Source organism: Pongo pygmaeus, chromosome 9 (assembly GCF_028885625.2).
Source record: "Pongo pygmaeus isolate AG05252 chromosome 9, NHGRI_mPonPyg2-v2.0_pri, whole genome shotgun sequence".
Taxonomy (NCBI): Eukaryota; Metazoa; Chordata; class Mammalia; order Primates; family Hominidae; genus Pongo; species Pongo pygmaeus.
The window spans coordinates 115464579-115527303 of record NC_072382.2 but is presented as its reverse complement, the minus strand read 5'-3'; the positions used below and the strand labels follow the sequence as shown (position 1 = coordinate 115527303).

At 40.0% G+C, this 62725-nt stretch overlaps 2 protein-coding genes and 2 pseudogenes across 4 annotated transcripts; 2 read left to right on the top strand and 2 right to left on the bottom strand.

Moving 5' to 3' along the window:
- Positions 1 to 4561: 4561 nt before the first annotated feature.
- CLDN25 (claudin 25) lies at positions 4562 to 5251 on the bottom strand. The gene has a single exon (XM_054437378.2). The coding sequence runs from the start codon at positions 5249 to 5251 to the stop codon at positions 4562 to 4564; it is 690 nt and encodes a 229-aa protein (XP_054293353.2).
- A 6045-nt stretch (positions 5252 to 11296) lies between these two features.
- Positions 11297 to 52045, top strand: ZW10 (zw10 kinetochore protein). Of its 3 annotated transcripts, none has more exons than XM_054439224.2 (16): positions 11297 to 11499; positions 16152 to 16286; positions 24199 to 24300; positions 24530 to 24607; positions 24752 to 24911; positions 26415 to 26567; positions 27267 to 27458; positions 36725 to 36888; positions 37440 to 37622; positions 41059 to 41297; positions 43406 to 43477; positions 45834 to 46003; positions 46828 to 46958; positions 47518 to 47649; positions 48400 to 48602; positions 51419 to 52045. In XM_054439224.2, exons 1-16 carry the CDS (start codon positions 11395 to 11397, stop codon positions 51537 to 51539), a joined length of 2340 nt encoding a protein of 779 aa, XP_054295199.2. In that variant the 5' UTR covers positions 11297 to 11394; the 3' UTR covers positions 51540 to 52045. The 3 variants fall into 3 exon arrangements, with proteins under 3 accessions (XP_054295199.2, XP_054295201.2, XP_063527512.1); XM_063671442.1 differs by lacking the exon at positions 11297 to 11499 and adding an exon at positions 14926 to 15549; XM_054439226.2 differs by lacking the exon at positions 27267 to 27458 and having other exon boundaries at positions 11308 to 11499.
- LOC134740281 (cytochrome c oxidase subunit 7A-related protein, mitochondrial-like) lies at positions 15046 to 15464 on the bottom strand (annotated as a pseudogene).
- LOC129007582 (small ribosomal subunit protein uS14-like) lies at positions 33107 to 34138 on the top strand (annotated as a pseudogene).
- Positions 52046 to 62725: the final 10680 nt, after the last annotated feature.

Genomic DNA, 62725 nt, shown 5'->3' with positions numbered 1-62725 from the left:
GAGAAGATAGCACCAAGTTCCTAAACTCTAACTGCATCAAATTTGTTGAGTCCCTGAGTTATTTTCCTCCACTACCTTGCACATATTTTCCTCCACTACCTTGCACAATACTTCTGGCTTGAAATATTGATTGATTTATGTTTCTTTCTCTTTCTGATACATATGACTACACACCTCTCCATGTGTAACCACAATAAAGAAATGTTTTTGATTTGAGAATAATCTGCCACGGATCTATATAAGAAAAAGCTTTGTTGAAGCTGTGATTTAATTAGTTCTATTTTTATTTCTCATTATTTCCCCCTTCAAAGCAGGTGGCTAAAAACAGTGGTAGTTTTAGGTGAACAGCATCTCCTTCCTCAAACTCTTTCTCTAAATGTGGATTCCCACTAGAATGCAGATCACGTTCCCTTTCAGGGAAGGACATGCTGTTGGCTATATGGCCAGTATGTCATCAAGAGTTTCTACCCACACCCATTTAAAAAATTCCTTTGGTCCTTTATAAAGAGAGTTGGGAAGACAGAATATTTTCTTAACAAATCTTTAGTGTCCATTTCTCTGCAGAGGAAGCCACAATCACTTGCTGATGAAAAAATATCAACACCTGCAAATGTGGGATTCAGGTGAGGGCTGCAAGCCACCAGCAGGAGCAGGTGAGCCACCTGGCAACAAAGACCCTGTTTAAACCTCAACATAAGCACAAAGGAGGGTTTTATTTGAAGGTCTTTGGTTTTTCCATCGATTTCAGTGAGAAGTTTTTTTTTTTTTTTGAGATGGAGTCTCGCTCTGTCACCCAGGCTGGAGTGCAATGGCGCGATCTCGGCTCACTGCAGCCTCTGCCTCAGCCTCCTGAGTAGCTGGGATTACAGGCACCTGCCGTCATGCCCAGGTAATTTTTGTATTTTTATAGAGACAGGATTTTACCACGTTGGCCAGGCTGGTCTTGAACTCCTGACCTCAGGTGATCTGCCTGCCTCGGCCTCCCAAAGTGCTGGGATTACAGGCATGAGCCACCACGCCTGGCCTTCAGCGAGAGTTTTTCCTTTGGTCTGGTCGATTGTCTAGGCAACCCATCCTATGAGGCCATAGGATGAGGTGAAGAAAGATTGCCATGGTGCCAAACCCTGGCTTCAAGTTTTGACTCAGTTAATTACCATGGGCATGTCACCTAAATTCTTGGAATCTCATTTTCCTCAGTAGCAAAACTAATAATATCTGCTCTTCCAAAACTCAAAAAATTTTCAAGATATGTTCAGTAAAACTACCAAAATTTGTAGAATGCTTTGTAAACTTGTAAGCCCAACACAACTGTGTGATAAGGAAATTTCACAGAGACAAGTCATTAGAAAAGGGAGAGAAGGTTACTGCTGTAGTCAATTGGAAGCCAAGCTCCTGTTCCCAGACCACGTGCTTGGCTTCCCGTGGTCCTGAGAATAGAGACTTTGTTCCTTACTGAGGCCTACAAGGCCCTATAAGGTCTGGCTTCTTCCTACTTTGCCAGCTTCACCTTATGCATCTTCCTCTCCCCTCCTCATCTGGAACTGCTACCCACCCTTTACTGTTCAGCCAGTTATCGCTTCCTTTGAGTACCAATCCATGAATTACTGACTAGGTTAAATCCCTCCTGTTGCATGATCTTTTTTATGTATATATATTTTTCTCTTTTTTACATTCATAAAAGTTGATTAAACTATTGCATGATCTTATAGAACCATGTACCTTTCCAAATTTTTAAAGGTTGTCTAAGTTACTATTTACATTTATTTGAGTGATTTTACATTAATATTTGTCTCCTGGCTGGGTGCAGTGGCTCACGCCTATAATCCCAGCACTTTGGGAGGCCGAGGTGTGTGGATCACTTGAGGTCAGGAGTTCGAGACCAGCCTGACCATGGTGAAACCCTGTCTCTACTAAAAATACAAAATTAGTGGGGTGTGGTGGCACACGCCTGTAATCCCAGCTACTTGGGAGGCTGAGGCAGGAGAATTGCTTGAGCCTGGGATGTGGAGTTTGCAGTGAGCCAAGATCGCACCATTGCACTCCAGCCTGGGCAACAGCAAAACTCCGTCTCAAAAAAAAAAAAAAAAAAAAAAAAAATGGTCTCCCTAATTTGCCTGAATGAGGGATAGGAATATATTTTGTCTCACCATTTTATCCTGGTTCCTAGAACATGGTCAGTGCTCAATAAATATTTGTTAAGTGAGTGAATAAATGATCAGATGGATGAATAATGAAATTATTCTTTCATGTAGACCCTGGAAGGTCAAGAAAATGCTTAGATAATTGAGCCTCACCCCTGATTGAAACTTTGTCCAAAGAGCTTTGAAACTTTATTGAGAAAGAGTAGCTAATAAAACAGACATTGGAAACCATTTTCTGACTTACCAAACACAGAAAGCCAGAATACACCTTTGATGCAAACTGGCGCTTGGTACTCAGAGATGTATTTGCCTAGGGATCATTTTGATTTGTGCGTGCCAAGTAGACATACACAAAAGGACAGGCGTAAAAGGAGAAGGAGCTTTCTGGAGAAACTGTGACTTCCAGAGAAATCTGCTCTGGGTAAGAAGGTAAGAGTTGCAGAAGATGAAGTTGCACCTGTGCAGACTCCATTTCTGCAGAAAAAAAAAATGGTATTTTTCTAAGGAGGGAACTGTCCTGGGCTACTTTGGCAAATTTGTTTACTCTTGTGTCGTAGTGTGTGTATTCTTGCTTGAGCAATGGCTATCTCGTGATATTGGGGCTATTTTATCAGGAGGCGAGAGGCGTTGTGAGACCTCAGAGCTGAGCTGACAAAGCACAGCACCAGCTTGGGGAGGGAGGAATGTCCCTGGTACTGTGAGGAATGCAGCACACCTCTGAACCTGGAGAAGTGACCTACTTGGGGCATTAGGAGACATCCCCTTTAGCTGCTCTCCTGAGGGAATTGTTGGCAGGGACAATGGTGATTCTTGAACTGATTACAGGAGTGGAGGACAGGTGGCAGGGAGAGGGACAAGGTGGATGCTGCAGGATGATTGCAGCTGATAAACAGGTTTATGAGCAACAGGAGGCTCCTCCTTGAGGACCTGCAGAAATGCCAGAGGAAGACCTGAGGTGGGGTAGTCAGGAGAGAGCCTGCCATTGCAGGCAGAGCAAGCAAAGGAACTTAGGTTATTGTTATGGAAGGGACTTGATTTGTAGCCACAACCTGTGTAGGTCTGCTGACACTCAGGTGAAAATTTAAGAGGAAGCCAGGAGTTTGATAACAGCCTGGGCAATATAGCGAGACCCCATTTCTACAAATTTTTTTTTTAAAAATTATTATTATACTTTAAGTTTTAGGGTACATGTGCACAATGTGCAGGTTAGTTACATATGTATACATGTGCCATGCTGGTGTGCCGCACCCATTAACTTGTCATTTAGCATTAGGTATATCTCCTAATGCTATCCCTCCCCCCTCCCCCCACCCCACAACAGTCCCCAGAGTGTGATGTTCCCCTTCCTGTGTCCATGTGTTCTCATTGTTCAATTCCCATCTATGAGTGAGAACAACTACAAAAAATTTTTAAAAATTAGCTGAGCTTGGTGGCTCATGCCCGTAGTCCCAGCTACTCAGGAGGCTGAGGCAGGAGGATCCCTTGAGCCTAATAAGAGTTTGAGGCTGCAGTGAGCTATGATCATGCAACTGCACTGCAGGATGGGCAACAGAGTGAGACCCTGTCTCAAAAACAAAAACAAACAAACAAAAAAACACAGCAAAACAAAAATTCAAGGAGTTTATACTGTGATTTTGCACATGGTAGAAGACATTTCTGAGAAGCTACCTCTTTCATATACATGCCCACATTGGGCAGTATTTGGACACAGTCATTCTAAGGTAATCACTGTGTCCCAGTTTGCTTGGGACTTTCCTAGTTTTAGCACTGAAAGTATCTTGTTCTGGGCAAACCAGGAGGGTTGGTCACCCTACCACTCACTCAGACTGACTGTTAACCTTCAGGTGGGGAAGACAGAGTAGACTGCTCATCGCCTCATGATGTAGCCGAAACAAAACTATGTCTCTTCTTTGGGATATTAAGGATCTATAGAACAGCAAAGGTATATTGTGAAGTTGTCTTTCAAATTATACACCTGAGGCTGAAAATGGACACAAAGAGAATTTCTGTCCTAAGATGCTGTTCTGGGCCTTCATTTCCCTTTGCCAAGGCCCCTTCTTCAAGTTTTATTTTTGTAACCTATACAGAACAGTAAGTGCCTCTTCACACTAGATTTTCTCTGATGGTTGCAATTTTGTAATATATTTTTCCTTAGTAATAAAAGAATCAAATATGTAATTAAGGTTATGAGTTTTAAAGCATTTTTATCTAAATAAAATCTCAAATCAGAAAAATATGTTTGTTAGACACTGTGCCCTGATTTTTTATTCTGAAATGAGGACTACCATATCATCAAGACAATCACATCCTTGATAAGTGGGACAGTGACCACCACCCCCAAAATGAAGCAAACAAACCTAGAGTGAGAAAGGAGTCTACGGACATTCCTTTATTCCAGAGATCCTTGGCAGAAGCCAGTCCTAGATGACCAGGTTCCTAGGTCTTAGCATGAGGTGGAAGGAGCCATCTGACTCCTCCACTGGAGCACAGGATGGGGGGACTATGGGACCAGCCATCAAAGGAAAAGGCACATCTTCTTTTCCCAGGCAGGCCGAGAAGATGAGGAGTAGCCCACCAAGAGCCAGGAAAATACCAGCAGCCCAGCCCAAGTAGAGGGCACCTCCAAACTCCCACCGAGGTGTGATGTCAGGGATGCTGTCATCCCAGAAGTCTTGGATTGTGGCATGGGCCACCCAGGAGACTGGAAGGAGGGTAGTGGCTGAAGCAGATGCCTCCAAAGTCCCTCCCAGGAGGCCAAGCCGCCTCTTGAATACCCATCTGATCCTGTGAAACTGGAAGCATTCAGACCCAAAGCTGGAGAGCAAAAGCCCCAATAGGCCCAGCCCACGGGAGGCTACCATGAGGGTGTGGGCTACCTGGAGCTCCTGGGGCAGAGACAAGAAGGATTCAAAGGGCTTGCACACAGTGGCAACTTCCTCTCGATCCACGCAGACCTCCCAAATCCCCATGATCCAGGTCTCCATCTCGTTCAGTTCCAGATTAAGAGTCTTCCACTGGGGTAGGATGGTGGTAACACAGGAGCAGACCCAGCCAAGGAGGGAGACAAGTAGCCCCCCTAGCTGGACTTTCCCATGGAAACTCCAGGCCATAGTCACTCCCACCACAGATGCAGAAAGAAAAGGAGCACGAGTGGGTCAGTGACTGGTTAGCAGGGACTACTTTTCGGGAGGCTTGAGTGGAAGATCCTTCACATTGGGAGAGGGCTCTTGATTCAGTGTTCTGAGCAGCAGCTGAGGCAGGTGCCAGGAATTGGCAATGTTTGGGTTTAGGGGGTGTGTCCAATATCAGATGTGGGTGTGAAATCTGGGGGAGGGTCCCATGACAGGCAAAAAAGCCATACAGGGAGACATCAATACATATTTGATGAATAAATTCATAAACTAAAATCACTCCTCAGCTCTGAGAACACAAGAATGATTGATGTTCTGGAAATATAAGTTGATGTAATCTTTCTGAAGGGCAACATGACTTTACGTTTCATATTTTTAAACATATGCATACTTTGACCCAGCACCTTATCTCCAGGAATCTACCTAATGTATCATGAATATGTACAAAGATTTATGAAAATGTCCATTGAAATATTGTTAAGAATTGTCAGTTTTTGTTAATACTAGGCAGCCATTTTAAAGTGATTTTGTAGAAAGAATTTTAATGATTTGAAAAATATTTTTGATACATTGTTAAGTGAGAAAAGCAAGTGACCAAACAGTATATAGAATATACAGAATGCAGCCGGGCACGGTGGCTCATACCTGTAATCCCAGCACTTTGGGAGGCTGAGGTGGGTGGATTACTTGAGGCCAGGAGTTCGAGGCCAGCCTGGGCAACATGGCGAAACCTCACCTCTACTAAGAAAATGAAGAAAATTAGCCGGGCATGGTGACACATGCCTGTAGTCCAAGCTGCTTAGCAGGCTGAGGCAGGAGAATCTCTTGAACCTGGGAGGCAGAAGTTGCAGTGAGCCGGGATCACGCCACTGCACTCCAGCCTGGGTGACAGAGTGAGACCCCATCTCAAAAAAAAGAAAAAGACAAAGAATATATAGAACTATGTGCGTGTGTGTGTGTGTGTGTGTGTGTGTGTACGTGTAGACCACAAAATGTTAACATGATTATTTTGGTGATAAAATTATGCATAGTTTTTATTTCCTTATTCGCTCTTACCTATGCAGTTTACACATTTTATAAATTTATCACAATATTTTTATTACAAAAAGCCCACAAATATTAATTTTACAAAATAATTTTAAATTCCTCAATCCAAGGAACCTACCCAGACCCAGAATATCACCAGAGGGAGGTGCTCCCTCCCCAGGCTCCCCTTGCTGCTGGGACAGCACCTATAAATAGATGGTAATCATACCAGCTTCCATTCCTGTTTGTTGCTGCTGCCAAGTAGCAGGTTCTGACAGGAAAGGAAATAATTTGCATTTACTGAGTACGGCTAAATGCCAGACTTTTGGCTAGATACTTTATCCTTATTTAATTTCCACACTGCCACTGTGTGATACACGTTACGTAACTTGCCAAGGTCCCCCAGCTGGTAAACAACAGATCCAACATGAACCAGGCAGCTCAGACTGGGACATTTGATGTTCTTGTCCCCAGGCTGCAGCAGCTGCCCCTGCACACTGATGACACAGCATGTGGGTGAGGCTTAGTCTTTATAGCAAGACAGAGAAGAAAACGGATTTATTCTGCTGGAGTCATGAATGTCTGACTCATGTGTTTCCCTATTCACAAATTAACCTGCTCCACACTGTGGTAGATATGAAGTGAAAGCAAAGGTGTTCCTGAAAGGAAGATGAAGGGGTGGCCTGCCCCTCCACACCTGTGGGTATTTCTAGTCAGGTGGGACGAGAGACTGAGAAAAGAAATAAGACACAGAGACAAAGTATAGAGAAACAACAGTGGGCCCAGGGGACCGGCGCTCAACATACCAAGGACCTGCACTGGCACCGGTCTCTGAGTTCCCTCAGTTTTTATTGATTATTATCTTCATTATTTCAGTAAAAAGGAATGTAGTAGGAGGGCAGGGTGATAATAAGGAGAAAAACATGTGAGCAATAGAATCTACGTCATAATTAAGTTCAAGGGAAGGTACTATGACTGGACGTGCACGTAAGCCAGATTTATGTTTCTCTCCACCCAAACATCTCAGCGGAGTAAAGAATAACAAGGCAGCATTGCTGCAAACATGTTTCGCCTCCCACCATAGGGCGGTTTTTCTCCTATCTCAGAATTGAACAAATGTACAATCGGGTTTTATACTGAGACATTCAGTTCCCAGGGGCAGGCAGGAGACAGTGGCCTTCCTCTATCTCAACTGCAAGAGGCTTTCCTCTTTTACTAATCCACCTCAGCACAGACCCTTTACGGGTGTCAGGCTGGGGGACTGTCAGGGCTTTCTCATCCCACGAGGCCGTATTTCAGACTATCACATGGCGAGAAACCTTGGACAATACCCCGCTTTCAAGGGCAAAGGTCCCTGCGGCTTTCCGCAGTGCATTGTGCCCCTGGTTTATTGAGACTAGAGAATGGCGATGACTTTTACCAAGTATACTGCTTGCAAACATTTTGTTAACAAGGCACGTCCTGCACAGCCCTAGATCCCTTAAACCTTGATTTCATACAACACATGTTTTTGTGAGCTCCAGATTGGATCAAAGTGGTTGGGTCAAAGTGGCTGGGGCAAAGCTACAAATTAACAACACCTCAGCAAAGCAATTATTTAAAGTAGAGGTCTTTTTCAAAATGGAGTCTCTTATGTCTTTCCTTTCTACATAGACACAGTAACAGTCTGATCTCTCTTTCTTTTCCCTACAGAAGAGACATCTCCTGAGAAAGGAGAATCTTGACTTTGTCTAACTGATAGCTCAACACCTAAGACATCTGGTATACCATTGTTTATCAGCGGTGTGAGGATTTGGAGGAAGGCACACAGAATCATCTGAAGTGCTCTTTTCTCTGTTATGTTTTATTACAGAAAACTTCAAACATATACAAAGGTAGAATGAATGGTATAAAGAAATCCCATATTGCATCATTTCACTTCAAAAATTATCCACTCATCCCAATCTCGCTTCATTTCTACCTGCACCTACCCCTTCCCTTTCATACTATTTTGAAGCAAATGGGTTGCTTTTTCAAATTGTAGGCACCTTATGCTGCTTTTATAGCAACATGATGGCAAATACTGTGCAAACTTGGAAACGCTGTCTGCTTGTACTGTCCTCTGCCAGAAATATGCATTTGCTACTTTGCTTCTTGAATACAGGTATGTCATGTGTATGTGAGCCATGATAGGCCAGGAGGAATCCTTTCAGACTTTCCTCCTGACTTCCTTGCCTTTTCCTGATGATTTGTGAACATCTGTGAATTGGGAGACATATAAGCCATGACAAATGTGAACTATGAAGAAGGTGAGGTTACTGAGGGAATACAGAACACATGCATTTATTAATTTCTTTTTTTTAAATTCAAGATTCATTCATTGCTGTATGCATTGACCGTGTGTAGCCATCGCAGTCCATGCTGCACACTCTTCTCCTTTCTCAGCCTAACTTTGGCTCTTCCCTGACTTTTCCTTGGACCTTGAGGAACAGTCTTCACCTTACCCAGTAGTCTCTCTGCTCAGGAAGAAGCAAGAGCTTAGGCAGTTGTGTTTTGTGGGTCTGTACACAGGTTTTCTGGAGGGAGGTCCCAGAACCTCAACCTCAAAGTAGCACTTCCTTTTATTCTCACTTCAGATTTCTCATTGGCATTGTCAAAAGACAAAATTACAACGAGTTTAGTTTAAAGATCTTAATTCACTTTAAACTTTAGTTTAAAGATCTTCTTAATCCACTTTATTTGTGGTTCTAGAATCAGGCAACACTTCATTCCATAAAGTAGAATCAGTGTCCCGATGAGCTGAACAGAGGAGGTTGGTTTTACAGAAAGAAAAAGGCTGAAGAAAGGAGAAACTAAGAACAAAAAGCAGATTGGGTGTTTCAAATTTAATTTCCTTGTAAGGTGGGAGCTGAGAAACAGAACAATAGAAAAATAACTGATTGATTGGCGTCAGTTTAGTTCAGGTACTTTTTTGTAAGAATTAAAACAGAGGGAACTTCGTTATCATGCAGACTGAAACTGGCAGGTTTGGGAATTTGGTGATTATCTCTCATTCTCCTGATTTCTCAGAAGGTCAGAGAGACAGCTTAGTTTTGGTTTGGTGAAGCAGAGCTTTAGCATGAGTGACTCCATTTTGGTTTGGTCTGTTGGGCTTAGTGCAGGAACTCAGTCCAAAGCAATGGCCTCCTGTAAATGTTAACATTGTGAAACCTTTCTAATTCAGTCAGAGACTGGGTGCTCCTCCTCCAATATTTCCTCTGCCATTTGCACCTTCCTCAGGGGCAGATTAAACTTCAGGGCTCATTACTTGCACAGGCCCCTTCTAAGGCTGGCATCTAATTTTGTATTCATTATTTTATATTCTTTTTCTTAAAGAGTCCTTCCCCTCCCTGCAACTGTATAAGATTTAGGTTCCACTAAATCTAGATCCATCCCTCATCTACCTACAAATTAGTAAATATCATATTTTTCTGTGATTATATATTGACATGTTGTGGGTCCCCAGACCTAGCACAATGTCTGCTATGTGATAATTGCTTAATAAATATGCAGTACAAAGTTTCAGAATTTTCATCTGTCAGTCATTCTTTGTCATTGGGCATTTATTATTAGTTGCAGTTAGAATTCAAAGTAAAGTTGACAGGTCTACCAAAAAGAAATTGATTTGGTTTTCCAAGGAAAGGAGTCTCTCAGGATGTTTTGGCTGTTTTCAGTGCTTCCTCTCTCAATCCCAGTTTTGTTTCCTTTGCTCATGGCACGTGAATTGGCCCTTGCTTCACTGGGATAAGCAGATTGTCTCGCAGACACTTAAAATTGTCAGGGATCTTAGGGTCAATGCCTACTTGGGGTCAATCCTCACAATATATCTTTTTAAAAAACAGAAAACCTTTTAATCAAAACAGTACATTTGGCTCTTTGTATCCACGGATCCAACCAACCACAGATCAAAAATATTCTGGAAAAAACTAATAAAAAATAACAATACAACAACAAAAAATAATGCAAATCAAAATACAATATAACGACTATATAGCATTTAGATTGATTTGTATTAGGTCTTATAAGTAATCAAGAGATGATTTAAAGTGTATGGGGAGGATGTGTGCTGGTTACTTGTAAACATTACATCATTTTATGTAAGAGACTTGAGCATCCATGGATTTTGCTACTGGGGCAGGGGAGGTTTCTGGAACCAATTCCCCCATACCAAGGGAGGACTGTGTATGTTTACTGCAGAAAAATAGAGAAAGCAAGGGCAGAGAAGAGAATAAATGCCATAAATCCACCACCCATAGGATAATTTGATGTCTGTCCTTTACATACATACTTACATACTTTTTGTTTTCTGACCAATGGTTATAGACTTAAGTTTTTGAAAAGGAATCATACTATACATAGAATATTGTGAACATCTTTCTGTATGCAATGCATTAAAATAATGAAACCATTTTTAAAAGCTTTTGACACATCTACATATTTATAATCTGACAGAAAGTACTAAGTATCTTGTTCACACAGGACTAATATTATGTATATCTAAGTAATATAAATATGTAATGTAGGTAATGTAAATGTGTAATGTATCACGTAGATGTAATATATGTACATAGATGCAATTACAAGCAACCTTTTATTTATAATGAGGTGACGCCACTTCTTTACACAACTCCAGAGGGCGCCATTGATAGATTCTGGTGCCACAGCGGCCCAATAAAAGTTGAGGAAAAAAGATCGAGATGGGCTCGTTGGCTCTTTCAGTTAGAAAATTTTACAAGTAAGCCTTTTGAAATTTAGAAAGATTCAGTTAGACCTGGTTATTAAAAACGTTTAATTTCCTCCAGTGAAAAACGGGCGGGAAGCGACAAACTTTGAAAACAACTAAGGAAGAAAACGCGTCTGCTTACGGTTTGCCAACTACGGGACACCGTGGAAATCCCATCCCGGGATTGGCGCGGTGCCTGCTGGGAGTTGTAGTGCGCCCCTCGCCTTCCGGGCGGCGGTCTGAGGCCCGCGAGACTCCGTTTCCCGGCAGGCCTCGCGTCAAGACGGCCGGCGGGACGGGAGCTGCGGCGCTGGCTACGAGAGTGACCCAGTCAGTGTTGGTTCCCGTCTTGGCCATGGCCTCGTTCGTGACAGAAGTTTTGGCACACTCCGGGAGGCTGGAAAAGGAGGATCTGGGGACCCGGATCAGCCGCCTGACCCGGCGGGTGGAGGAGATCAAGGTGAGAGCGGGGCAGCTGTCTGTTGACTGGAAGGGGACGCCGGGTCCTTGTGTGAAGGGACTGGAGAGAGGAGTCAGGGGCTAAGGGCAGACAGAGTGGGGACCAGCAGAGTGGGGCCTGTCGGGAAAATCTAGTTGTGGGGGCTGAATGAGGAGTGGGGGGGCCCAGAGTGTGTGGATTGAGGAGGGATCTTGGAGGGGGGCCCAGACAGGGGCTGGGAACTGAGGAGGCGAGGAGGCCTGGGACTGTGGGGACGAAGAGGCGGTGGCTGGAGAGCACTGGGGAGTGGAGTTATGTTGGGGAGGGGTGTGCCGTGGGAAGAGGGAGACTGAAGAGACCAGCAGAGCGGGAGGAGCAGCTGGAAGCTCCGAGGAAGCTAGGGAGCGAGCGCAGGAGCGGAATAGAAAAGACGGGATCCCTCTTCCCCTTCTTCCATCGATGAGTGTTTATTTCCTCCACCCACTCCTTCATTTGTTGATGAATAAAATGGCCTGGAGGATTGCACCTTTCTCCTCCCCGACATTAAAAAAAACCCTCAAACCCTCAGTATGTTTTTATTTTTATGTATCTATCTATCCATCCATCCATCCATCCATCCATCCATCCATCCATCCATCCATCCATCCCTCCATCTCTCCATCCCTCCATCCCTCCAGCCATCCATCCATCTTTTGAGATGGAGTCTTGCTCTGTCGCCCAGGCTGGAGTGATCTCGGCTCACCGCAACCTCTGCCTCCCGGGTTCAAGCGATTCTCCTGCCTCAGCCTCCCGAGTAGCTGGGATTACAGGCGCGCTACTATGCCTGGCTAATTTTTTTTTTTTTTTTTTTTGTATTTTTAGTAGAGACGGAGTTTCACCACGTTGGCCAGACTGACCTCGAACGCTTGACCTCAGGTGATCCACCTGCCTCGGCCTCCCAAAGTGCTGGGATTACAGGCGTGAGCCACCGTCTCTGGCCTCTTAATGTATTTTTAAAACTTCTTCATCTACAAACACATGAAGCTGTGCTGAGTGTCAGTGGTACCTACGTAGACGGTGCTGCCTTGAGGTTGATACAAAAACTGGAAGCACGTAGCCACACACAATTTTGCTTTGTACTGATATTGTTACCTTGCCAGTATTCGTCCACATCTTCAGTTGCTTTCATTTAAAATTTTGTGTATCTGAGTCAAGTAGGGTTTCAAGGGGGCAAGTTTGGCACACACCATGAGGGCACAGGTATAACTCTTCCTTCCTAACAGCTCTTGATTTTACAGAAGTAGTTTCCTGAATTTTAAGTAGTCATATCCCTGACATCTCTTCTTTAATATGGCTTTCTGATTTTTCACCACTGTTTAATGTGATGGAAAGAGGACAGGTTTTTAAGTTACTCTAGCATGGCAAGCTACCCTAGCTCCTGTGTGTTCTGGACCCAACCTGCCTTTCTTTCCTTTCACTAGTTTCCTTTACCAACTTGAATCTTCAGCCAATTGAGAATTACTTTCTCTACTCTCCTGCCTTTTTTTAATCCCATATTTTGCTTATGTTGCCATTTGTCCATCTTTACCTGTAGTATTTCTACCCATTTTTCAAGTTCCATTTCAAATGTCTCCTGCATAAAAAAAAGTCTTTATCTTCCCTCAGGGAGAGGGGATCTCTTTCTCATTTGTGCTCCTGGAAGGCTTTGTAACTTTGTTGCTGTATTACATTTCAGTCCTGTGTTCTTGTTGCTCAAGTATATAGTATCTTTACTACCTGCGAATTTGAGGGCAAGCATAATTTGTTCTTTTTTTAAATTCATGTATTTATTCCACTGTCAAAATAATAATTTAACAAAATTAGCCAGGCGTGGTGGTGTGCGCCTGTAATCCCAGCTACTCTGGAGGCTGAGGCAGGAGGATCGCTTGAACCTGGGAGGTTGAGGTTGCAGTGAGCCGAGATTGTGCCACTGTGTTCCAGCCTGAGGGACAGAGTGAGACTCCATCTCAAAAAGCAAAAAAAAATCAATTTAAAGTCATAACATTTTTAAAAGATGAAGGAGAATTTGTGGCACAGCTGCATTAACCAAACAAGACACCAATCTAAAGTGCAACACTAAACAGGTGTTCTCTCTTCCCATGGTGGAATAAATACACACAATTACACATAAAATTTCACTGAAGATATGAGATGAGGCAAATAACCCTTTGAAATGAACCACCCAAGGAATAGAGACAGGCTAAAAATAATTTCTTTTAAGATTTTACTGCAAGATGGACCCCCCACCCCCCCTCCAGCCCAGGTGAGTACTAACTCAAACACCTCATTTTATGTGCATGGCTTTGGCTTCTGTCTTCTTTCCTCAGCCACATCCAAATCCAGAAAGGCTTCTGTACCCTGTGCTCAAAAACGCAACCTCGGCCAGGTGTGGTGGCTCACACCTGTAATCCCTGCACTTTGGGAGGCCAAGGCAGGTAGATAACCCGAGGTCAGGAGTACCAGATCAGCCTGGCCAACATGGTGAAACTTCTTCTCTACTAAAAATACACAAATTAGCCGGGTGTGGTGGTGGGCGCCTGTAATCCCAGCTACTCTGGAGGCTGAGGCAGAAGAATCGCTTGAACCCGGGAAGTGGAGGTTGCAGTGAGGTGAGATTGCTCCACTGCACTCCAGCCTGGGCGACAGAGTGAGACTCTGTCTCAAAAAAAAAAAAAAAGCATCCTCAAGTCCCTGACTTGAGGATGTACAGAATGACGTTAGTGAGCCTGTGTGCAACCTTCATCTAGAAGCTCCAGGGAAATCAGAGGCACAAACACAGAGTGCAGCATCATTTCTTTTTTTTTTCTTTTTTCTTTTTGAGGTGGAGTCTCTCTCGCTCTGTCGCCCTGGCTGGAGTGCAGTGGCGAGTTAACGGCTCACTGCATTCTCTGCCTTCTAGGTTCAAGTGATTCTCCTGCCTCAGCCTCCCAAGTAGCTGGGACTACAGGTGCCCACCACCACGCCTGGCTAATTTTTTTGTATCTTAGTAGAGATGGGTTTTTACCATGTTGGCCAGGCTATTGTTGAACTCCTGACCTCAAGTGATCCACCTGCCTTGGCTTCCCAAAGTGCTGGGATTACAGGTGTGAGCTACAATGCCGGGATGCATCATTTCTTTAAACAATGGCTTTAACTGTTGAATGAGCTCTGACAAGCCATATGCCATTTCATGAGCAAGCCAAAATACTGTCTTCATATCTGTTTTTCTTGCAAACATGTATCATCCGAGTAAAAAAAAAAAAAAAAAAAAATTAGGCTGGGCACTGTGGCTCACACCTATAATCCCAGCACTTTCGGAGGCCGAGTTGGGCGGATCACCTGAGGTCAGGAGTTCAAGACCAGCCTGGCCAACATGGTGAAACCCTGTCTCTACTAAAAATACAAAAATTAGCCAGTCGTGGTGGCGCATGCCTGTAGTCCCAGCTACTTGGGAGGCTGAGGAGAATCGCTTGTACCCAGGAGGTGGAGGTTGCAGTGAGCCAAGATTCCGCCACTGCATTCCAGCCTGGGTGACAGAGCGAGACTCCATCTCAAAAAAAAAAAAGAAATTTAACAGAAACAATGAAAAAGAAAATTCAAAAGGTTTATGCCAAAAAGTAAACCAGTCCTCATTTGTATTGGTGCTAACTCATTTGTTTTGGGGCTGTGAAGCCATGTAGAGGGTGATCAGGCAGTATCCCACCCACAGTCAGCACCATGGTGGTCCAGTATAGCATTTGGTCAGGGAAGCCTCATTTCAGGTGGATGGGCACATCATCAGCTTTCTGGAGAAACTTCTGCAGCTCTGGAACTTTGTTTTTCCTAGCAAAATTATATGCAGTGGAATCAGAGGTCAGCTTAGTTGGTATGGCAAATATGATAGGTGGTGCTTCTGTGGAAACCACAGGCTTTAATCCCTATGGGCTATAGGCCTCTGACATCCATGCTCCCACCAACTTGAATGTGAAGCCACTCAATTTGTAGTACATGATGCCTGGAGTCCGGCTTCCCACATCGACTGCCTGCACGACTGCCCCAGAGAAGGACCCATAATTTATTCTTGTATCTTTCAAGGTATTAAATAATTCAATACACAGTATTCAGTACTTTGTTTAAGTTAGTTTGCATTAAAGGAGATGATTAAAGTCAAATCAATGTAGGGTTTTAAGATCAGGCCATAAAATATTATAGGCAAGAAAATAGAAATTGATTGAGAAATACAGATTATGGATTTAATTTATCCATTTATTTTCTATTAGATTTATAATTAAAATTGGTGACCACAGTCTGATATAGTTCAATATGAGAACTTCTGGCTCCATGTTTTCTCTTTTCCAGCATTTGTACAAGTCTTGGGTGCCGTTGGGGTTTGGTGATCGTCTTCTTTTTTTTTTAAATTTTTTAATTGACCAGTAATAGTTGTACATACTCTTGGAGTACATAGTGATGTTTGGTATTGTTGTCTTCTTTCACCCTAATAATGTTATGAGACCCCTCATGGTGGGAGAAATGTGTTTTTGAAAGAAACTCATTGACTTGGAGGGAAAGTGAATGGGTATAGGCAATTGGCAAGAAGGTTCTAACATGGAAAATGCCTTGTGGAAGATGAATATATTTTTATCAGAGTTCTCTACTCATTTCACTGTCTTTTATTATAATTCTGTTTTATGTTTTAGGGTGAGGTGTGCAATATGATTAGCAAGAAGTACAGTGAATTCCTGCCTAGCATGCAGAGTGCGCAGGGCCTGATTACCCAGGTGGATAAGCTATCTGAAGACATTGACCTGCTGAAATCCAGAATAGAGAGTGAGGTAAGGATAATTTGTTATATTGGGTAGGTTTGTAGGGGGGTGGTTCAGCTTCTTGATTGCCAAGACAGCTTAATTGTGTACAACTTTTTAAACCCTCACTTTTCTGATTGGTAAATGGAGATTGAGCTAAATGATTGTAGGATGACTTCAATTCTGAAATAGAAATGTTTTCCAGAAGTGCAATTTAAATAACTTATTTTTTATGGAAGAAAATTTGACCAGGCCCGGTGCATCACGCCTGTAATCCCAGCACTTTGTGGTGGCCAAAGCGAGTGGATCAATTTGTTACTTTGTACCTCTGGCACAGTTCAAAAAATATCCCCAGAGTGTATTTGTAATTAGTTGATTGATTAGGGAGTCAATATCAATAGTACAACATTAGACTGCTATTAGAAATGGAGTGTCTGGAACAAGACAGTAATTGGCTCTCTGTACCTTTTACTGGCCACACCCTGGCTGTTGAAATTTATTTAGTTTTGGTTGTTGTTATTTTGAAAGATGGCTGGTCTGGATGAGAAGGTTTAGCCCTGAACACTGTACCATTTGAAGAACTGTGAAATAAACTGAGGATGTTTAGCCTTGGGAAGAAGCATTTTCAATATTTGAAGCTCTGTCATATGGGAGAAATATTCAAATTTATGGTTCATAATAGAGAATTTTTTCAATAGGTGTATGTTAGAAGTTTATTCAGGCATTTGGTATATTTATTGTGCACTTAAAAGGTGCCAGGTACTGTGGTAGTTGCTGAATAAGAATGTTTTTTATTTCAAGGTGTGAATCTCGTGCCTGGTAATAGTGTGACACAGCAATAAATAGGAGTAATACAGTTAGAGAGAGCAGATATAGCTAAGGATGGCTTCCTATAGGAAATGGCATCCAAACCAAGACGGGAAGTGATAGGCAACAGGGGAAGGAAGAGTGTTGTAAGTAGCCATAAGTTTTAGGTAGTCAGAGGCATGGAGGTAATAGAGAGATGTCACTTTTGGGGAGCTACAAGTATTCCATAAGACAAATGTGGGATTTTGGTGGGAAGGGACATAAGATGAAATTAGAAAGGTAAGCAAGGGCCTTGCATATCAGGTTAGTAGTAACATGATAAAGAGTGTGGACGTTATCTTGATGGCACTGTGGAACCCATAGAGGTTTTTTAAGCAAGAGAGTGACATCAGATTTGAATTTCAGGAATCCTATTCTGCTTGCAGTTTGAAGAAAGAACTTGAGGGAAATGAGTCCAGGATATGAGAAGGCAGTTAAAATGTTCAGAGGCAGTTAAAATAATCGAGGAAAAAAAAGGGTGGTGACTTTCCCTAAAGTCAGTGGCAGTGGGAATGGAGAAAAATTGATGGATCCTGGTGACATTTCAGAGAGGATATTTGGGACTTGTTGATGTGGGGAGTGAAGGATGTAGGAGTCAGGGATAACTGGGGAACTAGGTCATGGTTTCATTCCATTCACTGACAGAGAATCTAGAGAAAGCAGGTTTTTGTGAGAGATTTGAGGAATTTAAATTTAAGGTGTCTATGTGATATCAAATGGAGTTTCACAGGCAATTGGATTATATTAAGGTGAAGGCTAGACTGTTGTAAAAAAAATAAATAAAAAAAGATACCTTGAAATGCAGTGGCTCAAACAAGATCCTTTTTTTTTTTTTTGAAATCATCGTAGTTTGGTAAGCAGGCTGATTCCACAATCTAAGGCCCAGCTAGTCTAGTATAGTCTGTGTCAAGAATTGAAGGGGATCTAGGATTTTAACTTGCTTGAAAGTCGGTAAGTTAGCCTGCTAAAGTTTCATGGATTCTTTCAAAAAAAATTTTTTTTGAGACAGATTCTTACTCTGTTGCCCAGGCTGAAGTGTGTGGCGCAATCTAGGCTCACCGCAACCTCTGTCTCCTGGGTTCAAGCAATTCTCCTGCCTCAGCCTCCCAAGTAGTTGGGATTACAGGCGTGTGCCACCATGCCTGGCTAATTTTTGTATTTTTAGTAGAGACAGGGTTTCACCATCTTGGCCAGGCTGGTCTCAAACTCCTGGCCTCAAGTGATCCACCCACCTCTGCCTCCCAAAGTGCTGGGATTACGGGCATGAGCCACTATACCCGGCCTCATGGATTTTTTTTTTTTTAATTTTTAAAAATTAAAAAATTTTTTTCTTTTTTTTTTTTTTTTTTTTTTGAGATGGAGTCTCGCTCTGTCACCAGGCTGAAGTACAATGGCACGATCTCGGCTCACTGCAAGCTCTGCCTCCCGGGTTCACGCCATTCTCCTGCCTCAGCCTCCAGAGTAGCTGGGACTACAGGCGCCCGCCACCACGCCTGGCTAATTTTTTAAAATATTTTTTAGTAGAGACGGGGTTTCACCATGTTAGCCAGGATGGTCTCGATCTCCTGACCTCGTGATCTGCCCGCCTCGGCCTCCCAAAGTGCTGGGATTGCAGGCGTGAGCCACCGTGCCCAGCCTAAAAATTCTTATTTTTTATTTTTTTGAGACGGTTTCACTCTGTTGCCTAGGCTGGAGTGGGGTGGCACAGTCAAGGCTCACTGCAGCCTCAACCTCCTGGGCTCATTTGATTCTCTCACCTCACCCTCCCGGGTAGCTGGGACTGCAGGTATAAGCCACCAGGCCCAGCTAAATTTTTTTGTGGGGACAGGGTCTCACAATGTTGCCCAGGCTGGTCTTGAACTTCTGGGTTTAAGTGATTCTTCTTCCTCAGCCTCCCAAAGTGCTGGGATTACAGGCTTGAGTCACCGTGCCTGGAAAGTTTCATGGATCTGTAGAAGACGTGAGTCTCCTTGGTGAGAGATGAAGGACAGTTTATTACTTACAGCAGTAGCCAGCGTATGTGCATTTTTGCGTCAGTTGCCCAGTCCTGCTCCCTGTAGGACATTGTGCAGTAGGTTGCTTTATATTAATAGAAAAGGACTCCTGAGTTTAAGGAACCTGAATCTTTTTAATGGGTAGCAAGTATACCTCCCTTTTGCTTTGGAGGGAGACACCATCTCTGTCTTCCAAGGCTGTTTACTGTATAGACATTCTTGAAAAGATAGCCCAGAACTAAAGACAGTAATTGCCTTACTTGTAAGATAGTGCAGAAATGTGAGAGACCTCTAGAGAATTGTCTTCCAAAAGTCTGTAGAGCAGCAGCTTTGGCAGTACCTGATAGCTTATTAGAAATGCAGGATCTCAGGCCTCAATCCAGACCCAGTGAATCAGAATCTGCATTTTACTGAGAGTCACTGAGTGATATGTATATGCATTACAGTTTGAGAAGTATTACTCTCAGGGTTTTGTCATTATTTACGTGATTCAATCTGGTCTCTTTTGGTATCCAGGTTAAAGCTGGAGATAAAGGGAAAAGAGGGCATTTAGGGGGCACGTCTATTTTCTTAAGATTCAGAGTTGGAAGTGGTACACATTACTTCTGTTTACATTCCATTGGTAGGATCTTAGACATGGTCTCACCCAACTGTGAAGGAGGCTAAAATATATAATCTAGTTGGGTGCTATTAATGTGGAAAAAAGGAGAATGGATTTTAGTGGACAGTTTCCACATCATCTTACCCATATACATGTTTGGACGTGAGGAAAATAATGTGGACTTGAGATAGCAGCACTTAGTAATTGAAGCCATGGGAATGGACAAGATTGCCCAGAAAGAGTATATAAAGCAGGGTTTCTCACCCTTGTCACTATTGATGTTTTGGGCTGGATAATTCTTTGTTGTAGAGGTCTGTCCTGTACATCGTATTGTGTTAGCAGTATCCCTGGCCTCTGTTCACTAGATGCAAATAGAACTCTCTCATGGTGCAAACCAGTGACAGCCAGTGTCTTCAGACATTGCCAGATGTCCCTGGTTGAGGGTGGGGCAAAATCACTTCCTGTTAAAAACCACTGGTTTGGAGTAAGACAATCAGGAAGAAAAGAGTATCAATATATACGGAGTGGTCAGAAAATGAAGCTCCCAAAAGAGTGAAAAAGGAAGGGCTAGAGAACTAAGAGGAAAATCGGTAGAGAATAGTATCATGGAACTAAGAGAAAAGAATGTTTCAGAAGGAAGGAAAGTTAATACAGTACTGTTAAATACATTTCAGTCGACCACAGACCACATATACAAGTGTGGTCCTGTGAGATTATAGTGGAGCTGAAAAGTTCCTGTCACCTATTGATAATCCTGACTTTGTAGGGCTAGGCTAATGTGTGTGTTTGTGTCTTAGTTTTTAACAGGAAAGTTTACAAAGTTAAAACAAAAAATTTAAAAATAGAAAAAAGGTTATAGAAGATGAATTTAAATAAAATATTTTTACTACAAACCACTGCTCAAGGAAATAATAGAGGACACAAACAAATGGAAAAACATTCCATTCTCATGGCTAGGAAGAATCAGTATCATGAAAATGGCCATAAGGAATTTATAGATTTAATGCTGTCCCATCAAACTACCATTGACATTCCTCACAGAATTAGAAAAACCTGTTTTAATTTCATATGGAATCAAAGAAGACCCATATAGCCAAGACAATCCTAAGACAAAAGAACAAAGCTGGAGGCATCACACTACCTGACTTCAAACTACACTACAAGCCTACAGTAACCAAAACAGCATGGTACTGGTACCAAAACAGACATATAGACCAATGGAGCAGAACAGAGGCCTCAGAAATAACACCACACATCTACAACCATCTGATCTTTGACAAACCTGACAAAAATAAGCAATGGGGAAAGGATCTGCTATTCAGTAAAATGGTGCTGGGAAAACTGGTTAGCCATATGCAGAAAACTGAAACTGGACCCCTTACACCTTACACAAAAATTAACTCAAGATGGATTAAGGACTTAAATGTAAAATCCAAAACCATAAAAACCCTAGAAGAAAACCTGGGCAATTCCATTCAGGACATAGGCATGGGCAAGGACTTCATGACAAAAATTCCAAAAGCAACTGCAATAAAAGCCAAAATTGACAAATGAGATCTAATTAAACTAAAAAGCTTCTGCATAGTAAAAGAAACCATCATCAGAGTGAACAGGCAATCTACAGAATGGGAGAAAATTTTTGCAATCTACCCATGTGACAAAGGTCTAATATCCAGAATTTACAAGGAACTTAAACATATTTATAAGAAAAAAGCAACCCCATCAAAAAGTGGGCAAAGGATATGAACAGACACTTCTCAAAAGAAGACATTTATGCGGCCAACAAACATGAAAAAAGGCTCAACATCACTGAATCAGAGAAATGCAAATCAAAACCACAATGAGATACCATCTCACGCAAATCAGAATGGCGATTATTAAAAAGTCAGGAAACAATAGATGCTGGAGAGGATGTGGAGGAATAGGAATGTTTTTACACTGTTGGTGGGAATGTAAATTAGTTCAACCATTGTGGAAGACAGTATGGTGATTCCTCAAGGATCTAGAACCAGAAATACCATTTGACCCAGCAGTCCCATTACTGGGTATATACCCAAAGGAATATAAATGATTCTACTATAAAGACACATGCACACATATGTTTATTGCAGCACTGTTTACAATAGCAAAGACATGGAAGCAACCAAAATGCCCATCAATGACAGACTGGATAAAGAAAATGTGGTACATATACACCATGGAATGCTATGCAGCCATAAAAAGGAATGAGAGCATGTCCTTTGCAGGGATATGGATGAAGCTGGAAGCCATCATCCCCAGCAAAATAACACAGGAGCAGAAAACTAAACACCACATGTTCTCAGTCATAAGTGGGAGTTGAACAACGAGAACGCATGGACACAAAGACGGGAACAACACACACCAGGGCCTGTTGGGGGACGAGGGGTGAGGGGAGGGAACTTAAGAGGACGGGTTAATAGGTGCAGCAAACCACCATGGCACATGTATACCCGTGTAACAAACCTGCGTGTTCTGCACATATATCCCATTTTTTTTAGAAGAAATAAAACCACACACAAAATACTTTTCTACAGCGTATAGTGTGTTTGCATTTTAAGCTGTGTTATTACAAGAGTTAAAAAGTTTAGCTGGGTGCAGTGGCTCACACCTGTAATCCCAGCACTTTGGGAGGCTGAGGCAGGTGGATCACTTGAGGTCAGGAGTTCGAGACCAGCCTGGCCAACATGCTAAAACCCCATCTCTACTGAAAATACAAAAATTAGCTGGGCATGGTAGTGGGTGCCTGTAATCCCAGCTACCTGGGTGGCTGAGGCAGGAGAATTGCTTGAACCTGGGAGGTGGAGGTTGCAGTGAGCCGAGATTGCGCCACTGCGCTCCAGCTGGGTGACAGAGTGAGACTCCTCAAAAAAAAAAAAAAAAAGTTAAAAAGTTAATTAAGTAAAAAAGTTACAGTAAGCTAATGTTAATTTATTATGAAGAAAGAAAATTTTTAAAAATAAATCTAGTGTTACCTAAATGTATAGTGTTTATAAAGTCTGCTGTAGAGTACACTAATGTCCTAGGCCTTCACATTCACTCACCACTCACCCACTGACTCACCCAGAGCAACTTCTGGTCCTGCAACCTCCATTCATGGTAAGTGCCCTATACAGGTGTACCATTTTTATGCTGTATTTTTACTGTATGTTTTCTGTGTTTAGATACACAAATATTTACCATTGTGTAAATGGTACAGTAACATGCTGTATGGGTTTATAGCCTAGGAGCAATAGTTTTATATAGCCTAGGTACATAGTAGGACATACCATTTAGGTTTCTGTAAGTACACTCTGTGATGTTTGCATGACATCAAAATCACCTAACTGCATTTCTCAGAATGCGTCCCCATTGTTAGTGACACACGACTGTACTAGTAATGTTTGCTTTGGATTTAGCAACAAGGAGTTTAGTGGTTTTTTTTTTTTTTTTTTTGGCAAGAACAGTTAGGAACCAGATCACAGTGAGGTATAGAGTGAATGAGAGTTGAGAATGTAAAGACAATGAATATAGATCACTATTTCAGGAAGCTGTTTGTGAGAGGGAGGAGAAAAATAAAGCAGTTACTGAGCAATAGGGTGGTTGGTGAGGGGGAGGGAATTTTTTCTGAAAGATGGGAGAAATTTTAACATACTTAAATTTGATGGGATAAGCCATGCACTTATAGGCATTCAGTCAATATATATTTCACGAATGAGTGAAGATAAATTAGGGGACGTTAATTGGAGATTTTAGGAGAGAGGGAATAATTGATCATGTAAAGTCGTTGATAAGGTGGGACAGAATGAGAGGTAGATTCTGCCTCAATATTAAATCTTTCTGACAAGGTGCCGTAGCTCATGCCTACAATCTCAGCACTTTGGGAGGCCAAGGTGGGCAGATCGCTTGAGTCCAGGAGTTCAAGACCAGCCTGGACAACATGGCAGAACTCCAACTCTATCAAAAAATACAAAAATTAGCCAGGCGTGGTGGTGCGTGCCTGTAGTTCTGGCTACTCGGCAGGGCTAAGGTGGGAGGATTGCTTGATTCTAGGGAAGTTGAGGCTGCAGTGAGCTGAGATTGCACCACTGCACTTCAGCCTGGGCAACAGAGTGAGGCCCTGTTTCAATTAAAAAAAAGAAATTCCTAATAGAGCTGTCTGACTCTAGAATGAGTTATCACTTGGCAGTGGGGATACCTTTCTAGTAATCCAGGTGGATGAGCTCTCTGATGAAAGATATCTGCTTAAATTAAGAATAGATGGTGACATGAGGATATTATGTTGAGAGGAATGGGTATTCTTGCAATAGGATAAGGGTTTGGACTAGTTGGACCTCTAAGGTATCTTCCTACTACATTCTGTGATTTTTATTCCAGTCTTAACTAGCATTTAAATTTCAACATGAATTATGTTGACCTAGTAAAGCTTATTGATTTGCTTTAAATTTTTTATTTCTTAGATATAGTATAGCTTAAAAGTACTTGTTTTTGATGTGTGAATTAGGTCCGCCGGGATCTTCATGTATCAACCGGTGAATTTACAGACTTAAAGCAGCAGTTGGAAAGAGACTCCATTGTCCTAAGTTTGCTTAAACAGTTGCAGGAGGTCAGTAAACTCAACTTGAACCTTAGTGTTTTGGTGGTGGGAAGGTCTCATTATTCAATGGCTATCTCCTGACTATAATGGGTTTTTTTGTCTTCATATTTTCTTTTCTTTCTTTCTTTTTTTTTTTTGAGAGGGGGAGGGGGAGGGAAAGTGGGAGCATTTCTTAATATTTAAAAGCAAACAGACTTGAAATAATAGGATGTATAAAATATTATACTTAACTTTTCAGTTTTCCACTGCTATTGAAGAATATAATTGTGCATTAACAGAGAAGAAGTATGTCACTGGTGCTCAGCGTCTGGAAGAGGTACTAAATGCTCTCCCCAAAGCATGAGCAATAAGTGCTCTTCTTGTTTTCAGTAATTTTTGTATTTTTTATCATTATGCAAATATATTCTAATTGCCCTGAGTCCGGATGGAATGTTTAACAGTGATTCCATTTCATTACCAGGCACAGAAATGCTTGAAGTTATTAAAATCCAGAAAATGCTTTGATTTAAAAATATTGAAATCTCTCAGCATGGAGCTCACAATACAGAAACAGAACATACTTTATCACCTTGGAGAAGAGTGGCAGAAGCTGATTGTATGGAAGTTCTCACCGTCAAAAGGTGCTGCTGACCTCAGGTGGACTGCTTTGCTTCATCTGCCTGAACCAGTGTAGTGTCTGAATATATTCTACATTTTTGTATTAGTAGATGAGGGTTCATTCATAATCTTCCATGTCTGTATTGAGCGCTTGTGTTAGCAAGATGCTTTCTTAAGACCAACTCATCTGGGTCCCTAAAGTGCCCTCACCTTGCTTCCCTTACATCCCTCTTAGCTGTCCCGTTCCCTAGAAATGTGAGAAAAGATGATAGGGTAGTTGGGGTCATGGGGTGAGAGTGTGCTAGAGGAGGTGATAGCAATTTGCGACCGCATTAAGTTTCCATTGCCTTGTAGGATGTGCCCATTCCTGATAGCCCTAATCCTAGCGGTTTATCTTGGCTGGAAAGTGTAAAGGAGCTATCTAGCCATTCTCTCTTTTGCTTAGGAAAGAAGATGGATCAGTAGGCTTGTGGGTAGAGGAGGGGTCTTGCTCAATTTCTTTCTAGTCCTTGGGGAAAATAATGAGCTAGGGAGTGCTTTGCAAGGTGAAGAAATAGGATTACTTCTGCCCTGGCTTTGATTTATGCTACTTGGCTCTCAGCCTTTCTGCCTACCTCTGGGTATGAGCCCTCTTTGGTGTGTTGTTCGCCCTGAGAGTAAAACTTCAGAGGCTGTATTTAAAGGACATGCTATTGTACCTGGTGTATTTTCCAACATTGGATTTTGAAATTTAGTGTATTTCAAGAGAAACTTTCTCCCCCTGTTCCCTTTCCTATATCCACTTTGGCCTACAAATTCATTATATACATATGTGTGTACATAGACACACATGTGCATATGTGTATATGTGTCAGGTATTTGAAGGGAGTTATCCTGAAAATTTTAGATTCTGTTCTCAAGTAGAATATTAGTTAAGAGAAGAGGGCAGGTGTGTTGAATTATTTGTTATAACACACCCTACTTGTTAAACTTGTTTGGCAGAAAGAACATAGAAAGGAAGGTCTGTGAAACTAGGACCTCAATTTTTTTTTTTTTTTGAAACAGGGTCTCGCTCTGTCGCCCAGGCTGGAGTGCAGTAGCTCAATCATAGTTCACTGCAGTCTTAAACTCCCAGGCTGAAGCGATCCTCCCGCCTCAGCCCCAACTACTTCTCCCACCCTGTCCCCAGTAGCTGTGACCACAGGTGCATGCTACCATGCCTGACCAATTTTTAAATTTTTTGTTAGAGACAGCATCTCACTACGTTGCCCAGGCTCGTCTTGAACTCCTGGGCTCAAGTGATCCTCCCGCCTCGGCCTCCCAAAGTGCTGGGATCACAGACATGAGCCCCTGCACCTGACCTCAAAAAGTCATTTCCTTTTTTAAAGTGATGCCTAGGACACGTATGTCATAATTCATATTTGGTTGCATTAGGAGTATATTGTAATAGAACTGCATTGGAAATATCAGAGAATGAGCTCTGAGGAATAGAAGTGGGAACATCTCATATTGGTGAGACCGCTGATATTTTTCTTCCTTTTTCTTAGATACCAGCAGTTTGGAATCTTACCTACAAACTGAACTTCATTTATACACTGAACAATCACACAAAGAGGAGAAGACCCCTATGCCACCCATCAGTTCTGTCCTCTTGGCATTTTCTGTTCTTGGAGAACTACACAGCAAGCTTAAATCATTTGGTAAGGCATGCTACTTTGTTTCATTTACACAAAATCTCCTGAGGCCCAGTATTAGAGGGAAGACAGAAAAGATGATAAAATATTCTCTGCAGAGTATTAATATAGGGTCTGGCCTCTTGATTCATCAAAGAGAATTGTCCTAAATATTATCCTTTTTATTAAGGGATTGGGGTTTTTTTTTTTTTTTTCAACTGTTCCTATTTTATTTGGTTTTTGAATAATTTAAATAAAAATCTGTAGACAATCTGGGAAACTTCAGTGGTAAAACCTGCACTGCATAATGGTTGGTGTGTAATGTCATGGTATATGTATTGTAGTTGTTAGGTTCAAAGATTCATATTTTTTTTTTTCATGCTTACTTTTTAGAAGTGTATTTTTTGAGATGGAGTTTCGCTTTTGTCGCCCAGGCTGGGGTGCAATGGCATGATCTCAGCTTACTGCAACCTCTGCCTCCTGGGTTCAGGCAGTTCTCCTGCCTCAGCCTCCCGAGTAGCTGGGATTTACAGGTGCCTGCCACCATGCCCAGCTAATTTTTGTATTTTCAGTAGAGACGGGATCTCACCATGTTGGCCAGGCTGGCCTCAGATGATCCACCTGCCTTGGCCTCCCAAAGTGCTGGGATTACAGATGTGAGCAACTGTGCCTCACCTAGAAGTGTCTTATAGTGATTTTTTGATGAATGTTCATATGATTTTTCAGGTCAGATGCTGCTGAAGTATATCCTTAGGCCTCTGGCATCTTGCCCATCCCTTCATGCTGTGATAGAAAGTCAGCCTAACATAGTTATTATTCGTTTTGAATCTATAATGACTAACTTGGAATACCCATCACCATCTGAAGTTTTTACAAAGATCAGACTGGTACTAGAAGTGCTCCAAAAACAGCTTCTAGGTATGTATCTCCAAGGCAGTGCTTTTATATTTTGGAAAAGTAAATATTGTTTTTAAAAGTAAATATTATTTTAAAGTAGAAATGCCTATAATGTGTGAGAAAGTAGGATCAAAAGTGAGTAAATTGTGCCATAGGGGCAAAGGAGTTGCCTTCTTGTTTTTTTTTTGCCTATTTTGCATTCTTTCTCTGCACTGTATTGACAAGTAGGGCCATCAGTGGTACCCAAGATTCTGTATTTGTAATATTATTTTAGTTGAATTCTAGGATGCACTTCTCTCACTGGACTCCCAGTACCATCACAAATTGGAACTCGTGCTTTAATTATAGGAGAAGAAGAAATGAACCAAGTGTTGTTTTACATATTTCCATGAAAACCCCTATTAATCTGATATAAACAAACTTGGTTTAACATAGGAAATAAATTCTATTTCAGCCTGTTGATCTTTGTGTATTCACACTAGAAACAGCCAGTTTCTGTATTCCTTAAATCATGTTTTTGGTTGTTGTACCATTAAAAGTGAAGTCTCTTGTGTTTTAATACTGCTTTTTTTTTTTTTAAAGTCTATTTGACTTACCTTCTATGTGCTTTTCTCAGCTGTCATATTGAATAGCCTGGCTAACCATTCTTGCTGTGGCTAAAGTGAAAAAGAAATGCTCATATTGTTTGTGGGCCTTCCTGGCAGTCATATACTGTATATTTGTGTATAAATAATCTATATGTAAAGCAAGGACTTTTCTATAGTTTTGATGAGAGCAGAGAAAAAAAATCCTAAGGCTTGCATAAACTTCAGAAATCCAAGGTAGTTTTTCTTGTTCCCAGAGCCTTCCCTTAGGGAGGAATACAATTTTATTTTCACTAGATATAAATTAAGTTGTAAACAAAGCATCCAAAGATTAGAAGGAATTGGAGAGATGATTTGGTCCAAATATCTCAGATGCCTGAATCTCCTCTATAATATTCCGTCAATTGGTCAGATAGCCAATCTGAACACTTATAGTGAGAGAGACCTTGAGGCATTTTATCCTGCCCCTGGGCAGTTCTGAGTACCAGGCAGGTTTTTGTTTTGTTTTGTTTTTTAAAACTCACATTTCTTACCTGTACTCTTAAATAGTACTATGAAAATGCCAGTTTTGCAAATTAAATCTTTAGGGTAGTTATTTTAAAAGTTTGTCACAATATACTACCCTGTAATGTCTACTTTATTGATGCTGTTTCTATGATGTGGAGCCATATAGAATGAGTCTAATTCCTATTACAGATGATGGATTTTCAAATTCTTTACAGTTGCTGTTATTTCCCCTATATCTTATCACCAGTATAAACATTTTTATTTTTTGAATGACGTAGTTTTAAGTTCTCCTGATCATCATTGCTCTTCTGGTATTGGCAGGTCTGGTTTTTCCTGAAGCCTCTCTTATCTTGCAGATGGCCTTCTTGATGTGTCTTTGCATGGTTTTTTCTCTGTGCATTTGCATCCTCGTGTCTCTTCCTCTTCTTATAAAGACACCAGTTGTATTGGATCAGGACTCTACCCTTATGACCTCATGTAACCTTAATTACCTCCTTAAAGGGACTACTAGCGTACCTCAGAGATATTGCGGGTTTGGTTTTAGACTACTGCAATAAAGTAAGTATCCCAATAAAGCGAGTCCCATAAATTTTTTGATTTCCCAGTGCATATAAAAGTTATAGTTACACTGTACTGTCGTCTATTAAGTGTGCTATAGCATTATGTCTAAAAAGTGTACATACCTTAATTTAAAAATATTTTATTATTAAAAAGTGCTAACGATCATCTGAGCCTTCAGTGAGTCATAATCTTTTTGTTGGTGAAGGGTCTTGCCTCAATGTTGATGGCTGCTGACTGATCAGGATGGTGGTTGCTGAAGGTTGGATGGCTGCATCAATTTCTTAAAATAAGACAACAATGAAGCTTATCTTATCAATTGACTTCCCTTCTTGAAAGATTTCTCAGTAACATGCAGTGCTGATTGATAGCATTTTACCCCTAGTAGAACTTTTTTCAAAATTGGAGTCAGTCTTCTCACCCTGCCACTGCTTTATCAACTAAATTTATGGACTATTCTAAACCCTTTGTTGTCATATAAACAATGTTTACAGCATCTTCACCAGCAGTAGATTCTGTCTCAAGAAACCACTTTCTTTGTTCATCCACTAGAAACAACTCCTCATACATTCGCGTTTTATCATGAGATTGCAGCAATTTAGTTATATCTTCAGGCTCTATTTCTGATTCTAGCTCTCTTGCCATTTCTAGTACATTGGCAGTTCCTTCTTTAACTGAAGTGTTAAACCCCTCAAAGTCATGAGGGTTGGAATCAACTTTTTCCAAACTCCTGTTAATTTTGCTATTTTGACCTCCTCCCATGAATCATGAATGCTTTTAATGAGATGTAGAATGGTGAATCCTTTCTAGAAGATTTTCATTTTATTTTGCTCAGATCCATCAGAGGAATCACTGTGGCAGCTATAATTTTATTTCTTGAGTAATAAGACTTGAAAGTCAAAATTACTCCTTGATTCATAGGCTACAGATGTATGGTGTGTTAGCAGGCATCAAAACACATTAATCTCCTTGTTTATCTCCATCAGAGTTCTTGGGCGACCAGGTGCATTGCCAGTAAGCAGTTATATTTTGAAAGAAATCTTTTTTTCTGAGGAGTAGGTCTCCACAGAGACCTTAAAATGTTCAGTAAACCATGCTATTGGCTGGGCATGGTAGCTCACACCTGTAATCCAAGAGCTTTGGAAGGCCACGGTAAGAGAATTGCTTGAAGCCAGGAGTTTGGGTAACATAGCGATACCTGCCTGGGTAACATAGCGATACCTGGCCTCTACTAAAAAAATAAAAAATTAGCCAGGCATAGTGGCATGTGATACTTGGGAAGCTGAGGCAGGAGGATCAGTTGAGCCCAGTTGGAGGCTGCAGTGAGCTGTGTTCACGTCACTGCACTCCTGGGTAACAGAGCAAGAGTCTGTCTCAAAAAAGAAAATAAGACATGCTGTTTTTGAAAAATATCCTGAAAAACCATGCTGTTGTAGATGTGTTGCCATCCAGGCTTTATCCTATCTCTAGAGCACAAGCAGAGTAGATTTAGCATAATTCTTAAGAGCCCTGGGAATTTTTTTGAGACAGAGTCTCACTCTGTTGCCCAGGCTGGAGTATAGTGGCATGATCTCGGCTCACTGCAACCTCTGCCTCCTGGGTTCAAGCGATTCTCGTGCCTCAGCCTCCCGAGTAGCTGGGATTACAGGCATGCGCCACCACACCCAGCTAATTTTTGTAATTTTAGTAGAGACGGGGTTTCACTGTGTTGTCCAGGCTGATCTCGAACTCCTGGCCTCAAGCAGTCCACCTGCCTTGGCCTCCCAAAGTGCTAGGATTACAGGTGTGAGCCACCGCACCTGGCCTGGTGCTAGGATTTTTGGAACGGTTGATGAACATGGTTTCATCTTAAAGTCACCAGCAGCATTAGTCCCTAACAAGAGGGTCAGCCTGTCGTTTGAAGCTTTGAAGCCAAGTATTGACTTCTGTCTAGCAATAAAAGTTCAAGATGGCATATTCTTCCAATAGAAGGCTATTTTGTCTACACTAAAAATCTATTGTTTAGTATAGAGACCTTTGTCGGTTATCTTAGCTAGGTCTGCTGGATAACTTGGTGTAGCTTTTCCATTGGCACTTGCTGCTTCACCTTGAGCTTTCATATTACGGAGACAGCTTCTTTTCTTCAAACTCATGAACCAAACTCTGCTAGCTTCAGCCTTTTCTTCTGCAGCTTCCTCACCTCTCTGAGCCTTCATAGAATTGAAGAGAGTTAAGGCCTTGCTCTGGATTAGGTTTTGGCTTTAAGAAAATGCCGTGGTGGGTTTGAGCTTCTACACAGACCACTCAAACTTTCTCCATAAATTGCCAGGCACAGTGGCTCACGCCTGTAATCCCAGCACTTTGGGAGGCCGGGGCAGATGGATCACTTGAGGTCAGGAGTTCAAGACCAGCCTGGCCAACATGGTGAAACCCTGTCTCTACTAAAAATAAAAAAATTAGCTGGGCATGGTGGCACCCGTCTGTAATCCAAGCTGTTCAGGAGGCTGAGGTGAGAGAATTGCTTGGACCCAGGAGGTGGAGGGTGCAGTGAGCTGAGATCATGCCATTGCACTCCAGCCTGGGTGACAGAGCAAGATTTTATCTCAAAAAACAAAACAAAAAACAAAACTTTCTCCATAAATAAGATTGTTTTACTTTATAATCCATGTGTTCACTAATACACTTTTAATACACTTTTCATTTCCTTCAAGAGCTTTTCCAACCAACTCAGAAACAGAAAACCAAATACCGCATGTCCTCACTTATAAGTGGGAGCTAAGTGATGAACACACATGACACATATTGGGGAACAACACACACTGGGGCCTACTGGAGGGTGGGGGTGAGAGGAGGACAAGGATCAGGAAAAATAACTAATGGGTACTAGGCCTAATACCTGGGTGATGCAATAATCTATACAACAAACCCCCATGACACAAGTTTACCTATATAACAGACCTGCACATGTACTCCTGAACTTAATATAAAAGTTAAAAAAAAAAAATAAAGGTAAATACATAAGTAAATAAAAGTAATGTTTACACTAAAAAAACCCAGTCTTTTCCTTTGAATTCAAAACTTGACTAACTGGTGCAAGAGGCCTAGTTTTTGACTTCTCTGAGCCTTTGACATGCCTTCATCACTAAGTTTTATCTTTTCTAGCTTTTGATATAAAGTGAGAGATGTGTGACTCTTTCACTTGAACACGTACGTATAAGCCATTGTAGGGTTATTAGTTGGTCTAATTTCAGTATTGTGTCTCAGGGAATAGGGAAACCCTAGGAGATAGAGACATGAGTGGAAAGAGTTGGGGTATGAAGGAAAGGGGTGGCTGGTTAGTGGAGTAGTCAGAACACACGCAACATTTGTTAAGTTCACTGTCTTACATGAGTGGTTCATGGCATCTCAAAACAATTGCAATGGTAACGTCAAATCATGAAAAAGTTTGAAATGTTGTGAGAATTGCCAGAATGTGACACAGATATATGAAGTGAGCGCATGCTCTTGGACAAAATGGTGCTCATAGACTTGCTTAATGCAGGGTTGCCACAAATCTTCAATTTGAAAATAAAACCCCAAAAACCAGTATCTGTGAAGCACATTAAAGCAAAACACAATAAAATGAAGTATGCCTGTATCCAAATCTAGTCACATTGGGGGCTAGGGCTTCAACATATGAATTTCGGCAGGGACACAATTCAGTCCGTAACAGTTGTGTGTGTATATGTATTTGGCAAATACACACACACACACACACACATCTTGTTCATGTGCAGTGTGATGTAAGTACGAAAACAAAAGTTTTTTGCCATTTTTTTATCTTTGATTATTTGAATATTTGGCAAGCATTTCTTTTGTTTTAACAAAGCCTTGAAGATAACAGTGTAGTAAATGTTTCTAAAACCCTTCCAGATTCAACTAATGAGCATTGGCAAAGAACATAAGTTCATCATATTTATTGTCTTCTGTTTCTTTAAACAGTTCCATTAACCAGTAATAATTTATAGTATTTGCATGTATGTAAACTGAATGCTTTTAACAATGTTCATTAAACTTTTTATAGAGTATGTTTCAGATAAAAAACTGAACACAGGTATCTATCACGTGATAGAGTGAAGCAATAAGGGAGTCATTAGCCTTCTCTTTTTTTTTTTTGAGATGGAGTCTCGCTTTATCGCCCAGGCTGGAGTGCAGTGGCACAATCTCAGCTCACTGCAACCTCCACTTCCTGGGTTCAAGCAGTTCTGCCTCAGCCTCCTGAGTAGCTGGGATTACAGGTGCATGCCACCACGTCCGGCTAATTTTTGTATTTTTAGTAGAGTCGGGGTTTCACCGTGTTGGTCAGACTGGTCTCGAACTTTTGACCTCGTAATCTGCCCGCCTTGGCTCCCAAAGTGCTGGGATTACAGGCATGAGCCACTGCGCCCAGCCAGTCTTTTGTTTTAAAATTCCAATAAATCTGGACTTTTTTCCCCTAACATAGAACTAAAACACTATTCATTGTAATAAAAATTAATTTTTTCATATCTTGCTGAAATTCTTTGACAAATGTGAAAGATTAAAATTACCTATGCAAAACAGACAAAAACTGTGCAGTGAGATTGATTTTTTTAGGCTGTGAATTGGTAATATTTCTTTGCAAATTTGGAAGTCCCTTTAGAAAAAATGTATCAAAAGTATGATTTAAAGCTAAAGAAAAGTATTTGGCCTTTTTATCTCATCGCACTTCTGAGAGCAAGATAGGTCACCAGCAGCTGTACTGGAGCCACTGGTGAAAATTCGGCCAGGATTCTCGCTTTTGTCGTGTCTGCTTAAGCCAGCATGGTCTGATCCGGAAATATGGCCTCAGTATGTGCCGCCAGTGTCTCCGTCAGTATGCGAAGGATATTGGTTTCATTAAGTTGGACTAAGTGATCTTCCTTGAAAGGATTATCCAAGGCATCTACCTAATAAAAAACCACGATGGCTCTTTGTGCATAAAATAAACACTAAAAAAAAAAAAAAGAAAAAGAAAAGTATTTGCAGTTTTCCAGAAATTGAATCAATTGATCTTTGATATTGTTAGGAAGATATTATATTTTATGGACAGTATTCTGTGGTTGCTTCATTGAAAATCTTTTACATTTAAAAAAATGTCTTTTCCTTGTAGGTTTTAAGAAAATTAAAAAAAAAAACAAAACAAGATCACTTCTTTTGCCATCTCCCCATTTAAAAAGGATTTTCTTTTTTGTGCAAGAATCCAAGTTATTTTATAGCTGGTGAAAGTTAGAAGTTCAGGTCCTGTTAAAATCACATTTTTTATTGGACATTTAATTCTAATTTCAGGTGACTAATTTTGTCAATTCTTTTTTCACAGGAAGCATCAAATTCCTAATGTATTTGCTGAAAATGTCCCTTAATATTGTTCACTTTATTGTCTTAAAAAATGTTTTGTAGCCAGGCGCGGTGGCTCACGCCTGTAATCCCAGCACTTTGGGAGGCCAAGGCGGGTGGATCACCTGAGGTCAGAAGTTCAAGACCAGCCTGGTCAAAATGGTGAAACCCCATCTCTACTAAATATACAAAAATTAGCTGGGCATGGTGGCAGGCGCCTGTAATCCCAGTTACTTGGGAGGCTGAGGAAGGAGAATTGCTTGAACCCGGGAGGCGGAGGTTGCAGTGAGCTGAGATCGCGTCATTGCTCTCCAGCCTGGGCAACAAGAGCAAAACTTCATCTCAAAAAAAAAAAAAGAAAAAAAATGTTTTGTATACAACAAGCAAGCAGCTTTTTTTGTTTTGCTCTGTTGTAGCAAACTGCAGCTGCCACTGATTGTGAAATTTGTGACATACTTTCTTCTAGTCTTTTTTACCTTTGCTCTTTCAGTGGTACTACCAGCTTCTCCATCTTTACTTGACTGTATCAATAGTATGCTTTGTTGTAAACTTAAAAATTTGTACATATTTTCTTAATCTAGAAAAAGAATAATATCATAACTAAAATAAGTATTTCAGTTTAACTACCTATTACAATTTATGTAGGTATCACCATAACTTGCGCTCTATGCATAAAATATTCAAATAAACACATTATAATGTTATATTAGTGCATGGAGGAAAAGAACTGTGATAGAATCAGTCTGGAGAAAAAAATCATGTTGGAATCAGTCTGTTGACACTGACTGGTTCGGCAATGTATTATATGAAATACTAGAAATGACATTTGTGCCTGTTGAGTGCTTGACAATACAACAGTATCATTTTATGTGATGCAGTGGTTGCAGTTAAATGTAGTTCTATCAAAACAATGGAACTGTGTTTAATGGAAAAGTATTTTATACTGCTGCTTTAAAAATTTTTTTCCATTCAAAAATTACAGAGAGGTCTCATGCCTCCACTCAATTTTCTACAGTGTTAACATCTTAAATATTATATAGTAATATATAGTGCAGTATAGTGCAATATCAAAACCAGGAAATTGACATTGGTACAATTCATAGAGTTTATTTAGATTTCACCAGTTTTACATGCTCGTGTGTGTGTTTCTGTAGTTCTGTGCAATTTTTTCATATGTGTAAATTCATGTAACCACCACTACAATCAAGATACAGAACTGTTCCAAAACCACAAAGCTCCTTTTTGCTGCCCCTTTATAAGCACACACCCCCTGCTTCTATTTTTAAACTTAAATTTCAGTTAATTAAAACTTTAAAAAGTTGAATTTCTCAGTCACACTAGCCACATTTTAAGTTTTTAGTAGCAAAATGTGGTTGGTGGCTATCATATTGGACAATGCAGACTAGACTTTAGATGTTGTGAGGTATCTTAAAGGCTTTGAGATAATATGTTCACTTTCTTCTAAGGTAGGGGTGTGTGTGTGTGTGTGTGTGTGTGTGTGTGTGTGTGTGTGTGTGTGTGTGTGTGTGTAAAGAGACTTGATCTTGCTATGTTGCCCAGGCTGGATTTGAACTCCTAGGCCCAAGTGATCCTCCCACCTCAGCCTCCTGAATGGCTTTGTCACTGTGCCCTGCTCTTCTAAGGCCTTAATCCCCTAAGTCTTCCTTTGTGAATCAGAACTAGGCTCATAACAGCTAGTCTCTTTTATGAGTCCTCTTCCTTCTACATTGGCACCTGGTTCTTAACTATTATTTAATTGATTAATAGGATATTCTAAACAACATCCTCAATATGTGTTGGAAAAATGCACCATAACATACACTGTAGAGGAGGTATTGAAATATTCTATTTTATAAACTAGTTGTGTTTTACTGTAAAGTACAAACAGATTCTATGCAGAGATGAAAAAGTATGTTTATTCATTATTAAATAAGTGAGATTTTATTCTAAACTAGTTTCAAGTTAGAATGCAGAACTTCTGAGTGCTTGTCATACAATCAAATCAGCAGCTTAGCACTAGATGATTATAATGTAGATGGCTTAATACCTCATTGTTACAGAGTACAGGCAGTAATATAGTACAGACAATTCATCTGAGCAGTGAAAATAAAATAATAATAATTGTGTGTCATGATTTGTCCCACGCAGTCAGTTGAGAAGGCTGTAGAATTATCTGTGCTGTTTTCTTCCCCATCATCTTAAAATTAAAGAATTCTAGAAAACCTAAGAATATTCCAGGACTGCGAATGGTTTCTTGTTTAAAACTTCTTTTTTTAAAAAATTCAGATTTGCCACTTGACACTGACCTGGAAAATGAAAAAACATCTACTGTCCCATTGGCTGAGATGCTTGGAGACATGATCTGGGAGGACTTGTCTGAGTACCTCATCAAAAACTGTTTGGTTTATTCGATTCCAACAAATAGCAGCAAATTACAGCAATATGAAGAGGTAAAGAGCCGAGATAGCACAGAAGGTTTTAAGACACTGTTGATTGTTATTGCTGTCTTTTGTTTTTCCTTGGAGATAGTTTGTTCTTTAGTTATATACCTTTAAGTAAATTATTAATAAGGAATAGAGACAAATTCCATATAACTTCATTTTTCTCCTGGCTTCCTACCTCTTTAACTGCAGAAGTTTGTTTTCTTATTAAATATATTTTCTTTATGTTCACTTATACTTATATCAGCTAAAATAGCTATTGTGTGACATTTTACTTTTTGCTTCTTTTTAGTGTTTCCTTGAATGCTAAAATAAGTATATTTATTTTAAAGATCTTTGTATTTTTACTAAGTAGAGTCAGACATTTCTATTGAAGATATTCTTTCTAATGAATTTAAGGCTGGAAATATGTATATTTTTATACCTAGTAATTGATGGTCCATTCTAAAACTTAAATGACCAGCTTGGTCCTTATTTTTTTATACATTGGATTTGAAATTCTAATATTGTAATGGAATATATGTATATGATTCTTCTCTTTTTTTTCTTGTGTATCTCAGATCATACAATCCACCGAAGAATTTGAAAATGCCCTAAAGGAAATGAGATTTTTAAAAGGAGATACTACAGATTTGCTGAAATACGCTCGTAACATCAATTCTCATTTTGCAAACAAGAAGTGCCAGGATGTGATTGTGGCAGCCAGAAATCTAATGACCTCTGAAATTCATAACACTGTGAAGGTACCAGGGTTATATTGCATTGTATATGAGAAAGCAACTCATTTTGAGATGCATATAGTAAAGTGGAAGAGAGGATGACGGTTGTTGAGCTGAGTCAAGTTATTAATCTTTTTTACATTGGTTTTGTCCCCTTTAAAGTGGTCCTAATCTCCATCTCTTCTATTGGGTATTGTGAGGTGCAGATAAGATAATGCACATGAAAGCCTTGTATAAATTGAAAAAGTCTACATACATGTAATGGATTATTATTGTTGAAGTGAGACAGTAGATTATTCTCATCTTTATTTCTGAAGGTTTTAGGACACAACTTTGTGAAGGTACACTTGGGCTACATTATGTCCAGAAATTATATCCTATTATGAAAGTGTTGACTTCATCTAATAGAGAGACTAGTTTTAAAGTTAAAATAATAAAAAGGTAAATAGAAAGGATATAAATAATTACCTGTAAAGGCAGTGGACCTTTGACCTTTTTTTTTTCATATCTTACATGTATGAAATAATGTATATACCTTGAATTGGGCTGTGGTTTCTTTTAACATAAATATCAATTGATTATGTCACTCTTCTGCAGAAAGTCCAGTGTCCTCCCATCTGATTTAGAGAAGACCCAGTAGCCTTACAGTGGACTACAAGGCCTTATCTGATCTGCCTCCTATTGCCTCTCTGACTCTATTTTCTATTGCATTCATCCTTCACTGTGCTGCAGGCACCCTGGACTTATTTCTGTTCCTTGAATGTGCTAGGCCTAGTTTGTTTCAGAATCTCTGAACCACTTGTTACCTCTGCATGGAATATTCTTACCGCAGATCACATGATTTGCTTTTTAAAAAGTACTTTCTGACCACTTAAAAAAAATTATAACCTCCCCTGTTTCCTGTACCCCTTCCTTGGTGTATTTTTCTTTTTATTGTTTATCATCAACCAACATTTTATGTGAATTGTTTATTGTTTCTCCCTCGAGAAAGTAAGCTCCATGAGGGTAGACTTTTGTTTTTGTTTTGTTTTGTTTTGTTTTTTTGACTCTTTTGTTTACTGTTATATCTCCAGCTCTAAGAAAATACCTGGTACATACATACTACTACTATGTACTCAGTGCTCATGTGCTTACTGATTACCTTTGATAAATGAATTCATATATATCTCACAACTCCTTGATGTAAACAGCATTACTGTTGAATTGCTCTGTGACTCTGGGCTTAATCTTCTCACCTTGTTGAACCTCATTTTCCTCTTCTGTACTGTGAGAGAATTGAACTAGATAATCTGAGTTTCCTACTCAAGTAATTTTGAGAGTTTGTAAAACTGCATTTTTCCTGAGTAATCAAATCCTAATGTAGCTTCCTCTAGGTCAGGACGTCTCAGCAGTGGCAGTGTTAACATTTGGGACCAGATAATTCTTTGCTGTGGGGGACTGTCCTATGGGATATTTAGCAGCATCCCGGACCTCTGTTCCCTAGATTCTAGTAGCACCTCTTCCAGTCGTGACAAGCAAAAATATCTCCAGACATTGCCAAATGCCCCCCTTTAAGACAGAATTGTGCCTGATTGAGAACCACTGCTTTAGATTCCAGCTGGTTCTTTCTCTTGGCATTTAGGGCCTGGAATTAGATTTTCTAAACTTCCCAACTTTGAAAAAAGCTCCTCTTCCCTTTTCTAAAAAACATTTTCAACTTAATTGCTTTTCATGGTCTGTTTCTCAATTCTCTTTATTCCCCTATGTGTACTCACTGTTTTCCCAAAAGATCTATAGTTGTGTTTTTTGTTGTTGTTTGGTTTTTACATTTTGTCTTAAGAGACATCTTATTAGGTCTAACGTTCTTCTGTCTTAGTTTCCTTTGCCCTCGTCATGAAGTTACCTTTTCGACTCTTATGTATCCAGGCCCACTATTTTTCAGACAAAGATTAGCATTTTAAATCATCTCTGTAAGTAAATTTTTTCATCATCATTCTAATCTTAGCCATAATTTTTGACTACCCAGTTCCTGATATTTGTATTCTCATTTAAACTTCATAACAGCTCTCTAAAGTAGATATTATTGTACCATTTTACAGATTAGAAAGCCAAGTCCACTGACTTAAATAGTTTTATTAGACTTTGAACCTTTTCTGCCAGAAAATCTCTGTCAAAGTCCAGTATATGCAAAGTTGTTATTCTTGCCTGTTGCCTCTACATGCTTAATCTTTTTTTTTTTAATCCCTGAAGCATCTTTGAGAAACAAGGTTCGAAAGCCATTATTAGTATATTATTTATTTTACAATGAGAAAATTGAGATCCAGAGAGGTTAAATGACTTTGTTAAAAGTTAGGGTAAAAAATATTACTGTTTTCACATTCACAGCCTACTGTTCTTTCATTTAGTCCCAACAAAGGAAATTTTCGATTGAAGCTTTCTTTTTTTTTTTTAATAAGGGGAGGATATGCTAGTTTGAATGAGTTATTTCTTAGACTAAGCCAACACATGTGCCTAGTACAAAATAATTTGTTCAAGAATCTAGACAATGGAACCCCAAATTATGCTGCTCTGTAATACTAATAGTCTAGTATGAGACATGATTTTTGAAGGTCTTTTTATTTAGCTGAAATCTTAGGCCAGTTGCACAGCCTCGCTGTTTCAGCCAAGATTAAGAATGCTTGGGGCCGGGTGCATTTGCTCATGCTTATAATCCATGCACTTTGGGAAGCCAAGGAGGGAGAATGACTTGAGTCCAGGTGTTCGAGACCAGCCTGGGCCATACAGCAAGACCTTTTGTCTACTAGAAATAAAAGTAAATTAGCTGGGTGTGGTGGGTGCCTGTAGTCCCAGCTACGTGGGAGGTTGAAGCTACAGTGAGCTATGATTGTGCCACTGCACTCCAGGCTGGGTGACAGAGCAAGACCCTGTCTCAAAAAGAGTGCTTAGAAGAATGTCACAGTAAAGGGGATTAAGGGAATTGTTTATCACTTATGACATGCTTTCATCTAGGATTCAGCAGTCATTAAAATATTGTCATATTTATTGAAATCTTTCAATTACTCTGTAGAGCCGTAGCTGTATCATGAAAGCAAGCAGTATCTTATTCTTCACTGTGTGCTTATATTTGTTTTTTTTGAGACGGATTCTTGCTCTGTCGCCCAGGCTGGAGTGCAGTGGCACGATCTCAGCTCACTACAAGCTCCGCTCACTGCAAGCTCCGCCTCCCGGGTTGGCCTCAGCCTCCCGAGTAGCTGGGACTACAGGTGCACGCTGCCACGCCCGGCCAATTTTTTGTATTTTTAGTAGAGACGGGGTTTCACTGTGTTAGCCAGGATGGTCTCGATCTCCTGACCTCGTGATCTGCCCGCCTCAGCCTCCCAAAGTGCTGGGATTACAGGCATGAGCCACCATGCCCGGCTATGTGCTTATATTTGAATTATTCTGAAAACATATTTTCTATATTTTTGTGTTTGAATCTTAGATTATTCCTGATTCTAAGATAAATGTGCCGGAGTTACCCACTCCTGATGAGGATAACAAACTGGAAGTACAGAAAGTGTCCAATACTCAGTACAATGAAGTGATGAATTTAGAGCCTGAAAATACATTGGACCAACATTCCTTTTCCTTGCCCACATGCCGTATCAGTGAATCTGTGAAGAAATTAATGGAACTTGCCTATCAGACTTTACTAGAAGCAACAACCAGTAGTGACCAATGGTATGAATTCTGGGTTGTGTGAAAATGGCAATGACTTGGTTAAATGCATATCTAACTAAATGTTTATCAGGAAAATTAGCTGGAATTCTTTGGGTTTTCATATCCTAGAAGTTAATGCTTTTTCTGGAAAAAAGAAAAAAAACAAAAACCCAGTGCATCACACAGATTTATATCTATCTCTGACTTTTATTTGCAATAGCATAGATGTTTGAGCAAGGTATAAGAAGTAGATGCCCTTGTATGGATGGACAAATGGATTTTTTTGACATTAAAAATTGTTAAACACTTTTTAACAAAAAGTTCTTCAATTGTTGTTGAATTTTTACTTTTCGTTTGAATTGACTGATATTATATGAGAAAACACATGCAAAGAACTTAGAATCCTACCTGGAAAATGATTAATACTCAAATGTTTATTATTGTGTTGGCAGTGGATAATAGTCATATTTTCTATTCCAGCTTGCTCAGGCTCTTTAGCTTAACATTCTTTTTACCTTTTGAAACCCAGTCCCTAATTCATTTATATTTTAAATGTTTATATTTGAAGCAATAACAATTTGTTAGGCAGCCAAAGGTAGAAGGAAAAGAATGGAACATGCCAAGGATCTGGCTTCACTCTTTCAAGATGACTTCTAATCTATATTGCATTCATATTACCTTACATTCTCTTCCATTATCTTATACGGAATCTGTTTTTGTTTAATAAGCTTCTTCCCTACTCCTAGACTAAATTGAGAAGAAAATGGCAGAGCGTGGACCAAGTTGATTGCAGAGCAGGTTTATAAAAGCTTCTTTAGTTTGAATCTGCATTTAGCAATTTCATTCTTCCTATCCTCATAGAGAAAACAGTTTCAGTTAGGATTTGGCCCAATCAAATTGCATCTTTAGATGGACTTCCCAAGTTTAATTTTTATCTCACATATGAGCAAACCTCTTTATTTTATTCTGCTCTAGGAAGAACATGTCTCCCAAGATACTTCCCTGGCTTTAATGAATCATTACATTCACATGTCCATTCAAAGTTAATTGTAAGAAGGAAGAAATGAATATAGGAGTGACGGTTGGCAAAATGAATACAAGACTGTTTCTTCACATGGCACTCTCCTGAAATATATCAGACCAGAAGTTAGAGATGAGGGCAATATTTCTTAAATTTTTTGAGAACACAAAACACCAAACAGTATTTTTATACTGACTAACTATGGACATTCTTTTTTTTTTTTTTTTTTTTTTTTTTTTTTTTTTTTGTGAAAAGTAGAACTTGTGAGTGATGAACTTCTTTCCACTAAAAGTAATAGTTTTTAACAGGACAAACAAAACCACAGCTACAATACAACAACCCCCTTTTTCATTATCAGACTCAAACAGCAGCTCCTGCAGCAAAAATGAAATAATTTAATCAGGTATTATAATAAACAAATAGTAACAGGGTTTTTGGGTGTGACTTATTTTCCTAAATATTTATGAAATCCCTGTAAGCTTTTAAGGTACATAGCTTAAGATATTCTTATGTAGAGGTAAGTTACACAAACCTTATGTTTGCCTTTTAAAAGTGCATTTTCATAATAATCTGTAGGTGTTTTAAGGCTAGATTTAAAGGGCAAAAAATCTTGAGGGCTAGATTCTATCCTAGGAATGTTGATTCACCTCCTTGCATTGAGGTAAGAAGGAGAAAAGGTGAAAGCTGAAAGTCAGACTGATTCTAAAAGAACCAAGCGAGTGCTTTTATTGATACCTTGCCCTTTGCAGAGTGCATCAGTGAGTAGGTGACATTTGCTTGAGGCTTAGCTCCATTTGTTACTGAAGGGATACTTTGGGTACTGGCAGAACAGAAATTGATAAATAGAAAAGAGGCTTTGGGTTGAATGCTGCTCTTCTTAACAATCATTAATGCATCCAGGTGTTTAGAATTGTAGTCTGGTTAGTAAATACTGGTTGAGACTATATTTCCATCTAGATTAATGGTGTTTTCCAGCAACCAAGGCAGGTGTTCTCTGCAACTGTAGTTTTAGCTTGTGACTCTCACGGAAGATGCACTTAGTTTAAATTTTTTTCTTATTTTTAGTGTATTCTTAGGCATTTCTCTTAAGTCTATGTTTTCTTTTTAGTGCTGTTCAACTTTTTTACTCAGTGAGGAATATCTTCCATTTGTTCCATGATGTTGTACCAACATATCACAAGTAAGTACCACTGTATCTCATTTCTATATAATAATTGTATGTCTAAGATGTGGAAGTTAAGTTAAAACAAATATTTTATATTCCCACTAAAGATATTTTGATTACTAACATTCACACTAAAAAGGAGTAAATCATTTTAAAATGCATATTTAAAGGATTTGGTCATTTATTACTAAATTAATTAGGATATTATAATCTTGCAGTGTAGTTCGTGATGCACATTTAAAACTCAAAAGAACTACCTTGTTTTGATGCTAAGCATTTTCAGAACTGCTTTACTTAACTTTAAGCCTCTAGTTCAGTTTTCTTTGTTATTTGAATTAAAATGTTTAGATGTTTTTATAAATATCTTTGATAACATGTTAACAAAGCTATTCCTTAGCCAAGAACTCTGAATTTCAGAGACAAAAATCCACCAGGCACAGTGGCTCACACTTGTAATCCCAGCACCTTGGAAGGCAGAGGTGGGAGGATTGTTTGAGGCCAGAAGTTTGAGACTAGCTTGAGCAACATAGTGAGACCCTTGTCTCTAATTAAAACAAACAAACAAAAAACCAAAAAAAAAAAAACAAAAGCCGTTTACTATTTAAGTATTTTTTAGTTCAGATTTTTGAATAATTGGGATGTTTTTAACTAGGCTCACCTGTTGTTTTTATTATAAAAGCTTATTGTGAACCTTATTAGTTTTATTTGTATTCTCTTTACTGTGGTTTAACAGTCTTATTTCATTTTTTACTTAGTCAAGCAAAAGAAAAGAGAAAACATATTTGTGTTAGCTGTCAGCCTTGTCCCTGGGGATTTAAAGACAGTTGGCTTAGACATTTCATGGCTCGGAAACATTCTTCACACTGTCGTGGAGTTAGATTTGCCTCTCTTTCTCCTTTGTATAACCTCGGAACTTTAGTGTGCATCACAGTCACCTGGAAGTCTTGTTAAAACATAGATTGCTCGATCCATGCCCAAGGTTTCTGATTCAGTAGGTCTGGAGTGGGGCTTGGATTTTTAGCAAATTTCCAGGTGATGCTGATGTTGCCTGTCATGGGACCACATTTTGAGAACCACTGTCCTTAGATAATGGTTCTCAGCTTTGGTAGTATTTTTATTTCGTTTCATTTCAATTTCATTCCATTCATTTAATTTCATATTTTGAGACAGAGTCTAACTCTGTTGCCTAGGCTGGAGTGCAGTGGTGCAATCACGGCTCATTGCAGCCTCGACCTACTGGGCTCAGGCGATCTTTCCATCTTAGCCTCCCAAGTAGCTGGGACCACAGGCACACACCACCACACCTGTCTAACATTATTATTTTTGTAATGATAGGGTCTGTATATGTTGCCCAGGCTGGTCTTGAACTCCTTGGCTCAAGTGATCCTCCTGCCTTGGTCTCTCAAAATGATGGTATTACAGTTGTGAGCCACTGCACCGGCCAGACTTTGGGCAGTATTTTAGAATAACTTATGGAGCTTTAAAAATATACATATTTACCCTCTTCCTAGAGCTTTTGATTTATGTCTGATGTAAGACCCAGGCGTGTTTTTTTTTTCTTTTTTTTTAAGCCCCACAGGTGATTCTGATGTGTAGCCGGAAATGAGGACTATCTTAGTTATCTTAGATTGTTGGCTTCTGACTTGTATATCCTAGTTTTATATTGAGGTAGCAAACTAGAAACTGTTAATTGAATGACTGTTAGTGGGTAGATAGCAGAAATATAAGACAAGATTTCTTCCCAAGCTGGGTAGATAAGACTAATATGTGTAGAAGAATTAAAGTAGTGATTTTCAATCCTGGGTGAAAATTAAAATCACCTGGGAAGATTTTAAAACGTATAAATGCTGTGATTTCACTCTTAGAGCTTGTGATTTAGTTTGTTTGGGGTAAAGTCTAAACATCTGTGTATTTTTAAAATTCCCAGATGACTCTAATCTAGTCAGTTGTTGAAAACTAGTGAATGAGAAAATAATTGAACACTTCATTATATAACTGAAGTAGGAATTTGGAGAAAGGTGAAGTAAACCTGTATTTCCATAGATGTATCCGTGTAAAATTTCAAGGACATTATTATGCATAGCTCTGCTAGGTTTTCAGTGCAAAAAGTTGACTCAGGCAAACATCTTGATTCCCTTAATCTTTCTTTATGGTTAATCACCAGGATAGTTTTATAGGATAAAATCCCATTCAGGCAGAACAGCCTCCCTCTGGGAGTGGGAGTGATGAGATTGTATCTTGTTATGTATAGCATTTAGAAACTAGACAGTTATTAAAGCCTAGAAATACGTTAGAGAAGTTGTGACTTTCATCAACCCCAGCTTCAGTAACAGGTGGTTGCTTTGTTTTTCTACCCCTCCTTCTGGCCTAGGGAGAACCTTCAAAAACTTCCCCAGTTGGCCGCTATTCATCACAACAACTGTATGTACATTGCTCACCACTTGCTGACCCTCGGGCATCAGTTCAGATTGCGTCTTGCCCCCATTCTTTGTGATGGCACTGCTACTTTTGTGGATCTTGTACCTGGCTTCAGGAGACTTGGTAACTGATACCTTCAATGTAGGAAAGCATATGGATTATGCAGCTTGTCAACATAGTATCTTTATAGTTTTTGAATGAGATAATTAGAAATTAGGTGGTGGTCCTGAGCTGTATCAGAAAGTGGGAGGGCATTTAATTTGCAAGTGTTTCCAGTTATATAATTTTATAAGGTGACTGTAGTCTTTGTGGGAGACTTTTTTACTTTTTTGTAACATGATTTCGTAGTATGTTAGAGTTCCAAACTGCAGTCCTAGTGTGCATTGAATTTGCCAGGTCAGGATTCACATAATAGGATTTGTATTGTGACAATTTTGTTTGTATTGTTGGTAAGAGCTCACTAATGTCATTGCTAGTTCTTTTGCAAAACCCCAAGACAGCTCCCCCATCTTACATCTCCCTTAGTTTTACTTGGGATTACTAAAAGTCAAAAGAAATGAAATGTGGAGTAAATCAATATGTTGATCATAGCAGAGAATCTATATGGTTTCACTTAGCTTTTCAATTCTTGACTTTTCCCTTAGGTGGTAGAGATATATCAGAATAATAAGTAGTTCTTTTTTCTATAGTAATTTTTCTTAGCTGACTCGGGCTCTAAGCAAACTACTGGAAAAGATTTATTATCTGGAGGGTGGGGTTTGAGGAACAGGCTAATGTATTCAAAGTGATTGTTTCTAGTAGCTTTAGGGCAGCTTTATGATATTATCTAGCAATTATTTTTATATAGGCAGAACAGATACATGGTTTATGCATCTCTTGTCTATCCTGGTTTTGCAGTGTGTAATTGAACAGCTTTAAAAATTTTTTATTCTGTTTTTCCATCATAGGGACAGAATGCTTTTTGGCCCAAATGCGGGCACAGAAAGGTGAACTTCTGGAAAGATTATCAAGTGCTAGGAACTTTTCAAATATGGACGATGAAGAGAATTATTCTGCAGCAAGTAAAGCAGTCCGGCAGGTAGGAGGCTCTTGCTAGCACTGAAATTTGTATTCTATCCTTAGATGCCTTTTTTTTTGTTTGCTTTTTTAAAGCAGGAAACAATATGTAACAAGTACTCAGCTGATTCCCTGCACCCCCACCTTTGGAAAATCTAGATACCTTTTACAATCATGTTTAAGAACTTTTTCTTCCCCTCTCCCACCAAGACAACAGGAAACTATCTTTTCATTGACTCAGTAATTGCAACTTGTTACCTAGAAAGTCTGTTGTGGCAAGTAGTTGATTCCTGAACTTAGATTTGGGAATTTGAAATATTGGCTTTTATCTTAATGCTCCCCTTTCTTAAGTGATTTATCTTTTTGCTGCAGTTTTCCTATCCTCAGGTTGATGAGTCTGCTTTTCATCTACCAGGGATATCACTATGGTTAAATGTTCAAGAAGCATATATCCTTAGTTACTTTACCTCATTTTGGCCTAATGCCACTTTCCCCATAAACTCACAAATGATAAATGTAAATCTGGAAAATATGAGTCACAATAATCTTTCTTCCATGTAAATAGCTGTATTCTTCTACAGGTACTGCACCAACTAAAGAGACTTGGAATTGTGTGGCAGGATGTCCTGCCAGTGAATATATATTGCAAGGCTATGGGGACTTTACTCAATACAGCAATTTCTGAGGTCATTGGCAAAATTACTGCCCTAGAGGTAAGGGCCATTAGATGCTACACCAGCCTTGAGATGCAATTCATGTCCCAGACTGTGACTTTGCTAAGAAAGTGATGTTGAAGAAATTGTTCATGTTTTATGTCTAACTCATGCTGTTATTTTTTTTTCTCAGTTTTGTTTTATATCTATTTTGCTAGAAACTGGTTAAGCTCTTTTATACGAAAGTAGGATTGAACTGTTTCTCAGCCTACCATCTAGATTATGAATGAGGAAGTTAGAAACTGGGTAGTGGTCCTGAGATGCGTTGTATAGTGTAACGTCATTTAATTTGCATGTAAACTCAATAATTTGATTTAGTAAAGTGAATGCAGTCTTGTGCAGGTTCCATTTTTCCAACACACTGTTGCAGTTTAAATTTTACATGTGATTCTTCAGAATTGTCTGGACTTGGCCAGCTGATGCCTCTAAATCATAGATTGACTAAATCCCTATTTGTAATCACGTCCCCTGCTTTGCAACAAGCTGTGCAACATTCTATTGGAGAAACAGGCTCTTTCATGCAGGCAAACTAAATTACTGACAATCTGTTGAAACGTATTTTGTGTCATTCTTATATAGAAGTATTGTCAGAGAACTGATGTAGTGTCTAGTAAGTTGTTCCAAACTGGTTGTTTGAAAACATGTCGTAGCTGACCCACCTGGACAGCATGCATCAAAGATCTGCTGCCCTTTCCCCACTTCTGAGCTGGCCCAATTCTATTCTATTGTGTTTCCTCTGTGCAAAACCAGGACATATCTACTGAAGATGGTGATAGGTTATATTCCTTATGCAAAACAGTGATGGATGAAGGACCCCAAGTATTTGCGCCTTTATCTGAAGAAAGCAAGAACAAGAAATATCAACAAGAGGTTCCAGTCTATGTGCCAAAATGGATGCCATTCAAGGAATTGATGATGATGCTACAAGCCAGCTTGCAAGAAATTGGGGATCGGTATGTGTAACCCTTATATAGAGGCATATAACTCTCCATAGATACAAGAGAGTAATAGTGCCCGTGATAGCAGGGCTTTTCCCTGTTTCCTGATGTTACTCGTGTAAGACTTTCATATTGAGTAGCAGTAGCTGGGGCCTTTTCATGATCTATCATAATGCAGATCTCATTACCACTTTCCCATATTTGATAGCATAAAGACTTCTCATCCATATTATTTTGGTCTTGAGTATGTGGTTTGGCATGCTGTACAAGTGATCTGGCAACTGTAAGAATTATAGCCTTCTGACATCTGGATGGAAATTGTTGCTCACTTTAAGGAACAGTGGATGCTTTTTTTTTTTCTGAGACATGGTCTTACTCTGTCACCCAGGTTGGAGTGCAGTGGCTCAATCATTCCTCACTGCAGCCTCAAATTCGTGGGCTCAAGGGATCCTCCCACCTCAGCCTCCTGAGTAGCTGGGATTACAGGTGCCTACCACCACACCTGGCTAATTTATTTTATTTTATTATTTTATTTATTATTTATTTGTTTTGTTTTGTTTTAGAGACGAGGTTTCTCTATGTTGTCCAGGCTGGTCTCAAACTCCTGGCCTCCCAAAGTGCTAGGATTACAGGCATGAGCCACTGCAGCCAGCCTGGATGCATTTTCAGAATTACTTTGATATATTAACAGAGAAGTGACTTTTATCTGTCTGAAATATTGAGCATCAAACTACTGTTTGATTGACCCGCAGTCTTTCTGCAGGCAGTGCAGTAGTTTTAGAGGTTAAGCACCATATACCTAGAAGAGATTCATCTTTTCTCAAACGTAGTGGATGCTGTTTTCTCTCAACACCATCAGTTAATGTTGCTGTGCCCAGTGAGTGTATGCTATATCATATCGTAGTGTGCAGAGGCCATTGCACAAAACAGAATAGATGTGGGTCAGTTACATACACATCCATGGATGATTTTATATTGTCTTGGTAGACTATTGGTCAGTATGTATACCTTGCATAGAGGACTCTCTGTAGAGGCCTTAAGGTCATCTCCATCCCTATAGCTACTTGTCTATCTGCTTTAGCTTGGTTTACTACAGATGTCTGGTTATATTAGACCAGTCATCCTAGATGTGTCTGAGTTTGCTGCAAATATTAGTCATTTGTACAATGTAAACGAGATCTCTGCTTGAAAAAAATCACATCAGAATACCTCCAATCACATTTACTACAAAGTTTAGATTTATTCATATATTATTTACAAGTCCTTAGTGGGTAACAAAGACACCTTTAAGTAATAGGCTCCAGAGGGCAGCAGATAAGAATTTTTCTTTCTGTTGTTAAAGGGCCTTCTTGCAGTCTAAGAGTGATCATTAATTCCTTGTTATAAGAAAAATTTTAACACTAGTATAACTCAACTTCTTTTTACTGCCTAGAAAATTTTTTTCCCCCAGAGATTTGTGTAAATATAAGGCTAAAGTTGTAAAATATACATATGAAGGAATACAGTAGATATACTCTGTATTTATAATGTAAAGAAAAAGAATAAATTTCATGTACCTGTTACCCAACTTAAGAAAAATAATACCAGTATTTTGAAGGCCCATGAATCCCCTTCTCCAAATGCTCTCCAGATGAGGGGTAACCACTATCTTGACTTTTATGTTATTTATTTCTTTGCCTTTCTTTATAGTTCTACCACATTTACATGTATCCTAAATAACATAAAGTTTAGACTTGCCTTTTTTTGAACTTGGTATAAGTAGAATCATCTGTAACTTGCTTCTTTTGTTCAATATTATTATTATGTTTTTGAAATCTATTCCTTTTTTTTTTTTTTTTTTTGAGACAGAGTCTCACTCTGTCACCCAGGCTGGAATGCAGGGGTGTGATATTGGCTCACTGCAACCTCTGCCTCCCACGCTCCAGCAAGTCTTCTGCCTTAGCCTCCCGAGTAGCTGGGATTAAAGGTGCCCGTCACCACACCCGCCTAATTTTTGTATTTTCAGTAGAGATGGGGTTTTGCCATGTTGGCTAGGCTGGTCTTGAACTCCTGACCTCATGTGATCTGCCTGCCTTGGCCTCCCAAAGGGTTGGGATTACAGGTGTGAACCACAACGCCTGGCCTGAAATCCATTCTTGATGGTATGTGTAGCTGCAGTTCATTTTCACCACCGTATCATTCCATTGTACAAATATTCATAGTTTATTTGTCCTGTTTAGTCTGATTTTTATCAGTATTTGGAATTGTCAGACTGGAAAATTTCAGCTGATCTAATTGGCATGCAATGATAGGTTATTGTCATTTTAATTTGCATTTCCCTAAATTCTAATGATGTTGAGCATCTTTTCATTGGTCATTCATGTTTCTTCTATTATGTAATGCCTGTTCATATTTTTTTGCCCTTTATTCTAATAGGTTGTTTGTGGTTTCACTATTGATTCATGGGGCTTCTTTATATATTTTTATACTAGTCCTTCATCAGTTAAAATTGGTTGCCTGTGGCTTACTTTGTAATACAGTTATAGAGCCTAACGCGTGAGAGTATGGTCATCATTATTAGTTCAAAGAGGCCTTGGTATAGAATAAGAGAGAATAGTCTCATATTCCTCACTTGGTCTCTTCATCTGGCTGTGCTGATAACCAGTTGTAGTGGGTGAGCAAAGAGATCAAACACATTGAGGGGTAGTTCTATAAAGAAGAGGAAAGATGCCCAGGATTTGTTTTATTTCCATTTCAAGCAAATAAGCATTTGGATCAAATAGGCAATTTTTAAGTCTTGCTTATACTTTGGAGACCTAATAGGAAATGGAACTCTATCTTTCGTTTTGCAGGTGGGCAGATGGAAAAGGACCCCTGGCAGCTGCGTTCTCTTCCAGTGAAGTAAAAGCTTTAATTCGTGCCTTGTTTCAGAACACAGAAAGAAGAGCAGCTGCCCTTGCTAAAATTAAATAGCTCCATCTTCTTAAGAAAGCTATGTCTTGAATATGTGGATTCTTCCCTTGGCATAATTACTCCCTTAAAGACTTCTTTGAATCGCCCATTGGTTTTGGTGAACCAGTATATCTTGGAAGTTTGACTTTACAGAAGAACGTTTTACCTCCTGGCCTGTACGAGGCTTTGTTTAAGAACTGTTTATTAGATGAATTGTCAAGTAAAGCACCTCAATTCATTGACTTTCTAGCCATCTTCCTTTGATTAGCTAACAAACTGTCAGGCAGCATTATTTCATGCTGCTTCCAGAGCCCTCTGGGAACTATATACATTGTAAATGCAGGCGCTAGCTTTGGAGCGAGGAATCGGGAGATTCCAGGGGTCAGGGTAGAGAATTTCTGAGCAAATGGGAGATATTTTAGGGGTGTGGGGGAGGGGAAGGGAGGAATGGGGCACCATATTTGGCCTTGCAGGAATTAAGGAGACTTCTCGTAATATTTCTTTCCAATAAATATTGCTTTTTACAATTAAGGGTGAGTGTCTTTAATAACATGGGAGCTTTGACAAAAGAGACCAACGAGATTTCTTACGTTCTATGCCATCCTTTTTATTGAGGTATATGACCGTCACACAGGACTCACTGACTGGTCATCTTCATTCATCATAATACTACCTGATAATTTCTCAGAATTCTTGGGACTCCTAGGACTTTGTTTAAGCACACATTTTTGGCACTTTTTGCTATTTCAACTAAATTTTATTTTCTTGGACTTTTCCTCCTTCTCAACACTGTTTCTTTATCCTGTCAAATGGCAAAGGTCTTAAGTTGCCAATGTTCCTTTGGAATGTATGTGCCATGACATGCTGACCCTGGTCTTTATAGCCTAATCCTTTATTTGGTGGACATAGGTAATCCTTCAACTCAGCTTTTTATGTTTTTAACTCCTTGCAGCCATTGGAGGAATATATTATGTTAAGGTTATTCTGGACCTGTCTGGGACTCTGGATTGTATCTCTTCATACTGAAATACAATTTCTGTCCTGAAAAGAGGATAAGGGGTATGACCTTTAGGTTCTCTTGAGGTAGGTGCGGTCTGAAGAAAGTTGCTAATACTAACCTGGCCAACATAGTGAAACCCCATCTCTAGTGAAAATACAAAAATTAGCCGGGCATGGTGGTGGGCTCCTGTAGTCCCAGCCACTCGGGAGGCTCAGGCAGAGGAATTGCTTGAACCCGGGAGGTGGAGGTTGCAGTGAGCGGAGATTGCACCACTGCACTCCAGCCTGGGCAACAAAGTAAGACCCTGTCTCCAAAAAAAAAAAAATTGCTAATCCAGTGGGTGTGCTTCCTTAGTCCTCAGCCTTGCAGGCAGACGGTCCTCCAATTCCTTGCAGACATGGAACAAACTGTTCTTCCTCCTGCCCTTAACCTTTTTCTTAGTTCTGGCTCGGCCCCTTTAATCATGTCATTCTGGCTGCCTAGTCTTTCTTTTTCCTATTTAAGGGTCATACAAGAACTATTAAGAAAGAAGACTGGTTTTCTTTTTGTGAAAGAATTCAGCTGTCGTTAACAAGAAGATATTTATCTATATTCTGCATGTCCTATTATGAGAACGCAGAAAAGAATTGTCTGAATCAGCTTTGTTTTTTTGAGGAACAAAGAAGTTGGCTTTCTAAGAGAGGAGGAAGGGCCCATTTTCACAGGTGAAGAAAATACCCATTTTTGAAAATTCATGTAATTTCAGGTAGCATTACTTTTCTCAGCAATTGAGAGAATGGGGAACTAAGGGTAGAACTGAAATAAATGCATCACAGGGCTATTACACAGAACAGCAGATTTCTTTTCTTCATAGAAGCTATTCCTGACAGGTACAGCAATTTGGAGGTAGGATCTCTTGTAACTGAAAAGCATGCTTTTCACTCCTTCCTCACAGTAACACAGAAAACTGCATTGCAGCTCTTCTTAGCCTATGCAGATGCAGTCCCTCGGGACTGTTTCACCTAATGAATAGTTTATACTAGGTTGGTGCAAAAGTAATTGCAATTTTTGCCATTAAAAGTAATGTATTATGGCACATGGAGTAGGCAGACCCTATCCTCTTCCCAGGTCAAGGCAATTGATAGCTGATTAAGTGCATGTTCATTCTGGTTAGAGATGAGTCATCTAATTGAGCATGTGGAAGTTGGCATGGCAACTGTTACATGACCCTTGAGGGTACCTGTTCTGATGGGGAACCTGAGAGTTCCTTGGGATCTTGAGGGTACCTGTCCCACCTGGGAATCAAACTTACTTTTTTTAGGAAAAGTGTGTAGATTATGGGAGAAGGGGAACTGTAAGAGGCTTGACTCAGTGGATCTATGGGCCAAGTAGAAGAAACTTCCTTCCTAAAGAGCAACAAGAACTATATAAATGACTTTGAGAGATGAAATTCAAGAAAGGTTTCCCAAAGGAAAGCTTTTATTAAAAAGGCAAGTGTGCAAACAGTGTAAATCCATGCAATTATTTGATAATGGTTCCTGTTTCTATGTGGATCCTGACTTGGTGACCTGTTTTATGGTCAGTTTTGCAAACGCATTTCTCTCTGAAATGGAGATCCTCCAGATGGCACTCTTACCTCAGCCTGGGAGCCTCACAAGGCATCTAGACCTGATGTGTGGAAATGCAAGCCAGAGAAACCTGACCATTTTACCCTGAGCTTATAGTCTGACCTTGGTCAGCTCCGGAAAGGTCATCCATACTCTGAACAACATCTGTACTATATGCTGCAGCACATTGCTCAGCAATCACTTGTGAATAGATCAAACAGTATTTTCTTTCATTAATAACACTGTTAAAGGAGTTTTGGATAATCCCTTTCTCATGCTTACAAATGCTTATGCTATCACTTAAGACAATGATTCCCAGCTTTTTGGGGGTGGGTTTTATTTTATTATGTATCTGATTTCCCAAGATTTTGTCCGTCCTCTGAAAGTAGAATGGTACACACAAATATGTGAGGATGTGTACGTGCACACACACACACAATATTTTTGTGATCATAAGAAAACCGGCTCAAGGAAGTAATTTGTTCAACTCCATAGCTGGTTTGTGGAGATGTGTAGGAGTAACTTCTTAGCCGTGGGACATAGCTGTCAATGCAGGGAGGGATAAGCCTATTGGAAATTGTCTCATGTACAAAAAGTCTTGGCACCAGGTAGTTCTAAATTGGGTTTTGATGCCCACATTCTCCCTAATCACAAAACCAATTTTAAACATTTGTTATGTGATAAGTTTCTCTTAAAAACAGGCATTTTGCCAAAGCCTAAAATTTCCAAAAAACTACAAAGCTCTGGTTTTGAGAAGTTTTCCAATTATTTTATAGTTTAGACAGATTCCTCACTTTATCATGAAGAGCTTGGTTAAGAATTTTGTGATATCACAAGCTATAGCTGGAAATAGCCTTAGATGTCTCAAAATCAAGTTACGAAATCTCTGCCTAGAAGCTGGGGAGGAGGGCAATAATTCTGATGAGCTATGTATAAGTTTTTCACTCCTCTTCAGAAATTGGGTGCCCTAGTTTTTTTGTTTAGCTCAGGAGAGTAGGGTGGGAGTAGTTGGGTCTTAGCTACTCTAGCTATTGAAGAAGACAAGGCCAAAGACACCTACACCATCCCTTGCCACAGGCTTCTAAGTAGTTCTTAAACTTTCTACATTCATTCTACTTACATTTATTGAGTGCCAGGCATTCTAGTCACTGAACTACAACCAAAAAAAACAAAACCTCAAAACAAAAATTTCCTGTCCCTCTGGTAATTTAAATTCCAGTGATGAAAGAAAATAAACATGAAATATATATATATATATACATTTGAAGATGATAAGTGCTAGGAAAAAGTAAACATAGGGTGATGAGGATTAGGAGTTCCAGAGAAGGTGGAGCAGAGGGGCGAGCTGCAGTTCTCCATAGGCGGGGCAGAGTGCATCTCCTTAAGAAGGTGAGTAAGCTGTGTGGATGTCTGGGTGGAGACAATGCTAGGGAGAGAGACCAATTCTTGCAAAGCCTGGGGTGAGAGGAGCATGTCTGGTGAGCTCAGGGAATAGCAGAGAGTGAGGGAGCAGGTAGGCAGCAAGGATGCTAGAGCAGTAACAGGAAGAGAGGAGCAAGATTTTGTCAGACCTTACAGACCAGTGTAAGAATTTATGTTTTTTTTTTTTAAACTCTGAGTTAAATGGTAAACCCTTAGTAGCTTAGGAAAAAAAAAAACACAATAAAAAATGGAAGCATAAAATTAGAGTAGTATGGTGTACCTATTACTCAGCTTCAACAATTATTATCACGCGGCCAGTCATGCTTCATCGTGCCTATTCTGCCTCCCTTCCCCTGAACCCACAAACAGCGGATTGTTGAAGCAAAGGCCAGGCAGTGTGTTTGAAACTCAGGACCCATTCCATAGTCTGAATGTTGTTTCTTGTGCAGTTTTCTCTTGTGGCATCCTTCCTTCAGCTCTTGTCATTCCCCCTTGCCTCTGCTCCCAGGAGCTGTCTTCCTTCCTCCTCTTGCCCCCAATCGCACTTCTCCACTTAGGCTCATCCTAGTATCTCCACTCCACTCCCATTCCCTGAACATTCAGTATTAAATAACAGACACCCCCAAAGCAGCTGACAGCTGACTCATGCCTCCACTTCCCCTTTGTCTGCTCCTTTCCTCTGCCTCAGCCACTTGCTCTACCTAACCCAATCCTATGGCTTCTGGGTGTTCAAAATCTGCACGGGAGGCTTTCCTCTTACTGATTGTTTCATCGGAGAGTATATCCCTTCTACTCTTAGAACCACTTTATCTGGGGTTACTTTCACAGAGAATCCCAGAAGGCATGGTTACCCAGCTTCACCTACTGAGTCCTAGGACTTGATGGCGGCTGGAGTCTGGGTCTGGCTTGGTTTAAGGCAGAGCTACCCCTTCCCTAAGATCTGTCTGAGTGGAATGGTTGGTAGTGGAGCAGCCACTGGCTGGCTTCTGTTTCCCGTTCCCCACTCCCTGCTTTAGAAATGGTGCTTTAAAAGAATGTGAATCATTTCTATTTGCATGAAGAGTTCCATTTATGCTTGATTACCATGCAGTATGATAATTATGTATAACATTAAGTATGTCATTTACTATTATAAATTTCATTTAATTTCAATACTAAGCTCTGTTCCTAAACACAGTCTAGTTTGCCATATCTGTATCTACATTATTGCTTAAAACTAAAAAAATTAGAACTTTTGCTTACCAACTATTTATGTAGCAATCTGTTCTAAGATCGTTCGTAAAATTGGCTTCAGTTGCATTGGTCTGAAGTCAGTAGATCTTTTGCCCCCTTTTTGAAAATTAGAGTATTTGCTCATCTCAAGGACTATGGAACATGGTTTTGTTATTGCATTTGCAGTTTTTTTTTATTTGTAAGTCCCATAGGATATAATTTCTCTGGGTCTGGTATTGTGAACTCGCTGAAAACCTAGGTTCTCTTTTCCTATTTTATTTATTTATTTATTTTGAGACGGCGTCTCGCTCTGTCCCCCAGTATAGAGTGCAGTGGCGCGATCTCAGGTCACTGCAACCTCTGCCTGCCGGGTTCAAGCAATTCTCCTCCTTCAGCCCCCTGAGTAGCTGGGATTACAGGCATGCACCACCATGCCCAGCTCAGTTTTGTATTTTTAGTAGCGACGGGGTTTCACCATTTTGGTCAGGCTGGTCTCTAACTCCTGACCTCGTGATCTGCTCGCTTCGGCCTTCCAAAGTGCTGGGATTACAGGCGTGAGCCACCGTGCCCAGCTTCTTTTCCTATCTTTTCATTTATGTTAGGCTTCATTTTCCTCTCAACTACATTTGTTCTAGCCTTTTCAAGTTGAAGGTCATTCTCTATAGAGAATATAAAAGGAAAATACTGCTTGAGCCCTTCAGCTTTCTGTCATTAAAACTTTTTTATTTAATTTAAAACTTTTTTTTTTTTTGGTAGAGCTGGGGTCTTGCTTTGTTGCCCAGCTGGTCTTGAAGTCCTGGCTTCAAGCAATCTTCCCACCTCAGCCTCCCAAATTGCTGGGATAACAGGCAGTGAGCCACTCTACCAGGCCTCTGGCATCTCCTTTTTTTTTTTTTTTTTTTTTTTTTTTTTAACATCAAGTCATCAACTTCAGGCATAATCTCTTTCTTGTTCCTCTTCTTTCACTGACCATACTCCTTTCTCCCACCCCAAATTCCTTGAAATAATGCTTTTCTGGCCTTTGATTTTCCTGTTATTATTTTTCCACGTTCAGGCTATTCTTACGGTTTTGCTTACAAAGGGACTGTTTGTTGTCTTGTTTATATTGTCATAGAATGTTATAGAATTTATTGCTGGTTTCCATCTGCAGCTGCACTTCTGCTTTTTATTGTATCATCATATTTTATTTTATGGTCATATTTTCCATTTGAAAACCTCCCTCCTCACTCCCCTTTTCATCCATAGTACGATGTCTTTCTATGCCTGTGAGATTATTCTTGGCATTTTTCTGTGCTCTTTGAAACATGGTTTTCTAAAGCCGGGGCCTATGCCTACGCCACATCATGTCTTCCTCACCTATTGTGAAATTTGCGATATTTTGCTAACTGATATTTTGGATAAAAAATTCCCTCTTCTTTGATTTTCTGAAAGGTGGTTATTAGCAAGGCAATTAAAAATCACATTGGACATTCTGATTTTAGCAGAGTGGGACCTCTAGCTAACTTACGGAGAACTGAAATCCTCTATGTCAATTTTTTGTTCATTTAAGAAAAATATCAGCCACCTCTTCTAGCTGGCTGGGTGGTGCTGCAGTACATGCACATGGAAGTATTAGTTCTGATTCTTTTTTTGTTTGTTTGTTTCTAATCACCCCAAGTGCCTGGTTGTTTAATGTTCACTTTATCAACTTGTGAGAAATTAACTTGGGATCCCTGAGAACTCAATAGATTCTTAGTTTTTGTTTGGCTTTTTTTTTTTTTTTTTTTTTTTTTTACTAATTTCTGCCAGCAAAGCAGTAAGAAGGAAAGAATAGTTCATTTAGGAGGAGAAGCACACCTATATGACAGCGTTTTTTTTTTTTTTTTTAAATAAAGACAAAGTTATGATCTCATTGAGAGAAAATGTTATTCTTCCAGTAAAGCAAAGATAGCAAACACTTTCTTTTTAAATTTGCGATGAAGTTTGCTTCAGAGTATGAGAAAAGGGCTCCTGAGAAGCCCTTATTCTTAGTTCTCTGTGTTTTAAAAATCTAATCTTGGGAGAGATTGGTAGGAGCTGTGGGTGGAATATGTGGGGATGAAAAAAGGAAGGGGAAAAAAGGCACAAAGGAGCTTGTTCTGATCCTTTGTAGGATTTTTGCTGTGGCTACCTGCTCTACAGGACTCAGATAAGCAGACAGGTGAAAGAGGCAGTGTTAGCGGGGTGAAGCGGGCTATGGGGTCGTGCTGACTGGGGTTTCATACCTAAGTTGACATTTACTTAGCTCTGTGACCTTTGGCCGGTTACATATTCTCTGTCAAGACTCAGAATCTTCATTTGTAAAGTGAGGATAATAATATGACTCAGAATATGAGCTGATTAAGTGAGGTAATCTATGTAAAACATGCAGCACAGGGTAGGGATCATAAAAGTCAACTCTGTTCAGCACTTCAAGCTCAGCGCACACAATGCATAATTTAATAACATAGGTAGTTCTCCAACTAAATTGGAGCTCCTTGGAAGGCAGGAATAGCGTCTAATGCTTCTCTTGTTGTGGAGCTGGGAAGAGAAGCTTAATAAATATGGGCTGATTTGAGGTCACTCCATACAATGTGTGGCAATGCAACCCAAATAAAGAGAAAAGAATGGGGGTCCCTTTGTGGTGTGAGCTGGGCATCCTTGAAAGTAACCCGCGAGAGCTCCAACATGAGAAGGATTTGATTTTGGGTTCCAGGAGAGCTCCCCTTGGCTGTATGGATATTTATATTTGCATATCTATTTAAAAACCTGTATTTTAAAGAATTCATACCACCAGGAGGCACAAATCACCTCCAGTTTTTGTTATTAGAACACTTCAGCAATAACTGAGGCCCTCACAGTGTCCCCAAAACACCGTCAATTTCTGCAAGACCATTAAAGAACCAAGTAAAGACCCAGCCATCCCAGCCTCTTGGCATTCGGTGTATTTGATTTACATTCTAATTCTTTAAAAGTTAGGCTTAGTTCCGATAGGGCAACTTCTAAGTGGAGTGGGCAGTTAACCAAAATAGCCAATTTCCCCACAATTCTGGACAAAATAGAGCTTTATTGTCACGGGAGGTATTTTCCATTTGGTTTTATTAGGATTATTACCATTTTTGAGTGCAAACAGGAGAGCTTAAGTAACAACCTTTTTTTTTTTTTTTAAACCAGGCAGTGCAAAAAGACAGAAGTGCAGTTTTTGTCTCAAAGTCTATATGGCTGTCTACAAGCGTGAGCATGAGAGTGAGGTAGTGAGAGGCAGGCCCTGAGGGCTACTGAATGGACCATCCCCTCCTGGCCCAAGTTTGGCAGAAGAAATGGCGAAGAGGGACTTCTACGCATAAAACTGAGGTCTCCAGTCAGAGAGACAGAGCAAGTGATAAATTAAGTGGAGCAGAAAGAACTGAGAATGGAAGTGTTTATCATAACATGTACAGAATCCCCTAGAGGGCATGGCAGCCTCAGGCCAGCGTGCGTTTTGTAGTTATTTTACAAAAGTGACTCATGTTCATTATTGTCAGTATTTGGTAGGTGGTCAGAATTTACAGTGGTGACTATAACTGGTTGTGAGGGGCCTTATGGGACCTGGATCTACATAAGCCAAAGACTGTAGGTTTTCATGTTTTATTCTAAGAACACCCCTGTGAGGAAAATGTTATCATCCCTATTTTACAGAGGAGAAATCAAGGCACAGACAGGTTAGGTGTCTTGGCTGAGGACACTGTGGGTAATAGCAAGGTCAGGGTCTCAACTCAGGTTTGTTTGCTTCTAGAACTAATGCTCTTTTCATTGTTCTCACAAAAAGTCCTCCTTATCCAGGGCTCTTTCTGCCTCTTATATATCTCCAGATGTTGCTTTGCTAGGCTGCTGTAACAAAATACCATAAAGTGAGTGGCATAAACAACAGAAATGCATTGTCTTACAGTTCTGGAGGCTACAAGTTCAAAACAAGGTCTCTGAAGGATGGGTTCCTTGTAAGGGCTCAAAGGGAAGGCTCTGCTCCAGGCCTCTCATTTTTGGCTGGTAGATGTTCATCTTCTCTGTGTGTCTGTTCACGTGGCCTTCCCCCTGTGTCTCTGTGTCCAGATTTCCTGTTGTTCTGAGAATACTGGTCACATTGGATTTGGGCCCATTCTCATGATCTTTTTTTTTAAACTTGTTTATCTCTGTAAAGTCCCTACCTCCAAATACGGTCACACTCTGAGATACTGGATTGAGAACACTGACATATGAATTTTGAGGGGCACAATTCAACCCATAATACCAAATAAATCTCCTATAGGTCACACACTCTGGCAGCTGTGCTTTAGACACTGTGTTTACATTGAAGAGACTTTTCCGATGGCCCCTTATTGTTTTTGTCCATGTTGTTTAATCTGTGAACTAACAGCCTTGAATTTAGTCACCTTCAAAGTGAGCCTGCTCACTAGAATGAGCGTCAGGTCAATAAAGCATTCAGTGGGCTCTAATTTAATTAGCCACGTTACTGTGACAGCTGCCTTGTAACTTGTGATTCACAGACGGGCAGAGAACAGAGATGGGACTGGCAGAGTTCATTGTTGATTCCAGGCATTGCTGATGCTGCCCCAGGCCCTAGAAACTTTGCTCCTGTTCTGGCACGAAAACAGAGGGATGCTGAAGGGGCATTTAGGATTTTCTGTCCTGGATGTGTCTTTTGAGATTAAGTGGAAAATAGACTAAAAGTCAAGGCCCTGCAGCTTCATTCCCCTCTTTCCTCATCTTGCCATGTATCAACTCAGCTCTCCCATAATTTAAAAGTGTCCTGAAAATTTCCTTCACTACAAACCATGGCCCATACATTAGGTTTGTCAGCTGCTTCCATCCCACCCAGCCAAGCTGTTAGAGTTCCTTCAATCTCTGCCTGCCTCCTTCTTCTAAAACCTAGTCCTTGACTCACCTCTCAGTCCCGGGAGCATTGACCTTATCAAGCTATCACTGTTCTTCCCACAGGAGGGGAGAGAGTTCTAGGTGTGCATTCAGAAGAACTAGTTTTCATTTTTGGTCTGTCACTTACTGATGAGTGTCAGCTTGGACAAACCATTTAGCCTCTCTGCCCTCAGTGTGGTCACTAATCAAATGGACATGGGCATCCCTGGCTTGCTTGCCTCTCAGGATGGCCATGAAGACAGAGCAAACCTCAGTGGAGCTGCCCCTAGCACAAGCTGATGGAAAAACGAAGAAAACTGATTTTGCTTGTATTGTATTTACCATATGAGTGGGATCACTTTGATGTCTGTATGCTCTGCATGTATGTGTCTGAGTCAGACTGTGAATTCCAGGAGTACAGAGCACTTTCTCCAAGGTCCATCCTGCACTGTATGCAAACAGGTATAGAAGACTTGGAATGATTGATGAAAGCCAGTCTTGGAGAATAAAGAAAAGACCAGTGGGTGAAAAGGGGGGTATCTAAGAAGATTGCACATGGAGTGACTTATTTTATATCAGTCACAAAGGGTTTACACTTATGCCAGTCATTAAACATTGATTTAAAGTATTCGATAGCTATTATTTACCAAGAGCAAATGTTTAGGAAGTTATTTTTAATCAACCGCATGATTAATATTTTTTTGCTGCTCCTTTGTGTCTTAATTAAAGCAGATGAAAAATGTCTTGTGTGTTTGATATTGACACCACTGACTGTGGGGATTTGTTCTCATAGTCCATATTCAGCTGAGTATTTTATAAGCTTAAGTCTTTACATATAAACTTGAAAGGCTCCCAGAGTAACTGGTTTTTAAACAAAGTAAAAAACTGCTTTACAAAATGAGCAATTTGGGGGGGAGCATTTTAATTTATAGTATGTAAATTATAAACTTCATATTTTATCTCTGAGCTAGAAAAATAGTCTAGAAACAATGGATGGTTCTTTGTAGATTTAGAGATAATTTCCTAGAATACAACTTGGGTCACTTTTTGTCTGTATATTGTAACAAGGGAAGCCTTGTGTTCCCTTGCTTGCTGGGAAT

Coding starts and splice junctions, on each gene's coding strand:
- ZW10 (XM_054439224.2), top strand. CDS start 11,395: ATGGCCTCGTTCGTGACAGAAGTTTTGGCACACTCCGGGAGGCTGGAA. Junction 11,500..16,151: donor GGCGGGTGGAGGAGATCAAG/GTGAGAGCGGGG, acceptor TTTATGTTTTAG/GGTGAGGTGTGCAATATGAT. Junction 48,603..51,418: donor TTGCAAGAAATTGGGGATCG/GTATGTGTAACC, acceptor TTCGTTTTGCAG/GTGGGCAGATGGAAAAGGAC.
- CLDN25 (XM_054437378.2), bottom strand. CDS start 5,251: ATGGCCTGGAGTTTCCATGGGAAAGTCCAGCTAGGGGGGCTACTTGTC.